The sequence below is a fragment of the Cylas formicarius genome, unplaced genomic scaffold, assembly GCF_029955315.1.
Source record: "Cylas formicarius isolate icCylForm1 unplaced genomic scaffold, icCylForm1.1 PGA_scaffold_8__14_contigs__length_24414737, whole genome shotgun sequence".
NCBI lineage: Eukaryota > Metazoa > Arthropoda > Insecta > Coleoptera > Brentidae > Cylas > Cylas formicarius.
This window is the reverse complement of record NW_026844361.1, coordinates 289,092-361,180: the sequence shown is the minus strand read 5'-3', so window position 1 is coordinate 361,180 and position 72,089 is coordinate 289,092. Positions and strand designations below refer to the sequence as shown.

General features: G+C 36.5%; 1 protein-coding gene across 1 annotated transcript; it reads right to left on the bottom strand.

Moving 5' to 3' along the window:
* Positions 1 to 21,702: 21,702 nt before the first annotated feature.
* On the bottom strand, positions 21,703 to 56,178 carry LOC132706758 (apolipophorins). The gene is made up of 15 exons (XM_060678267.1): positions 56,011 to 56,178; positions 49,546 to 49,572; positions 49,291 to 49,487; positions 48,973 to 49,238; positions 48,660 to 48,917; positions 41,298 to 47,067; positions 40,735 to 41,245; positions 39,841 to 40,676; positions 36,854 to 37,301; positions 30,571 to 31,091; positions 28,796 to 29,187; positions 25,470 to 25,812; positions 22,402 to 22,629; positions 22,018 to 22,215; positions 21,703 to 21,926 (listed from the first exon to the last, which is right to left on the bottom strand). The coding sequence occupies exons 1-15, from the start codon at positions 56,111 to 56,113 to the stop codon at positions 21,915 to 21,917; spliced, it is 10,110 nt and encodes a 3,369-aa protein (XP_060534250.1). The 5' UTR covers positions 56,114 to 56,178; the 3' UTR covers positions 21,703 to 21,914.
* Positions 56,179 to 72,089: the final 15,911 nt, after the last annotated feature.

The following is a 72,089-nucleotide window of genomic DNA, read 5'->3' as shown; positions in this document are numbered from 1 at the left end:
CTCTATGAATAACTCTCAACCTTCGTCATATAGTGATTTCTATGACATTGGCTATAAAGTTATCACCAAATCTGCCCCCCGCTTTAAGCTGTGTTCAAATGTTGGCCTCTCATGGCGAGATAATCAATGTACAGACGCTATTAAACGCAAAAGATCAGCAATCTGGATATATAAAGCTCACCCATCACTTGAAAATTTTATTCTTGATAAAAAAATCAGGAGGAAAAAAACCTTCATTCAGGATATTCTGTGAGGGTGGGCTGACATCAAAACGTTTAACAAAGTTTCAATTTTAATAATACGCACGCACCTCTGATTTGTTGAAGGTGCTAACTTCAGGCAGAGAAGTAAGATTGGTCCAGTTTTCCAGCATCCTATATCGGAAAGCTTCACTTTGGATGATGTTTGTCCGTTAATAAAAGCAGAAAAAATGCTTCTCCTTTTCTAGATAGAATTACTTTTAAACCTCTGTTCCATATACCAATTCAAGGCTCTTTATTTCTAGTCAATTTCTTTAAACGTATTAAAAAGGGGGTTGTCCTTATTCAGCTTGGAAAACCCCATTGGTTCATTGGTTGTGCCTTCATCATATAGACCTATATTAGCCTCATGCATGAGTAAAATCATCGAATCTATCTCTAATCCGGTAGATGATTGGACCCAGAGATTTACTCTCTCAATTAGATCCAGTAAGTCTGGTGTAGTCTTTTTTCCCAGGAACGGTATCATCCCTGCTATGCCTACGATTCATATACAGGGGGAACCCAATCCCTGGAAAAAGGAAGTCAAGGATGTCATTTTTGACTGTCAATTTAATTGGAATGCTTAAGCACAAAATATAGCTCGCAAAGGTGGTTGTCGAGTCATGTGGACAATTCTTTATATAGTAAAATGCCAATTATCGTTTCTGTAAACGCATAAATACTCCCGTTCTGGTGGAAGCTTTTGGAAGGGTGGACCTTTTTTAAATGAGATCTTTTTTTGCTCCAACTCTATCGTGCTTTCCTTTTCCTGTCAAAACCATCAATTCGCTATTGCAGGTCGTTGATTAGAGTCCTAATAAGGATAATGATAATTCATTTAGTTTTATAGATAAATTTAAGGTAAAATGACTTCTACTACTACTACTACTTTTTTACCGAAGCGTCAGAGGATCTGGAAGGTCGGGTCGGGTGCCCAAGGAGTTCGATCCGAACCATCCACGGGCTCTAGTCTTTCTTATTGGCCACACTATCAATACTAAGTTCATATGGGTTCCTAGCTCGGGATAAAAGAATTGTATCACCCGCATAGAGTGTAGTTTACGTGGTATATGGCAAGGCAAATCATTGATTTAAACTATGAACAGCAGGGGCACGAGCACCGACTCCTGCGGCACTCCAACCGGCAAGCTAGAACTACTAAATCTTCTATTCACTTCGACACACTCACGTCTACCGCTAAGGTAAGAGCGCAATAATCTGTGAGGCATGCCCCTGATGCCATACCACTCGAGCTTCCGCATCAGCTCTCCATGATCCACACAATCAAAAGCCTTCATAAAATCGCAAAAGGTAGCCTCTGCTATTTCACCATCGTCAAAGACTTAGCAAAACATGCGTGGAAGACTTTCCGCCCCTAAACCCGAACTGTTCTTTACACAAGAGTTTATATTTTTCAAAATAGTTCAGCAAACGATCTTTTAAGATTATTATAGGGATGATTGCAACAGGTCTATAATTTGAGGGGACGTTGGTATCTCCCTTCTTGTGTAGTGTGTACACAGTTTCAAACATGTGGTTAATTAGATAAGCTATAGGGTCAGCTAAAAAAGTTGCGGTGTGTTTAAGAATTTTTGCATTTAGGTTGTAGAAGTTTAAAGAATTAGATTTACTTAAATGTAGAATTGTGTTATAGACTAATTCACTGGAAACCGGATCCAGGAAAAACGACCTCGTGGGACTTGATTGCCTTCTCATATTGACCATTGGATCATTTATATTTTTTATTTTCGCAGTAATGCTCGATGCCACCTGAGAAAAATATGAGTTGAAATCATTGGGAGTAATACTACAATTGGTATAACCGCGATTAAGGTTTTTCTCTCTGTGAATAAGTTTCCAGCAGCTCCGACAAAAATTACAGAGTTGTTTACAAACTGACCATAAGCTGCAGTTTTTGTCGACTGAACTTGTTTTTTATAGCGTTGATTTAAATTTCTATACTCTTGCCAACGATCCGGACTGTCAGACGCTTTGGCCATGGCTTTTACATGTAAGAGCTTATCATGCAGGCAACTTAGATCGCTGTTGTACCAGTGAATTAGTCTCGAACTTGTAGAGTTAACTTGTTTCGTTTTAATAATCTGGTGATGATTGACATTGCTTTTAAGAAAATTTAACAGATATTCTACCATATCAGATGGGCTTACGGTCAAGGAATAATAATTATCCCAAACTATTACCTCAAGAGTCTGAGAAAACTGCTTGAAATCCCCCGCTGACACGGTTTTAATTGAAAATCTATCTTCTTTTAACCTAAAATCACCTTCTTGATTGGAAAAACACGGCTCAACAATACCAGCGCTGTAAAAGGTATCACAAAAATTTACCATAATGTTGTCAATGCAATTTGCTGAATGGTAAGTAATTCTAGTGTTTTCTGAAATGGTTCCATGCATTCCAAAAGAGAATAATATGTTCAGCAAGTCATTTCGATTAACGTCATCACTCAAATTAAACTTAACATTAAAATCGCCAGCAATAATAATGTGTTTCTTAGTTGAATAAATTTCAGCGAGCAAGATTTCAAGTTTTTCTACAAATATAGAAAAATTGCCAGAGCCAGAGCGATAAACATTGATTAAAATAAGATTAAGCACTAGTATCTCCACACCACAAAACTCTGCGTGAAGATCCAGACAACATTTTCTCAGATTAAGACTGCTACAGGCAATATTATTTTTAACATATATAGAAGTTCCTCCGCTGGAGGTACTGAGACGACAATAATTTCGAACTAATTTATAATTGTGAACCTTAATAATATTAAGCAACTCCTCACCATTTACAAAATGTTCACAGAAACACGCAATGTCAAAACCAATAGAATTTAGGTATTCAGTAACCACATCGAGTTTACTTAGGAGACCCTGCACATTGTAGCTTAAGATACTAATGCTATTCCTACCTCCATCGGTCGCTAGACGTCTCCCTGTTGATACTGGAATTGGATCGGGCTTTTCTCTTGTCAGACACCTGGAGAAAAAATGATTTATCAACACACCCGTGGGCCAGATGGAAGTGTCCAAAGTTTTTTGCGCTTCTTGATCTATGGCCGATACCCTAAACGAGGAGTGACTCTCAGGATATATTGATGGGACCTGGAACACTTTTACTCCACTAACTATCGGTGCTAGATATTGTCGGACCTGCTCAGCTTTGGCATTCGGATGCAATTTAGTAATGTGAAAACTGATTTTACGTTCTGCAACTCGAAGTGCACATTTAGAATTATCGCTAAGAGATCCTTTAAACGACTTGACCCTAGGATTTAGCACTCTGGAAGTTTTGCGTTTGGACCCACCATCCAGTTCTATAATTTCAGAACATATCTGACGTGACACAGCCTCACTGACTGCACTAGATAGTTCTTTATTTGTAATTTTATTCAGGTGTTCCGACTTGGGGGCGTTTTGCTTAATTGGACCTGTCTCTTGTTTTTTAGTAGCCTCACCTGTTATTTTAGAGCGGTAATGGCTATGGCTTGATTCTCCAAAACAAGATCTTTTTGCTTCAAGATTTCTTTCAAATTCATGATTTCTTTTGCGGCATCAAATAGAGCGTTTGCTCCTGAATCATCAGGAATTGGACCCGACTCCAAGGATTCGCCTCCGTAGGAACACTTCATGATTTTCACACATGATTTATGCGATATCGTGCCGCACTTGATACATAATAGACCAGTACCTGCCACGGCTTTACACCTTTTAAAAGGCTTATCATTGCTTTGATCAGCCATAATTTTAACTATACCTAAAGAGACTCCAACCGCACAGCCGGATAGATTTTTACTTTGTAAAACGATATTGATCTAAATAAAAATTGACTACTATCAACCGACCTTGCACGCTGTCGCTTCCCGGTCGCAGAGTGTCTTTAGGTGAGGCAAATAAAATACTGTCTAAATTCAAACATGAACACGTATTGCACGTTGGATTTCACTTTTTACGAATCGAAAGATGTTGATAACAGTTTGTTGCGTACTACACACACTAAATCGCACGATGAACCGTTTTGAATAAATTAATTTGAATAGACAAACAGAGACGATAAAAATGCATAATAGAGGTCAGGCACGGCGCACACAATATTCATAATAATAATAATAATAATAATAATAATAATAATAATAATAATAATAATAATAATAATAATAATAATAATAATAATAATGATAATAATAATAATAGTAGTAGTAATAGTAATAGTAATAGTATATATATATATATATATATATATATATATATATATATATATATATATATATATATATATATATATATATATATATATATATATATATATATATATATATATATATATATATATATATATATATATATATATATATATATATATATATATATATATATATATATGATGACACTATATTCCGGGATATCATCCGTTCGCTCGTTGAACTCCGACTGGAATCCTGCAGGCGTTTCGCCAAAATCTCACTTGGCATCTTCAATGCTCAATATATATATATATATATATATATATATATATATATATATATATATATATATATATATATATATATATATATATATATATATATATACAGGGTTTTTCACTTAAAACTCCGCACGCCAATAAGTCCAAAACGAAAAGAAATATTTAATTTATGTAAAAAGTAGTCAAAGTGTGGGGTCAAGTAGATATTTCCTAAAGTTTAAAAAATTCGACGCCTGCAAAGAGCTGGGCGTCGCGACGCGTCGAAAAATTATTCGATTGCAGAGACTTTGGAAATACGCGCATACAAAAGTACATATTATTTAAAAACTGTTTGTTATTTACTCAAACTTATTTACTTTACCCGTTTCTAAGTTATACCGATTTAAAGTAAACATTTCTTGATTAATAAAAAATGTGATTAACGCTTATTTTTACAAGTATGCCATGAATGTTAGTTACTATGGCAACCATTGTCATCGCAGTTGTTTTAAGTGCAATTACAAACGTAAGTTGTTATTTCTGTATCAAAAAATTGTTACATTTTGTCACAAGAAATATCCAAATTAGTTCGGTTTAATAAAAACTAAGAATTATTATGTGAAAATGGTGCAAGTTAGCAATGAGGAAAAAGTAGACATGTTACTGGTGTTTGGAGAGTGCAGATGCAATTGTAGAGAAGCAAAAAGAGTTTACGCACGGCGTTATCCGCATAGAAGAGTCCCCGATGCAAAAACCTTTTCAAGTTTATGTAAAAACTTAAGAGAATATGGCAGCTTCATAAAACCTAAAAGAGATAGGAACAGGACGGCCCCAAGATATCCCTATCAGAGATAAAAGAAAATACCGGTGTTACCATAAGTTCTTCGTGGAGAATTCTACATAGAAACTCTTTTCACCCGTACAAAAGTAAACTAGTTCATAAACTAGAACCAGGCGATTATGCTAGAAGAATGTATTTCTTAGCGACATTGTTATGGAGCGACGAAAGTCGATTTCAAAATAATGGAATCGTTAATAGACACAACTGTCGTTTTTGGTCTGAAAACCATCCTCGTTGGATTACAGAAAGAGGTAACCAACGAATTTTTAGTATCAATGTTTGGTGCGGCATATTAAATGGATTCCTTATTGGACCTTACTTTTACGAAGGAACTTTAAATGCAGATCGCTATTTAAGATTTCTTCAAACTACACTTCCGGAACTATTAGAAGAAGTGCCTCTTGACACTAGAATGAATATGTGGCTACAGCAGGATGGAGCGCCTGCACATAATGCCCAAATAGTAACGAGGTATTTGAACCGAGAATATCCCAATAGATGGTTTGGTAATAATGGACCGGTAAGGTGGCCGGCGAGGTCCCCGGACATTACACCACCAGATTATTTTCTTTGGGGCTACCTAAAAAACGTTATCTATGAAGAACCTATCGAAGATATGGCTGATCTCATTAACAAAATTAGTGCAGCGTGTGCCGCTATCACAAGAAGGACTCTCCTACAAGTGACCCAAGCTCATCTGTTAAAAGTTTTTGATAGTTGTGTTCGAGCAGATGGACATAATTTTGAACAAAATTTTTGAAATGTCTTATTATGTAGTTAATTGCAATAATAATTTTGGTTATTAACTTGTAGGTATTTTACTGTTTTTTCATTTATTTATCATGTTATCAGAACTAAATCGATAAAAAATAATAAATAAAATCATACTAAAATAGTTGAAATCTATTGTTTGTAATTGCACTTAAAAAAACTGCGATAACAATGGTTGCCATAGTAACTAACATTCATGGCATACTTGTAAAAATAAGCGTTAATCACATTTTTTATTAATCAAGAAATGTTTACTTTAAATCGGTATAACTTAGAAACGGGTAAAGTAAATAAGTTTGAGTAAATAACAAAAAAGTTTTTAAATAATATGTACTTTTGTATGCGCGTATTTCCAAAGTCTCTGCAATCGAATAATTTTTCGACGCGTCGCGACGCCCAGCTCTTTGCAGGCGTCGAATTTTTTAAACTTTAGGAAATATCTACTTGACCCCACACTTTGACTACTTTTTACATAAATTAAATATTTCTTTTCGTTTTGGACTTATTGGCGTGCGGAGTTTTAAGTGAAAAACCCTGTATATATATATATATATATATATATATATATATATATATATATATATATATATATATATATATATATATATATATATATATATATATATATATATATTCACGTATTGATTCACGGATGGAAAAATGTGATGACACTATATTCCGGGATATCATCCGTTCGCTCGTTGAACTCCGACTGGAATCCTGCATCCGACTGGAATCCTGCAAATCTTGCATCCGACTGGAATCCTGCAGACGTTTCGCCAAAATCTCACTTGGCATCTTCAATGCTCGCGCTCCGAAAACACTTCGAACGAGTGTTCGAAGTGTTTTCGGAGCGCGAGCATTGAAGATGCCAAGTGAGATTTTGGCGAAACGTCTGCAGGATTCCAGTCGGATGCAAGATTTGCAGGATTCCAGTCGGATGCAGGATTCCAGTCGGAGTTCAACGAGCGAACGGATGATATCCCGGAATATAGTGTCATCATATATATATATATATATATATATATATATATATATATATATATATATATATATATATATATATATATATATATATATATATATATATATATATATATATGATGACACTATATTCCGGGATATCATCCGTTCGCTCGTTGAACTCCGACTGGAATCCTGCATCCGACTGGAATCCTGCAAATCTTGCATCCGACTGGAATCCTGCAGACGTTTCGCCAAAATCTCACTTGGCATCTTCAATGCTCGCGCTCCGAAAACACTTCGAACACGTATATATATATATATATATATATATATATATATATATATATATATATATATATATATATATATATATATATATATATATATGATATATGATGATATAATATGATGACACTTGGCATCTTCAATGCTCGCGCTACGAAAACGAGTGTTCGAAGTGTTTTCGGAGCGCGAGCATTGAAGATGCCAAGTGAGATTTTGGCGAAACGTCTGCAGGATTCCAGTCGGATGCAAGATTTGCAGGATTCCAGTCGGATGCAGGATTCCAGTCGGAGTTCAACGAGCGAACGGATGATATCCCGGAATATAGTGTCATCACATTTTTCCATCCGTGAATCAATACGTGAGAATATATATATATATATATATATATATATATATATATATATATATATATATATATATATATATATATATATATATATATATATATATATATATATATATATATATATATATATATATATATGATGACACTATACTCCGGGATATATATATATATATATATATATATATATATATATATATATATATATATATATATATATATATATATATTTCACGTATTGATTCACGGATGGAAAAATGTGATGACACTATATTCCGGGATATCATCCGTTCGCTCGTTGAACTCCGACTGGAATCCTGCAAATCCTGCAGACGTTTCGCCAAAATCTCACTTGGCATCTTCAATGCTCGCGCTCCAGTGTTCGAAGTGTTTTTGGTGGCTAACTGAACTTTATAACAGTCCTTCATTTAGCGTTAAAAGAGGCGTTTCTTACAATTTCTTCCCTTTTATTTATTTAAATTTATTTTAGTAGCGGCGTACTGAGATTTACAAAATTTAAGAAAAGTAGAGGAGGCAACTGTATAAACTGTATTTTTGACAAATAAATTTAAAAAAAAAGAAAGAACAGTACCTTTTAACCTGAATTAGTTTAGCCAAGAGAAGTAAATGATCCAAGGTGTCGAACGCTTTGCTATAATCCAAGAGAATGAGACAAGAGTTTAATTCATAATCAGCTGGTCTTAATAACATCAGTAATATGAAGCAAGGCAGAAGTAGTACTGTTAAGTGGTCGAAACCCCGCTTGAGTGTCTGGGAGGATTTTGTTATCGCATCGAAGTTGTTTAGCTGAATTTAATTCAACAACCTTTGAGATGGTTGGCAACAAACTGATTGGTTTCTAGAACTGGTATAACTCTAGCTTGCTTCCAAGAGTACGGGAAAATCCCAGAGAAAAGACACTTGTTAACATAGAAAGTGAAATGATCGACTAAACACGGAGTAGTCAGAAGAATCATTTTTATATCAACATTGTCTGAGTCATGAGCGTTAGTTTCAATAATAATCAAAGTCTTATTAACTTCCTCCCTGTAAACTTTAGCAAAACGGAATGAATTAGAAACAAATTGTTTATTAGCACAATTTGCAGACACAAACCCAGGATGAATACCACCAACAGCTCAAAAAGAACTAAAAGCAACATTAAAAATATTAGGTTGGCCTAAATTGTTTTCACACTGTGCACTTGAAGTCTCTTTAAAGTATGCGTTGGGTAGATCAAGCTTTGAGCAAAGGTACGAATTATTGTTCTCACTTCGAAACTCCCCAAAAAAAATTGATTTTACAATCTTAATCTTAGTCGAAGGGATTTGTCGCATAAGGAGTAATCATTGTAGCTCCTCATATCATCTAGGTAGGAGGTGGCTCGAGGAACTTGTTTGATTGTCCTTTGGATTGGGGTAATTCTCATCGCTTGTATGTGGCTTGGCCATATCCATTGTCATGCAATAATATTCTTTTTCACGCATCCCAGATGGAACTAGTATATAGCTTGGTTTGTAAATTTTTTGGAAAACTGCTGTATCAGTTGCCACGTCTCTTTTCCACTGAAGGTGGAGGGGAGACCGAAGCAATCCTACTATACTTTGCTCACTTTGCTACCGATTGGAAGCAGTAAGTATAGGGCCCAAGCAGCTCAGTTTTTCAAAATATGGACGGGATATAAAAAAAAGAAAGTAAATAAATCAAAGGTTGGAAACCGGGGCGCCAGCTAGGACAAAACCCCAACCTATACTATAAGTTAGTGATAGTGACTAGTGTCCTTGCTCACTAGCCACCAAAGAAACTCACAAAGTTAACGAAGTTCGAACCCAAATAGTGTGAAGAGTGTCAGGTGCTAGGTTGGTTAGCTTTAAACCAGCCTAAGCTGTAATGTTGGGGACGTCCAAGCAAAATACTACCAACAAGACGGCGATCCGCAACTTCTATACGATTTCAATCTGGTTTAATCCTCGAAAAATGCCACAAACTTATTCGGATTGAAATCTTGCAACCACTTGCACCGGCAGAAATCGTAAGGCCAAAGAGAAAGATCGATGAAGTTTCACAAAGTTCCAAAAAAAGAGACCGATGGTGTTCGGTTCCAAAACCACTAGGGTCAATGGACCAATAATGACAGAAGTTAATCAACGCAAAGAGACCAAATATTACCTAACTACTAACCGCTATTACCAATAATAATCAATTATTACACACACATGAATGAGATTACACAGTAACGTCTTAGGAAATCGAAGACGAACGTGGGCCAAAGGTCGAGTGCTTAATTGTACTAATGGCCGAGTGCATTCGCTTTGACAGAGGATTGAAATATAACCTCTCCAAAAAGCAACAAGTGTAAATAAATGAATGCAAGGGACAAGAATAGAAATTGCCGTTAGTTCGGAAATAAGAAGAAATACAGGACGATCGTCTCGTGCAATCCAACCGTATTCCGCAGTAACATCCTAAATTGCAGCAAAAATGCAAGGACTTACACTTATTTACATTTATTTTAGGACAGGCAAACCACACCAAGCAATTAAACAGTTACAGTGTGTTCGAACAGAATGAAGTAGTGAAGAATAATTAGCAATACCAGTAGCTTTGAGGATTAAGACAGTGTGTAATTGTGAGAATAAAACATTTAATAGGTAGTCTCCGAGCATTATTAACCTACATGTGAGAAACATAAGTCGAAGTAGCCAATGATAAATTGAACCCGTTACACAATCTATAGTGTATCTGCTATTAATTATTCATTTGTCATTAATTTTTTCATTACCTGAAGGGTGATGTAATCTTCCAGTCCCTTTTACATAAGGATTTAAGGAAAGTCACTCCTCACTGAGAAGACTGGCCGAATGATCCTGGTAGTCGTGGCCATAGAAGTAAAGAAGAAGAAGTATTGATAACCTACGTCTTAGCGTTCCCAAATAGTAGTTCATTCTTTTTTTTAATAAATAAATTAATACGTTTCAAAAGGATTGATTCTCTAAAGTTTGTTTAATAATTCTAAAATTTCTCACTAACTAACCAATTGACTAACCAAAACGTTATTGCCAAGTTAAAAATCAGATTTAGCGATGCATTGTTCAGTGACATTTGAGACTGTTAAATATGGACAAACCGACTAGAGACAGTTAGCCATCATTGTTACTGCCAATAATTATTAAGATACTATGAAACTTAAATACCATGAACTATTTTCTTTTTTGGACAAATACTCTGATATTTATGGTTTTGTTTTATTTTATATTTTCTGTGATTGTATTATATTATTACTATAATATATTAAGTTTTCGAAATTTTCTGTATTGCAACACGCGTTTGATTTACGATTTCTCCGTAACTCATTTGTACTTTTGCAGCTGCACGAAAGAAAAAATGTTTAAGAGAGATATCCAAGGAATCGGCCGTTTTCTAGGCAAATAGAATATACCGACAAACGGCTAGTTTAGACACTACGAAAATTTTTTTGTTTTTATTTTTTTTTTGTATTTTCCATTCTTGTACGTTATGTTAATATCAGTTTCCAATGTTACAGTTACTAAGTAATTAATAATGGTAAGACATTACGAAAAAGTTCCGGAAACGCGGAGTGACCCCAACTATTTGAGCGAAGATTTAAGAAAACCACTTAAAGCTATTAAAAGTGGCATGCCTATCCAAAGGTTGGCAATAGTTTATAAAATTCCATGCATAACTCTTCGTAATAAGTACCTTGGTATACCCAACGTATCGGTAGGTCGTCCAAGTGTCCTTAGCAGCGGTGAACAGAAACTGATTCGTAACACTTCATTACAAGTGGCAAAGTGGTTTTTCCCATTAACCAAGTGTGATATTCCTGCCCTAGTCAGAAAATTCTTGGATAAATAGGGAAAAACACTTCATGAATTGTGCCATCAGGCAACCGATGCAACCAGGGAGATTCCATGGTTCGCGCGGGACTTGGTTCTATGGTAGCGATGCTAGTAGAAGGCCACGGAAATAAAGGTGTTAACAACGTATATTCGGCGTATGTTATTTTAAAATGTTATAGACAATAACACGACATGGTGGCAGCGGTGCCTTGTGAAACTTTGAGAAGTTGAACAAGTGAGTGATCGAGTCCCGTTTCCCAACTTGGAGAAAGTTAACCTAAAAAAGACTTGACGTAAAATACCGCGCGATCCGAGGATCGGAAGGTTGCAGCTGTGCGCAAATTTTAAAAAGGGGGAGAAAGGCAGGTTATTTCAGGCACCACGATGCCGAATACAAGCGACACAAACACAAACTCAAGCACTAGTCAGACTACAGGAGGAGCGCAGCCCGAGATATTTGCGAATGTCCAGGCGCCTTCGGAATTCAATTTTTCACAACCACAGCAATGGGCACAATGGAGAAAACGTTTTGAACGTTACATGTCGGTGAGCGGTTGTAACAAGAAAACCGACGCAGAAAAGACGGACATGCTGGTTTACTTGATGGGCAACGAAGCTGAAGAAATTCTGCTGCAGAAAAACTTGAATGGGAACGAAACCTTCAATGAAATATTGACAAAATTCGATCAGTATTTTATTGATCAAAGAAATGTTATATTTGGAGGTACCAGTTCAACTCAAGAGTTCAAAAATCTGGCGAACCTGTGGAGAGTTTCATAACAAGCTTACATGCTTTAGCTGAACACTGCGAGTACGGCATTTTAAAAGATGAGTTGATTAGAGACCGCATTGTGGTAGGCGTGGCCGACATAAAGGTTAGCGAGCGTTTACAACTTCGAGACAAGCTAACACTGACAGAAGCGATTACAGCAGTAAGACAGGCCGAACTCCAAAGTTCACAGAACAAAATAATCCGACAGGAACAGTCAGTTAGTGCAGTAAAGCATAACCGGGGCCATAGTAACCAGAAAAAGTTTAATAAAATCAGAGAAAACAACACGAAGCATCACACATCTTCAAGCAAAGACAATTCCAAGTGTGATTACTGCGGTTTGTTTAAATGTGAAGGCAAGGCTAAATGTCCAGCGAAGACATCTGTTTGCCGTTCGTGCTCTAAACGTGGGCACTGGAGTGCCATGTGCAAAAGTCATAAGAAGAAGGTTCGTGTTGTAGAGTGCGAAGGTACCAGTCAAAGTTCAGACAGCTCCGAGGACCCAGAAGAGCAGATCGTGTCTCAAGTAACCAAAGGTGAAGATCAAAAAGCAAACTTCATCAGCCAGGTATACTTAGACAAGCAGGACAGATGGTACGTTGACATTTTAGTAGATGGAGAGTATCAAATCCCATTCTTTGTGGACACTGGAGCTGATGTAAACTGCTTGCCATTTGAAATGCTTCCGAGGAGGTGTTTTAACAGAATTACACCGTGCGATCGTATTGGGGCAGCAGACGACCACAAGTTAAATACAGTTGGTCGAATCAAGATGGATTTGACATATGCTGGAATTACAACAAAGGAAACTATCTACGTAGTGTGTAAGTTAAGACAACCCATTCTAGGCAGAAACGCAATCATTCGGTTTAAAGTGTTGAATTTTCCTACTAAAAATGTTTGCTTTATAACTGATTATGTTAGTTTAGATACTAATATTAAGAAACGTCCAGAAAATGTGTCTAGGTTAAGTTTAGATTCAATAGGAAAAGAGTTCCCAGGAATTTTTAGCGATATAGGGGAATTCAAAAATGAAATATCAATTGAAATTATACCTGACGCTAAGCCGTTTGTTCAATCAGTACCTCGAACCGTTCCGTTTGCTTTGCTTCCTAAGCTGAGAGTAGAATTAGACAGATTATTGAAATTGGGCATAATTGAACCAATTGAGACTCCAACTAGGTGGGTAAGTCCAATAGTTTGCGTAGACAAAGGAGATACAGTTCGCCTATGCTGTGATTATACCAAGTTAAACGAAAATGTACTTCGATCTCATTTTCCACTCCCGAAGGTTGAACATACTCTGGCACAGCTAAATGGATCTATTTATTTCTCAAAATTGGATACCACAAGTGGGTTCTATCAAATTAAACTTGACAAGGCAAGTCAGCTTTTAACTACTTTTATTACACCATATGGTAGGTTTTTCTTTAAACGACTTCCTTTCGGCATATCGTGTGCACCCGAATATTTCATGATAAATTTTTCCAAAATATTGACCGGGGTAGAAGGGGTAGTTTTCCATATGGATGATGTTTTGATACACGCTAACTGTATTAAAAAACATGACGAAATATTACATAAAGTTCTGTCAAAACTACATAAAGAAGGAATTACTTTAAACCCAACAAAATGTGTTATAGGGAAAACAACCGTAAAATATCTAGGTCATGTGATTTCCGAGAAGGGTATTTCAGTGGACCCTGACCGTGTAAAAGCAATACGCGAATTTCCTATTCCACAGAATAAGATAGAGCTAATGCGACTACTTGGAATGATTAATTATACGGCTAAATATATTCATAATAAGTCAGAGCTCTTGGAACCACTGACTTCTTTACTCAAAAAAAGATCACGAATTTATGTGGGGTGCTGTGCAACAAAAAGCATTCGACACAGTTAAGTTTATTTTAGAAAGTCCTCCCAATTTAGCTTTTTTTGACGCAAATAACACCATAATTATTAGTGCTGACGCGAGCTCATACGGATTAGGTTATTGTCTTTTACAGGAAAAGCCAGACAAAACACGAGAAATTGTAGCTTTTGGATCAAGAACTTTAAGTCGAGCAGAAACAAGGTACGCTCAAATCGAAAAAGAAGCTCTCGCGTTAACCTGGGCGGCGGAATATTTTGCAGATTATGTTTCGGGTATTAGAAATTTAATTTTTGAAACAGATCATAAGCTATTGCTACAGATTCTACAAACCAAAACTTTAGATTCGTTGACTCCGCGACTGCAGAGATTTAGAATGCGTCTAATGAGATACAAGTATACAGTTATTTATACTCCGTGTAAAAATCTCGTAATACCAGACACTAAGTCGCGGCCCTATTCCAAATTCAAACTTAAAAAACGAACTAGAGATAGAAGTAGACACTTTCGTTAGAGCAGTTAAAAGGAATCTACCGATAAAAAATTATTTTCTAAATTTAATAAAACAAGAATAAGAAATTGATTTTGTCTGTAGAAAACTTAAGGAATATTCTATTACCTCTTGGCCGGACAAATCAAAATTCCCGATTGAAATTTTACCGTATTATGAGCATAGGTATGACATATCATATTGTGAAAATTTGTTATTAAAAGGTAAACGAATAATAATCCCGAGCAGCTTACAATTAAAAGTTCTCGAGGTTATTCACACCGGTCATTTGGGTATTGTTAAATGCCGTGAACGTGCTAAAATGAGCGTTTGGTGGATAGGTCTATCAACACAGATCGAAAACCTCGTAAAAAATTGTCCAAATTGTGTTGAACGCCGACATAACATAAAAGAAACATTTTATAAAGATAAAACTGTAAGTAGACCATGGCAGAAAATCGCGGTCGATTTTTATAAAATCGAAAAATGGTACATGATAGTTGTAGACTATTATTCCCGGTTCTTTGAATTCTTTGAGCTAAGTAGTTTAACTGAGGATGCTATTATTCCAAAAATGAAAGAGCTGTTTTCAAGATATGGTATTCCTGAAGTTGTAAGATCCGATAACGGTAGCCAATTTTCTAAAAAATTTAAAGATTTTTCCCAAAAATACGATTTTACACACATTACTTGTAGTCCCAATTTTTCTCAAGGCAATGGGGCGGTGGAGAGGGCTGTTCAAACGGAAAAGCGATTGATTAAAAAGAATTGAAATGATGACATATTTCTAGCATTATTAGCTTACAAGACAAGTCCTTTAGAACATGGGTTCTCACCCTGTGAACTTCTTATGAATCGAAAATTGCGGTCAACAGTTCCCATCTTGCCGAGCAAATTAGATGAACTGTTAAGTCCTCAATCGCATTTTTTGCAAAAAGAAAAGTCTTTAAAACACAAATCACAGAGGAATTATAATAAACGACACAATGCTAAAGATATGGACACACTCAAAGTGGGCGACTCAGTGTGGGTGGTCGATATTCGCAAATATGGCAAAGTTATCGAGATTTGTGATGAACCGCGTTCTTATGTAGCCGAAACTGATTTGGTCAATACCGCCGAAATCGTTGGCACCTAATCTTAGCACCCTATTATTTACCACACACCCAAACTGGATTGCCACAAAATTTGTTGGATACTAATCTAAGTAGTGCGTCATCTTCGTCGTGCCAATATCGCGAATCTAATCCAAGTGTGTCAAAAGAAACTAACGGAAATCCAAGTATGGAAGGGGGTGCTCTCCCTCAGAGTGATTCAAGTGAAGTGCGCGACCTAAAGACTGAAATTACGCAAGATATTACAGTGCATAAAACTGCGACACCGGCTAGGCCAAAGCGTGACGTTAAAAAGCCTGCATATTTGTCCGACTATGTTTAAGTTATTTGTCCGCGAACCCGAGCTTTGTTATAAAAAGGGGGATGTGCCATCAGGCAACCGATGCAACCAGGGAGATTCCATGGTTCGCGCGGGACTCGGTTCTATGGTAGCGATGCTAGTAGAAGGCCACGGAAATAAAGGTGTTAAAAACGTATATTCGGCGTATGTTATTTTAACATGTTATAGACAATAACACGACAGAATTCAAAGACAATTATTCTGAACCCGATTTTGTCGATAACTTTATCAATAAACAAAATCTTTCCACACTAATCACAAAATCACAACTAATATTAAAAAATCGCGATCGTCCGTAGATTGAACCGACATTATTCAGTTTTTTGAGAACTTAAACTGCTATTGCTGATGATCCTGGTGAGAAGAAAGTTATTGTTCCAAGAAAATTCCGTAGAGTAGAACGAGTACAAAACTATTCTCGGTTCTGTATCTGCATAATGGTCTATGGTAATGCAGCTGGAGTTCTCCTGTCTTCGATGGTAGTGTATAAAAGCGCCAATTTATATGAAAACTGGTGTACAAGAGGACCCCCTAGTACTGTTTATGGGAGCAGCCGTTCCGGATGGTTTGACATGGACGTTTTTAAGCAATGGTTTTTTAAAACCCTTTTACATAATAGCTGCCAAGAAGCCAGAAACACGAGCAGTTGTAGTTGGAGATAACATGGCTAGCCATTTTTCACTAGACTTCATAATAGCAGACCTAGAAAATAATATTTATATCTGCCCATTTCTAGCCAAGGTCAACATTTGATACAGACCCTAGATGTGGCTGGATTAGCACCTTTTAAGAAAAAGTGTCGCGAAATATTGGAAAAATGGTGAAGGAAGAGCAGACACTTCTCAGTTTTACTTTCACCACGCGATTCGCAGTGAGCAAAATCAAAGTGAAATAGAATCTCAACCTTAGACGATCCCGGACAACAGCTACTAAAAATTGCCTTATTTGTTCGACAGCTAGCCAGAGTCATCAGAAATACTATCAGAAAAGGTCACGGGCAAATCCAAGAAACCCATTAATAATAGCAAATTTGTGAAGTAAGAGCGATTTAAATTCAAAATGTGCCACATGCCGCATGCTATTTAAAAATTACATTGGGAGGGCCGACTGGATTGAATATGCAAAAATTGGATTTGTGGACTTTGTAATTCAGAAAGCAGTGATCCATTTTATATGTTCCCAGTTTGCGAATACTCAGATGACGAGCTAAAGGAACTACATACCGATAACAGCGATGAAGATAGAACTTTTAACAAAATAAAAGGACTTAAGGTATTACTTATGACAACTGCTCAAATATTGATAGAAAACCTGTGCTTCTTTGAACCACCCTTGGGTTCTCATTACTACAGAAAGGTGCGCTATGGTTTAATAATGTCATCTCTTAAAAATGTTGCTTCGTCGGACGTTGGCATTTCATCAAAATGAAAAAGGTTTTTAAAAGTACTGATCTACCACTAGCAACGAAAATACGTCCATTACATGGTTATATATTGTTAGTATTATTGTACGGAGTACTAACCAAAACTAAACTAACTTGAAGTTTTCAAAATGTAGTGATACAGGAGGATATTGAATAGATATGAGATGGGCCGGTTTATCAACGTCGAAGTATTACGAACTGTGAAAGTGCGAAATCAAGAATAAAATTAAGCAAAGGAAACTGTAAGACTTTGATATGGTGTGCTGCAACTTAATCTTCAGGGGACGGCGAAGAAAATTCTAGTTTCAAATCACTGAATTGTTCCGTGTAGCCGCCATTAAAGTTAGAATAGCTATGCTACTCGTTAGTGATAGGTACTACAAAAAGAAGTTTGTCACACTAATTTCGGGACATCCTGTTTTGAATTTTGCTCTCCGCGATTTTGTCGTTTTTTTTATGGCTAAGTTATTTGGAGTTTTAAAAAATTATATGTATATATAAATATATATATCTATATATATATATATATATATATATATATATATATATATATATATATATATATATATATATATATATATATATATATATATATCCGAAAACACTTCGAACACTGAGTGTGAGCGCGAGCATTGAAGATGCCAAGTGAGATTTTGGCGAAACGTCTGCAGGATTCCAGTCGGAGTTCAACGAGCGAACGGATGATATCCCGGAATATAGTGTCATCACATTTTTCCATCCGTGAATCAATACGTGAAAAAAAAAAAAAAAAATATATATATATATATATATATATATATATATATATATATATATATATATATATATATATATATATATATATATATATATATATATATATATATATATATATATATATATATATATATATATATATCAGAATAACTGACCGTTAAAAATTCTTAATCGGAAATTTAAATTAATACCATTGATTCTTTAAGGGTTAAACAAGAGTAAAGCTATAAACAAAATAATAATGTACATTTATTCATATGAAACTATAGTAACTAAATAAAACAAACGATTCAAACAATTATTCGGACAAAAAAGTACCTAATTTGAAAATTACTTCTAATATATTTTTTCATGTGGTAGTCCTTAAAACATTTTCCAACACATCGAGGAATTTCACAATATCCGCACTTAAAGCAAGTTTCTCTCCTTATGCCGTGAATTTTGCAAACTTTGCGCAGTTTTTGTGGAATTTTTTGCCTCGAACTTTTAAGTTTTACAAGCCTATGTGTTTTTACATCTCCTGAGAGCCTACTTGGTGGATCTTCATGAGAAGCTCTTTTTGGTGGGCCTTCAGAAACTTCTGCTTCTAAACCCACATTTTCTTGATTTTCGACCCAACTTTTAGCAACTTCTAGTAAATGAGAGGTAAATTTTATTTTCTTTGGCGGGTTCATTTTCTTGTTTATGACAAATGAATTAAATAATGCGCAGTTCAACATCAACATAAAAGCCTTTTTTGTCCATTTGATACTTTTTCTTATAATAGGATTATAAGACAAATCGACACATATACTAATGTATAATACTTTCTGGTTTTTTAATAATTTCACCAGTTTTACCGATGTATCGTTGAGATCATTCTGACTTATCTCTTGTCTTTCCATACATAATTTAAAATTTCTTTTTTTCTACGAAAAACATGATGGCCTCTTTTTAACTGAATTTTTAGGTAACCCATGATTTTCTCTAATTGTACCGCATATTATTATCTTCCTGGAAAGCAAATGCTCTGCTAATTCAACACTATTATAATAGTTATCCATGTAAACATGGTACCAAATATTTTCATATTTATTAAAAGATTTTTTACAAGATTTTGCAACTTTTATCCACTTCCGTTGTAAAATTTAAAGTTCGTTATCACCTTGCGATTCGCATAATATTCTGATAAGCATACCATTCTTAGTTACCTTGAATGGGTTGTAGACTTGTAGAGATTTAAACGGCCTCTGTAGGGTGCCATTGCCTCATTCAATGAAAGATTTTGTTTGCGTTTATAAACTGTGCCAAAATTATTTAAAAATATTCTGTTATTCGTTCAATTTTGAAGAGCCGATCTGCGTTTTCTGGTCTTTCATCATTATTACAAAAATGTAATGACTGTAATATTTGTCTAAACTTATTTTGAGGCATAACTTTGCCAGAAATTGGTGTTTCAATATGGAGATCAGCAGACCAATAATCTTTTATACTACTTTTTCTTACCTGCCAAATTAAAATATTCAAACTAAGAAACTTCTTTTGTGAATATTTGTTTGTTTCCTTTACTAATAATTTTAAAAAGTCATCGCCAATAAACATGTCCACTGTATCTTGTCTATTTTCAGGATTTTTTGGAAAAACTTTAACACTATCATTAACCAAAAATGCATTTATATTGATATCACTATCATTTTCGGACCAGTGTGTAGTTGTATTGTTTTCGTTTTCAAACGCTGTACCATCGAAATCGCTACTCTCAGAATCACTTACCATAGGTAAAACCTTTCTTTTAGTATTGATTACAATGTCTGAATCATCGCTCTCATCTGTATCATTTTCATCCCCAGATAAATACCAGCATAAAACTCATCATTGCGAATATTATTCCATTGAAAATCGTCTTCTTCCATTATAATAAATTAATCTATATTTATTTAAAAACTGATAAAAAAACACTTAAAATAAATCGACTGTTTGATGTCACAAAGTTATTCTGTCAAAAAACGTACTACTACGTCAGCAGCTACTTGATTTTAAATAAAAAATGACGTATTATTACGTCAGCGCCTACTAGATTTTGAACAAAAAATAACGTATTACTACGTCAGCGGCTACTGAATTTCTTTAAGTTAATATCATTACGAACATTAGTTAGCATATAAAACCCAGGAGTCAGGAAGCAAAAAGTAAAACAGGTCATTTATATATAATGTCAATAAAATGGGACCCAATAGGGATCCCACGATTCCCATACTTGTTGTGAGATACTGTCCCCTAAAGTCATAAAAACCTTGTAGTTTCTTTAGTAGCATTTTATAATTGACAGAAGGCCTTGCTAGGGTCGCATAGAATGATGGATACTCCGGCACCCTTCTCAAGACCGCCAACAACCTGGTCAATGAGTGATGGTATAGCATCTATACTGGAGAGACTAAGTCTAGAGTGAAACCGCTTAGGGTACAGGAGATTATTAGATTGCAGGTAATTAACAATACGAGACTTCAGAATGAGTTGAAATAATTTTCCAACGATGGAAATTTAGATTTTAAAGTTTTAGGGTCATGTTTTATGACTTCCCTAGGAAGGTTTCACGGCTGATGTAAAAAGTTATTAAACTGGTTAGAATTTATGTTTGTGCAAAAATCTTTTCTGTTTTTATTAAGTTCATAATTAACCAATTTCCAGCTATCTTTAATTTCATTATTAGAGTTACCAATACAACCGCCGTAGGCCTGTATCTTCGATACTTTTATTTTATGCAGATATCTTTTACGAAATGTATTGAAACCAACTTTTGACCTTACGTCATTCCTGTGATCCTGAACTGCCTTTAAGGACTTAAGTGTGCTTTTTATGCACCTAGGTTCATGAGTGGCAGGTGATTTTTAATTTAAGAATCTTTGTAATACGTCTACGCGTAAGGCCATATTTGGCAGGAATGGCTTTTTACTTAGAGGAAAATATGGCGGCACTTCCAATCTTAATTGATTAAAATGTTTGTATGTGTTATTTCCTATTAATTATGTAATTCTGTATCTGACGTGCATAAAACAATTGTTCTGTTGATGACATGAAACAAAATATAATCTAATCTACAAATCGTAAATTGTCGGGTGAAAATTTTACGCACAACCTGGAAGCAGTGCAATAGCAAAGCTTAGGTAGGTCACAAAAAACCACTAGCGTTTAATTACTATTTTTTATTTCTTTTATTGTAATATTCATGACATTCGACTCGTTGATTCTTAAACGTTACATAATAATTTATACAAAATACAATACCTTGTTTTATTTCTTGTAAAAAAACGTTAATAACGACTCTAATCCTAACTTAACCACGGTAAGATCTCAGGTTACTTTAACCTATAAAGTCCCACTCCTCGAATGGATCCAACGTTTACACCTTTTTCTGCAAACAAAATTAAGCTTCATCATCATTGCACGCTCCAGAGACATTTCTTAGAAACTCAACAGTAATGGACGATCATTACACAACTTACCGTCGATCTTTCTTTGCTGTACGCCTCCGTGCAGATGTTCCTGGCGTTCCAACCGTTGATCATTTTGCATTCACAATCGAGTCCCTGTTCAAGATTGATCAACTGATCGACGATGTTGGTCGCCGCTATATGCACGAACTGCTTTTGGTCGGCCTTGTTGCCTAGGAAGTTGTTGTTGACGAACACGTTGCCGCGATTCTGCCAAAGAAAACATTTTTGCTCACTGCTGGGGTAGTTAGTAGTTTTGCCAAGTTGTCGAAAATTTTTGATCTGATCACACTTTCCAAATAATGCGAAAAAGTTTTCCACAGGTATTTAAACAAGAAATAGGCCGAATTGGTTCAATATCAAATGTTTGTAAGAAAAATTGATCTATTCACTCACCGCTAGAGTAAAGTCCACGCAGAAATCTTCATAGTTCAGCTCTTTGTGCAGTTCGGCGCTTCCTCGGGGGCTCTTCTTACCCTGGGACACTGTAAACACGTTCTCTCCGTTGAACCCTACTATGTCCTTCACCTTCTTGTTATCCTTGAGCGTCAGCGTCTCAAACGGCGTGAACAGGTTCAGGCTGATCTGGTTGTTACGGTAAAGAGCAGTCCTCAGCTTTTGCAACTGAAACAATCAATGTGGTTATTTTTCATCTTCTTTATCCAAATTAATTGTTAAATATGTCTAGTTGGATTGCTTAATTTTGTTTAAAATTCAGTTTGAAATCATATTAACTTGTTCCAAGTGCCAAAGAATGTACTTTTTAAAGATATTAAAAAAACTAAAGAAATTTCGGATATGTTTGTGCATTACATCATCGAATCGGATGCGTAACCACTCTCTCTACCTCGTATGTTGCTATTTTTTTGCCCTAATCGCACCGACACTATCCAGGAAATAATCGCCAACATCAACATACAACAGCAACCATCAACAACACACCTGTTGTCAATGCAATATCTATCATTACAGCAATAACAACAGCAAAAAATAAGAACGACATAAAACCCATGAAAAGCCCTCTTCATGATCCAAAAAGGCGAAAGCAAATTCCGAAACTGGAACATATGCCAGTTCTAGCCAAAGTAGCGGTGAATACAATGAGAGAAATAATGCAACTTCAAGCACAGAGTATAGCAGTGGGGAAAACTTTCCATTTCGGTGGCATTTATGCAATAAGATTGGACATAAAAGAGCATATTGTCCTATGAATTAGTACAAAAGGGGTAGTTACCGTGGCGGAAGAGGAGGTTTTGGAAGAAGAAACTCGAATCAGAGGAATACTGCTAATAATAGAAACGAAACTACTGACGTGGAAGAAGAAAACATTTCATTTTTGACGCCAGAAAATTCATTATCCGTATCAAATCAACAGCATAAGTTTTGTGATTGACAGTGGGGCAACAAATCATTTGATCAAAGAAAATTTTTTAGGACACTGCAAAGAAATTGAGCATAAAATTAATGTGGCAAAATAGGGACAGACAATAGCAGCAACAAAACAGGGAAATCTAGAGGTAGAAACAGAATTTGGAAGAAATTACAATTAAGAATGTGTGGGTTTGTAAAAATTTACTTTACAATTTATTGTCAGTGAGGACATTAGAAGAAAGTGGGCTAGAAGTGAATTTTAGAAAAGAAAAAGTAAGCATGGCAAAAAAAAAGTATGTGTCTTGGAAAGAAAATTAAAACGAAAACTCTATTTTGTTAACTTCAACTTAAATGCTTCCCATCTCCGAGACCGAAGACCTAAGGCATCTCAGCAAGACACAAAATGTTGGTTTCAAACTTGTTAAAAGTACAATTCTGATTCTGATTTTGGAAACAACATTTTAGACAGAAGAAGTATTACTGGATTTCTAATCAAAATTAATTATAATATTGTAGAATGGAAAACTCGATTGACGGTTTCACTTGTGTGTTGAAGTTAGTTTTTCAAATTTTTGAATGTTATTCTGGGTAGAAGATAAAAGTGTTTTTTTAGCTTTGTTTTTGTTTGTTTGAAATATTACAAGCTATACAACACCTATATTCTACCTAAGCTGGAATAGGCTCAGAATATCAAGGGTCCATACTATGCCAACGACATTCAAGGTCATAACAAGAAGGTTTCTAAATAAAAATGCGCCAAATCACTAAGAAACAATTTTTTCTTCAATTGAAGAAAAATGAAGAAACTATACCCTCAATGTTGATCGAGATGAAACAAATCTTTTATCGACTAAGCTTTCTAAAAAAAGAACTCACCGCAACGCGCCGCTTATGTAGTGTTTTCAATTATAATTAGAATAATAATAAATAACAAATAATAAATAAATAATCATAATAAATAAATAATTATGTCATATCTGCTTTTTAATGCTCCTTTGGAATAGTTAAATGGACCCTCGAAGCAATAAACAGAAAGATAAGAACAGAATTTAAAAAATACAGAAAACAATATCCAAACCAGTCTGGTGAAAGAATAAATCTACCAAAAGAAGAGGAAGAGCGATAAAAAATGCTGTGGACACCTGCAGTCGATAAGTTATAGGATTCAGAAATTTTTTCCATCACCAAACCGTGAAGTTCAGAGAGCGTGAGAGCGGATACACCTCTAAACTTAAGCGTGAACAATTTTAACCCATTTGATACAAAAACTGACCATAACAAAGTTCAAAAGTAGCGTTCAAAAGAACTGCATGGTAGATCTAGTAGATCAAAGTAAATCAATGGAATGGCTAAAGACTGGAACGCTTTTTCCTGAAACTGAAGGGTTTATGATTGATATACAAGATCAGATTATTAAAACAAGAAACTAAAAAGTATACCGTTAAGGAAGGAATACCAATAGATAGGTGCAACAAGTCCAACAAGACCGTGGAACATATATTATTTAGCTGTGAAAACCTGGCAACAAATAAATATCTAGAACGGCACAATAAAGTTGCTCCAATAGGATAGTTAGAAATACTGAAACAATTTAAACTTGAGCCTCAAACCAACGAGTCACACCTCAAGTATAAACCACCCCCGGTTGTAGAAAATATGAATGTTAAGATCTATTGGGATAAAACCATCATGACAGACATAACAGTAAGAGAGAACAGGCCGGAATATTACAGTTATTAAACAATCCAAGCAAGCTAATTGACATTGCGGTCGCAAATAAATCTAACACAGAAAACAAATATAATGAAAAACTGCACAGATATGCTGACCTACGAGATAATTAAAGAGCTATGAAATTTCGAAGAAGTCAACATCATTTCGGTTGTGTTGTGATGTATAGGATGTTAATATTCAACCTAGTTAACCTACTGAACCTAGGTTGTAGTCTGTAGTCCTGAATGCGACAAATATCGTGAGATCATTTCTAGAATCGAGACACGAAAGTCTTACCGTTTAGGCCGAATTCCTCTGAAACACCCGATATAAAAGCCGAAGTTAGGGGATAGTAGTAATAATAAAATAATAACTCTTACCGGATATAATCGTCCCACTTTGCATGGGTTCCCGACTACTGCCACGATCGATTTGACCGCGTTCGCTCTGAAAGGATAGTTGATGCCTTCCTCGTAGGTCCTCGCCTGGAGATCAAGCCCAGCGGCCAATTCCACGTCTTTGAAGATCTCCGACAGGGCTTCGCTAAGCTTCTGCACGTTCTCAGAGGTTCCGGCCAGCTTCAGGGGCTCGTCGCTCTGCGGGTCCTGTCCAAACTTAATGTGGGGCGCTTTTCCGCCCTTGAAGGTGAGCTTGCCGTTGACGGTTACGTGACTCGGCCACTGGTTCTCGCCCCCGTAAGTGATGAGATGAAACTCGACGTCGCTAAAGTGTTAAATAACATTTTTTTTAAACAAATCTTCACAATATTTTAGAAATATCACTAAGTACTGACTAAAGCCCCGGACGTCGACGTAACCAACCTTGAATAAGTGACAAAGTATGTATAATAGATCACTGCCCCACGAAAGCGTTCAAGGGCTACCAAAAATAAAATATGGGTTTTAGTTTTCCCAAAAAAGTCAGATTTTATGACATTTGTCAGAATATCTGAGAAACCAGTCGTATCGCTTTTAACATTATTACGTTTGAAAAATTGATTTCTTCATTCAATAAAAGTTTTAATTAAATTAAGCATACTTCCGGTAATTCCCAAGTTTTCCAATGTGTTGAACTACCTTTAATATAATGCTGCCGGAATTAGCCCGGATCAACTGTGTTTGCAATGTATTAATACACATAAAAATGCTTCATGCGTCTAACTCATTTGGAAAAACACTTCTAGAAGTCGCGCTATATACTAGCTGAGTTAAACTTTTTGTCATACTTTCATTTAATACTTTAACTGTGACTTCACAGTCTGGTACTGTGTTGTTTAGTTCTTTTAGATTCAGTATAATTTCGCGGACTTCACTTATTTGTCAGCCGTTGGGTCTTTCGATGGCCATCTCGTTTTCCGCAGCCATCAAAATAAAATATATCTTTTATTATTTCTTTTAGAGAAAAATGTTAAACACAAAAGTTATAGATGAGACTTAAAGAAACAATTTAAAATTATATACAGGGTGACTCATAAATATTTGGGAAATCAAACGTATATATTTTTAATTGGAACACCCTGCATAATATGGCATACTCAGTTTTAAACTCAATTATCAAATGCAGGAGTGTTATGGTGTATACTGAGTGTTTCCGGAGTTCTGACAGCTTTAATTTATTATACTAACAATGTTAATTGACGAACTCAACAATAGCCAGATTGGCGAGAAAAGTAGCCTGTATAATTTATAGGAAAACGATTGAGACCTTAATTTAGTATATGTTTGATCGCACTTATAGTCCCGGATTATGAGGGGAGCCGACCGGATGAGACCAATTTGATAAATTTCAAGCAAGTATATAATAAATGACAGTACCACTTTATAAAATTATTGGCATAGGGATAGTCGCTACAGCTATGGGAAACGGCGCACACAGGCGAATTTTCCTCAAAAGTTGGCCAGAAGTCAGAAAATCCAACTTAAAAATCTTGAGCTAAATCCATTACATTTCAGTGATCTAGTTACCTAGCTATTATAAATAAATAAACTTTTGTTTTGATTCGCGTTGCTACGCGCCATATTGTTATTGAAGCTTGAAAGTTTATTAATTTGTATTCATTTAATCAGAGTGCACTGTGTATTTAACCATTTTTTCGAAAGTTGGTGATTGAAAAATAATAAAATTATAGTATGGAGCCTATTGCTAGTGGTAAGTACAAGCATCATCTATGAATTGTTTTAATGGCACAATGGCGTCCCTTCTTAAAATACATTAATGTTTCGTTTTCTTTGGACAAAAAGTATATTTCTCCGCGTTTCCCCATTTTCAAATTAGCATAGAACTCTTACTTAACTCATTTATGCGATAATTTGCTATCTTAATGGGTATCTATTTTTCAAGAAGTGCTGTCAGTGCTGGTATATATTTTTAATTTTGGTAAAATTTACTATTGTAGGGTTTTTGAACATGCAAAATTGAAAAATGCTAATGGCAATATTGCCAGATTTACAGCTTTTTGAGAAGAAATATTTATATCCTAGACTATTAAGTGTTTTTTGACTAATGGATGACATATAGCATACATGACAGTCTCAAATCTGTGTTTGCCCTGTGTCACTTTAAAAATTTGTGACACAGAAAGTCATTAGGTATCTAATCAATTTTTTTTTTATAATAGACCATGAATTATGAGATATGTTTTTGTACTAGATTTTCATAGACGCAACTGTACAAATTCCAATGGTCCATAAAAAGACTTGTCATAACAAGTTCTGCTTGTTTATTTCCCTAAATAATAAGATTATACTTGCGAAATTCTTAATACTCAAAGTACTCAAATATCAATATCTGATCTTCGTTTTTACCCCTTTTCTCTAAAATATTTATGATTATCTTTTTGTAATATTGCTTTTGTAATTACATATACACAATTATAATTCCAGGTTAAAATTAGAACGGTTGTATGTTTTTCTTCAATAACACACACTGTTGGTGTTGTTAAAATATGTTTTAATAACTGTCACTGAAAAATAAATGAATTACGTAAAAATATGAACAAGAAACTAAATTAAAAATGTTCTAACGTCATTCTAAAAAAAAAATTATTAATTTAATTTAATTTATGTACGACTTTTGACCACACTGTATATTTTTACGTGTAACGGAATAATAGTGTAAAGTACTGTATTATCATTAAAATTTATACTTTTTTTAAAATAAATTCATTATTCATCATTTTTAGATATTTTTTTAAGATAAATATTATTGGCCAGCATTTTGATCAAATTCGCCTGTGTGCGGCGTCAAAAATAGAGCATAACAGCCCTACATTGTGTGATTGAGTATAAAAGGAAGTATCTACTAATGCATCGTGTATTACGTTTCAAAAAATATAACTTCCTACATATTTATGAAAAACACAGTATGTTTGATAATAATTTTAAATTATTCTTCTATTCTTATCTATAGCTTTTGTATTGTTTTTTTTATAAACAAAAAGATTATTTACGCACTATTTGGACACCCTCCCTTGGATGTCACAAACAATACTATGCAACGTTGCGGGCAAAATGGTCATTAATATAATCAGCAATTTTCTTTTGTTTATTTATTCCTACATTATTTGCGATAATACCACTATTTCATTAGTTTTATCTAGAAGGTTAATAAAACCCCACTGGTTTTATCTCACTTACTTACTGACTTAGTTTTTGATTTAATTAAATTGATTTTCTATGATCTATGATATGATTATCCGGACACTCACTCGATCCCTTTGGAGTGGAGTTCTTTCCCTAAATTCTGGACCAACGGCTGCACCAGGTTCTTGTACAGCTCTTCGTTCTCTGCCTTGGTGTCGATCAGCAACACGATGTCGGCCGCTTGGGATGGCAGCTTGACGCTGAAGGTGTCACCCACGCCGTAAGGCTTTTCCGCGTTGTGGCACTTGACGAGTTCTTCGGGCAGCGATATGGGGATGTTCCTCTGGTTGCAAAGGGCGACGTAAGCACTGGCAATTGCCTCTTCTGTCCTTTCGACTTTCGCGGCAAGGCCGTGCGAACACGCGATCTTGAAGTTCTCGGTGGAGACAAACGGGTAACAGTATCGCATAGGCGATTTCCAGCTGAAGAGCTCGGCGCATTTCGGGTCCTCCGGTACCTAAATGGAAGGACCGTTGATAATAATAATAGTTATCTCAAAAAATCCCCGTTTAGCGAACAGGAAATATCTTATACAACAAGATAAAAAAGTCCTAAGTGAAGCCAGCAGAAATGGGACCAATAAATTTTTCACATACTTCTGATGATTTCTTTAGTGAGAATTATACGTGATTTTTTTTATTCGAAGTAAAAAAAAAAGAAAACAGTGAAAATAATTTTAAAAATATAAAGTGCTTTCAGCCAATACTTGGCGAACTACTTTCGCAAGAATATGATATTCCGGAAAATAGTTCTATAAAAAATGTAGAAATCCTTGGTTATTGATACTCAACTCGCTCTAAGATGTAGCCTACTTAATATAAACAACAAATATGAAGCTACAAATTTAATAAAGAAACATTTTTTCAGAGAATCCAGTCAGAAATTAGGGGTTTCAGTCGTACGTAGTACTATTTTTACAAAAGCTAAACTACATTTTTCAATGAAACTTCCGCAGGCTACTATAATACTATTTACAAATCTTCTGGATTCCTGCTGCGTCAATTGTTTATAAATCAAATTTGCGACGTTTCGCCAAACATCCTATTGACTTCTTCTAATCTGTACCTCGTTTAATATCGTTGTTTATGCGGATCTAAAGGAGGAACATTGTCTAGGATATTGATACCCAAATTGATGAGTCGCGGCCAGATTTCTATAGATTCTTGGATTATTCGTTGGAAGAGGAATTGATTCACAACATCGCTGACCATATAAAGTTCTTAAGAGGTATAACGTCAAAAACAGATTTACCACTTGTCCAAAAATATCTCAACATGTTCGATGGGTTAAAGACAAAATTCCATTTGAGATGCCAGGACTTTACAGCCTCCGTCCTCAGAATTTTAGTCTGTACCAAGTTTCATTATTAGATTAGGAATATCGGTTCAATAAACAAGTGAACCACTTTGTTCAAAACAAAATAAAAATCTTCTCTCGCGCGTCCTACAATTTTAACGTCTTATACCAGAAAATTTTTATTTATTTAAGTCTAGATGCTAACTAAAATTTCTGAAAGATCCTTAGGTAAACCTAAGTTTCTAAGTCATAAAGTTCTGTGATTGTGATTGTGAAAATAACTGTGGTTGCTGAGAAACCGTCCATATATCACACAACCTTCCAACAGAAATGAAGCCGAAAGCACACTTATTTATGCCCCTCCTTTTGTTTCGCCACCTCTAACGATATATAAGCAGTGACAGCAGAATACGATCCAGTTTCAGTTAAGGTCTGGAGAAGGCAACAGTAACAAGTTTGATTTATTAACAACCGACAGAAGTTTTGTAAATTGCGGAAGTTGCTTGGAAAAATTTACTTTGAAATTCGAATAACGGCTACTCACGTGTTCGTGAGCTGGAGCGGCCACATTGGCACACCCGGACTTTGTCTTGTAGGCGTTTCCGAATTCGCTTTCCGAAGTCACGATCTTGCCGTTGGGCAAGGTGAAGTCGTCGTAGGGCTCGTTGTTGCCGTTGCCGAGTAGACCCTTGACTTGACCGTGGTAGAAACCGGAAAGGGACACCTCGCATCCGAGCAGATCCGATAGGCAAGCGACGACCACTCCGGCGGTAGAACGCAAAGTGACGATATCGTAGTCTCTGTACGCAGCAATGTCGGGTTTGCGAACCGGCAATTCGGTGGCGACGTTGTTGAGTTTGACCTGCCCGCCCTTTACCAGTGTTATTGAGTCCTTTTGGTCCGCTAAAGTGACGGAGGCAAGGAGACCGTTTTTGTAGGCCGCCGCGACGGTGAAGTTGTTGTTGATGGCGTCGCCGGCCAGCAAGTAGTTACAGGTGCCTGGGAACGTGAGGTGTTTGCCGTCGAAGGTGAAGATGTGCTGACCCTGGATCACCATGCCGTACACTGAAAAAAAATCACGTGAGTACGAAATAAATTCGTGCACATTTCGAGAGTCAAGTTCGGCACAGGTGCTAATATAAGTGTAATTCTTTTAATTTTTTTATTTAGCGTTTGGGATAAAAACATAAATACGAAAGTTGTTCAAAAAAGACAGTAAGCTATTTGCAAGATCTATTATACGCGTAATAAAATGCCCTGAATATTCTGCATATTTCTTGTACAATATGTCCTATAACCCAATCCAATATATTTTTTTAAATATATGCACTTAACATAAAACCAACATTCAAAAATGTAATAAAATTTTAGAATTTATAATTTATGTGTTTGGTGGCTGTGAAGAAGGGCGTCATAAAAAAACAAAATGTTTCTGACAGTGACAGATTTAGCAAAACTTACCTTCTTTTTATTATAAAATTCCTTATTCTGAAAAAGAAAAACAATGAATTTTGGAAACGTTTGTTAAACCAAATAGAGGGCTAAATTGGCTCAAAGGCAACTGCGTGTAATTAACCGCCGATTGCACATTTCAGACAAAAAGCTTTCATCAAATCTGTGAAAATTTTCAACAAACATCCTCCTAGCCAGAAAGAACAAAACATTTCGTATAATATTACATCAAAATGTCCAATCATATACTAATACCTGTATCCTATACCTAAATTAAATAGTTTTATATATAATTATATTTGTTAACTAAATCTAGAATAGACCTTATAAATTGTTCAACTTGTTCCCCATTTTCTTCAATACATCTTACGTATGTTCTCCGTAATCTTTCTAAAACGGCAATGATAGATTAGGAATATTCTTCATTTAGAATTTTAACTTCTGTTCTAATGAAGTTTTTTAGATGCTCTCTGTATGTGCATTTACACAATCTTCCATCCGCGTCAAGACAGGACTGCTGTTATTGTTCCATCCTTTCCATTGCATTCGTTAAACCTTTGATTTAAATGGTCTTTAACAAACACTACACAATGATGGGGAGCGCCGTCTTGTTGAAAAACGGGATTCCTTAGTTGTTTCAATGGAAACTCATCCATATAGCTTTCTAATTCGTCCTGAAGGAAATTTAGACAACCATTACCTTTTAAAATAACGTCAAACAAATGAGGCCAAATTATCCTGTTAAGGACGCTGTCTGCTGTTTTTTCGATTTATAAAAACGATGACTCGTCGGTCGAAAAAACATTTTTTAAATTCGGAGGGTTTGAATCTACCCGTACGATATTTTTAATTAATAAACTCTTCTTTCACGGTTTATGGAATTATTAGGATTTTCTTCAACTCTTAGCAAAGTACTTAAATTACTATCTTCATATCTTCTCAATGTTTTCTTCGTTCTGACTAGGCTGGATGTTTGTTGAGATTTTCATAGATTCGATAAAAGTTTTTTTTTGTATGGAACGTGCATTAACTATTTTAATCTTTCAGAATAAGGCATTTTATAATTCAAAAGAAAGTAGATAAGTTTTGCTGTTTTTTGCGACGACCTACTTCATAGCTACTTATTTTATTTTTGAAAGTTGCTTTCATGAAAAACCATCGGATTTATATTACATTAACCTGGTTTAGCAACAAGATGGAGCACCGAACCATAATACCGATCGAGTTACTGAAAAACTAAATGATAGATATGACCATTGAATAGGTAGACATGTCTTAATTCAATGGACGGCGGCTAACCCCCCGATTTAAACCTCTTTGATATTTTCCTGTGGGTATTTTTAAAAAACTGAGTATACAATTAGACACCTCCAAATATAAGAGTGTTTTATTATCTTTTGATATTGTTGGTATTATGCTCTTGAATTATTAATACTATTGGATAATTAATACTTATTGAAATAAAAAACCCCCAACTGAAGGTTTCAATTTTCCGAACGCCCGGCCATCTTCATCAACATCTATTTAATTAATCAAAAATTTAAAATTACATATTTTAAGAACGGCTAACCCAAATATCAAAAATCAGGAGAAAAACATCTTTCCTCATAAAAGAAAATATGTGGCTTCATTTAAAAATAAAAAAATTGCTACTGTTTCTCAACTTTGCGATGCACATTTCTTTTAATTTACAAGTCTTTAAGATAATACTGGAAAAATTAAGCAAGTGTTATATTCTATTGACTTCCGTTAGCCCCTGTAGGTGGTTACGCAAATATAAAAAGTAACTCTGTAGTGAATATAAAAGTCATATAATAGGAATTTGAAAGCACGCAAATTAAAGTGGTAGGTATAATTAATGTTCGTTCTGAGCACAAAGGTAAACAAATATTACTTACTATAGAAAATACTTGAAAATCATGACATTTTTAGGCCAACAAAGAAAGATTGTTAAAGTTGTCGAATTTGATTCTCGAATTGAGGTAGCTGAGAGGTCTAATGGCAAAATAAGACTTGTTTAGATCTCTCTGATTAAAATGAAAAAATTGTTAGAGAACATTTAAAATTGAATAAATTTTAATAAACCGCCATTTAGAATTTTAGAATTAGAACTGACATGGAAAGTGTTCATATTTGTCATGACGATATGATAGTTTCAAGAAACACCGAAAACCGAAAAATTATCAATTTCTCAAAATTTCCTCCGTTAGAAATGCATGCATGTTTTAAACGCTTAAAAATCCAACTTCAAACTTAATTAAGACTATGAGTTCAATTAAACTCCGAAAGTCGCTGTCTCAAAAATTATTATTTACAAAATGTTACATGTGTTTCGCGCACACGGGCAGCATCAAAAGCGATTTTTTCAAATAATGAAATAACTTAAATAAATTAAGAACACGCACGCGGTTTTGAAAACTAAATTTTTACCCAATGTAAACCTATTATCCTTTTAAAGATTGTATATACTTTGAAGCAGATTTAGTATTTTCAGAACAAAAAAATTGTACCCATTTATTCACTAATACCAATATAACAAAGGAACATTTCGTCAGTAAAAATAGCAATTTGTCATAATATTTTTGAAAAAGAACCAAAGTGTGTCACAGAATATAAACCTTTTTATTTTTATCCATTGTTCATACGATTTTCGTATTCAGACGGGTTATGAAAAAAACATTTATAATCAGTAAAGATTTTTAATACTTTTTGAATTTCTGCTGGTTTACGTTGGTTAAGTTGGCTGCAGTGTTAGGCCATGCGTTTAGATCCTTGAGGGGAAAATTAATACAAATCTATCTCACCTTGCGGTGATTGCGTCTTTCGTGTTCTATGGTTTTGTACTTTGTAATAGAAGAGGTGTGAAACAAATCTCTATTATTTATTTGTGATCAACTAGTTCCTTGAGGAACACATTATGTCGTGGCAAACGGATATAAGTGGATTATGATGCTATTCACACAATCTAGGAATAAGTATAAATAAAACCAAATCCTAAGAGGCAAACAGATGCAAGTGCATTTGTAACCCTTTGCCGCCAAATATTCTGTTGGATCTGTCACAAGTTGACACAGATAGCAGCATTGCTTACAGTTGGTGTGATTAAGATTTTGTGCTCATCGCGAAGTCGAAGAAAAATCATCACATTCGAGACAATTTTCCGGAAATTCGCAATGTTCGGTAATTTATCGTAGAAAAAAAAACTCGTTTACACAATTTTACAACGGATTTCACCAAACTGGGCTTGAAGGGTGGCACGGTTCTGCATCATTTCCAATTAAAACTGCTAAATCGACACATTATTAAATTTTGCAATAAAATGTAGAAGAGAGCGAAGAAGGACGAGATTAGGAATACGATATCTAGCATATTTGAAGCAAATGGGTGTAAGTGACAGCACATCTTACTTCAGTACCATCACCCTCTACAATTTGTTGGCGAAAAACCCTATGTTCCTATACATCGATGAAGAAATGTCGCCAAAGGTCCCACATACCTGCTAGATATTTTAAAAGCGGTTTTCCATATTTGTGCATATTTAACTTTAACTTTGAGCTTGAGCTTTCTGCAAACTTATACGAACCCAGTCGCTTTTGAATTTGAAAAACGCGATATATTAACACAATGTTGAATATCTGAACTAATTTCTACTTATTTAAAATAACTCTAACAAAAACAACAAGATAATTCGCTTCTATATATTATTAACCACTAATCAACAATATTTGTTGTTATATCAGTAATTATAATAAAATATATATATATATATATATATATATATATATATATATATATATATATATATATATATATATATATATATATATATATATATATATATATATATATATATATATATATATATATTGTATTATATCTGGCGCATATCAGTTACGCCATCTCATGCCACATGGACGGATATATTGGTTAAGCGGACCATGGTGACACAAAAAATAATAATAAGATGGTTGGTTAAGGAGTGATCGAACGATATGCGCAATTTCATTGTCGCTGCCAACAAAAATGGAGTTTCTGGCTCAATTATCAAACAAGCAGAGCTGCATCGAAAGACGTAGCTGTAAAATGGTCAATTGGTAGGTGAATTTGCAAAGACACTTGTTTAAGATGTTTAATATGAGTTCTACAAAGTAAGCTAATAACAAAGAGAAGTGGAACGCATAATAAAAATATCCCATTTGTATTTTAGTAGAAGGAAAATACACTTCCTTGTGTAACACATAAACGAAATCAACTTTTTTGGTTAAGGGAGCATAAAACCTGACTACACCATCACCCAATGGAACTCAGTTACTTAAAGCGATGAATCTAAGTTTGAAGTTTTGGTGGACGATTCACGGACGTTAATAATCCGAATGCCAGGGGAAGAATCTGTAATGGTTTGGGGCTGCTCTTCTCAAGGAATTGAACGTCTGTTCTTTATTGATTTAAAGTTATTTTAGAAGAACAATTACTTGCAATTGAAGGAGGATTCGTATTTCAACAGGATTGCGCAGCATCCCACAATTTATACGGGGTACACCCTGCGGTTATAAGCTTGGGGAAGTTGTTTAATAAATGGTTATATAAATTGATTTGAGTCCTATTAAGGGGCTTCCATTCATATCTCGACAATGAAGATGGTTCTAGTGGTACCGTAGTATTTTCTTATGTAGATCAGTTTCTAAAACGTTTTGACAACTTTTTTTCAAATATGGATCTTTTTGACTGTTTGTGTTCTAAGGGCCTTCGGGGAACCTAAACCGTTCAAACAAACCGCATTAGCTTCTCAAAAAATGCTCAATAGCGTTGTTTCATTTATTTGTAATGTCATTTAACAGAAAACAGCGATTCGCGATTTGATAGAATACATCACTATATAATTCCACGAGATCGTCAAGACAAATGTCGTTATTGGCACACAAAAACAATTACGCGTTGTGTAAAATGCGATATTGGCCTTCGTGTTGAGTACTATGTTAGTTAGTTTTTAAAAACAATGTGTTTTGTATTATTTTATTATTGTCATCCTTTTTCCTGACATGCTACATATAGGACGACTATTATTTTTGTGTTTCCGATTTAAAAAATAGTAATAAAAAGGTTTTAGTTTATATTAAATAAACAATTAGAAAAAAAAAGTATTTTTTTTATTTTCTTTGTTTAGGTACAAGTGGGTTAAAACGAAAAGGTGGGTGCACTCAATGGTAATACTTTTTTGTTTTTTATTACTGATATTACTATTTTTGATTATTTGTTAATAGGATATAGCATCAAATTATCTTAGTTGTTTTTGTTGCAAAATGCAACATTAGGTCTTGGTACAATTCAAATGCGACTTGGCTCGTATAACATAAGTACACATCAAACAGACTTACGCGGAAATGGAGCGAACAGCCTCCTCGGGCTCGTCACCAGCGACAACAGGAAATCGCTTATCTCCTTCGAGATGTCGTGCTGGAGCACGAAGGTGATAGGCGACAGCCTGGCGGCTATTAAACGAGGCAAGTTCTTGAAATAGTTGACCGGCCATAGGCGTGAACCTTCGATTTTCGCACCGGGCAGTTCGTAGCCTTCGGCGGAGACGAGACTAGCCAGCTTCCTGACGATGTTGGCGACGGCTTTGCCGAGTTTCTCCAACACCGCGACGTCGTCGACCGGCTGGTTCTTCAGTTTCTTCTCGGCGTAATCAACGATGGTGTCCAGCAACTCGACGATCTCGTTGCGCACGATGAACTCCGCGGGGATGACGTCCTTGATCGTGATGAACACCTCCCGGACGGTGTTGACGATGGCGTCAGCATTCGGCAACCCTTCCTTCAAAAACTGAAACACGCGTTCGAAACCAAGAGCTATCGTGAAGAATGTAAAATAGGCAAATGTTATTTCCAACAATTTTCTGAAATTATAAATATACAAATATATAAATATTGAGTTGACAAAGATACTATAATTTAATGTAGCCTTTAACTTTCACTAATGTATGGCTATTCGCTACTTTAGTCAAGATCAAATTTCTATTTTTAAATTCGATTTCGAGCACTAATTCAATATTTGTGAAGTGAAAAGTTCTAGTCAAATCAAACAAGGCGACAAGGACTGATCTCATCGAAACCAAATAATACGTGTTCGAAACGCTGTTTTGAAATCCAGATTGATAATTGCTAAAAAAAAATCTTTTTATTCAAAAACGATACTTAAGTTTTATAAAAGCATTTTCCAAATATTTTGGAGAAAACCAGCAATAAAGACATCAAGTGCATGTATCATCCTCTGTGAATTGGAACTGTAATTGAGTTGTCCATTTAATTACAAATTTTCTGAATCATCCTGTTGACTTCTTCAGAGCTTAACTGAAACTGAAAGAGCCAACAGGATGGTTGGCGAAATGTCAGCAAGCTCGATTCATCAACAACCGACGCAGGAGGAATTCAGAAGTTTTGTAAATAGTATTAGTCTTGTAACTTCCTCTTGGAAGTTTCTTTGAAAAATTTACTGGTGCATCATTCATCCTCTGTAAAAGATAAGTTAATCGGGTGATAAGAGAGCACTGAATCTCGCTTAAAAATGGTCTCAAATATGTTTTGCTCTTCAAAAGTAAAAAAAAGTAAGTTATTTTATTTTTAGACCTTGTTTCTTTTAATTAGTGATATTTTTCGATCTCATACTTGTTTTTATTTATTATTTATTTTCTATTAGATTCTAAAATTTTCAACAGCTTCTTAAATGATATACTGGTTACGTTTCCCACTCTCATTGACAAATTGCTATGGTTGTTTTTAGTTGTACCCCGAAATTTGAGATTTGTTTTTAATAATTTTAGAAAAATTATTTGAACCGTAGCACAAACTAGCGTAATAAATTTGACTGAAAATTTAAATTTTTCGCTGATTCATTTTTTTCGCTTTTTTAAAATGGAGAGAAAGCCGCAGAAGTATATTGTTTTTTTGTCTTGAAGTGTTTCGGCCTCTAAAAAAATTATGTTTTTCGTTTTCGTATATTTAAAAACCCAAGTATTGGGAGTTGTAGGTGACAGGTTGTCAACCTGGAAAACGGAAGTTCTAGCAAGTTAATTTCACGAAACTATTGACAACATAGAGGCAAGTTTTCTCGGTTGTATTATGCGCCTGCGTTATAGTTCTACCAATCGCCTTGCTGTATTTATATTTTTTTAAATATATAGCGTTATGACCTTGCACCTGCACTTGCACGAAATTCGTGGACGGATTTTTTATTCGACTTGTATCACTTAAACACCATGCTGCACTATCACAAACGAATCAATATTTTGCAAGCAGCCACTATAATAGACGAAAAGCGTAAATAATTCGCTTTCTAACTCGTATCACGCGCACCCTGTATGATAGACTAAAATGGTAAATGCGGAAATTGTAGCTCTTAACGTAGCCTAAAAGAACGTTCAAGCCAAATGGCGCCGTTTGCCACGGTTCAGCGGTTACGGCCAATGATTTACTCCGATAAATGGTAATTTTCAGTTTTTTGCCCATAACTAAGACAGTTTGTCTGAACTATATATACGGTTTTGGAAAAAAAAAACACTTTTTGCGAAGAAAAATTTGAAGCCCATAATAATTCCAACCGTTGAAATCTGACCCGGCTTCAAAAAACTTCCCGATTTTCCGTTACGGAGAACAGAGAATCAGGAACAGAGAACAAAAAATATTTTTTCGATATGCACCGACTTAACGAAAGTCGATTCGTTTTCGATGTTTGTGTTATAATTGAGAAAAACATAAACATGAAAAAGACATTATTTTAAGGCGCTTGAACGGTTCTACGCATGATGTTCTTGGCGCGAAGAGCCTATCAGTTGAGGACATCCATACGAAAAATCCGAATCCGACTCAATTCAAAGAAACATCTACAGGGGCTACTGTAACACATTTTACATATCTTCTGCTACTCGGTTGTTGATTGATCGAACTAGCTGACGTTTCGCCAAGCTTCTTCAGAGCTTAACTCAACCAATAGAAGATTTGAGTCTGTAGGCGTTTCTTCAAAAAATTAACAGGCCTTCGCGTAGACGAGAAGGCCACCGACTGAAACTGGTAAGATCACTTTCAGTTAAGTTCTGATACACGTACCGTCAGCTAGATGGATTCATCATCAACTGACGCAGGAGGAATCCAAAAGATTGTAAACGGTTCTAAAGAGAACGAAGATCAGTGATCAGAAATATCGCCTTATAAGGTAACAATTCTTGTCTATTGAAAATAAATGAATATAGAGCATCTTCAAACTGGACGCTGAAGATTCCACACATGAAAGCGAAAGTGTTAATTCAATAGTTCCCCTAACATAAAAAATGGGTTTTCCTGAGAAGAAATTAATTTCAGGTACTAACCAGTTGATATTGGGCTTTGAGCTCGTCGAAGACGGGAGACGCGTTGATCTCGCTCGCAATCCTACGATACAGCCCTTTGGCGGTCTCCAGCAGGTTCTCTAACGACGCTTGCAGAAATCTGCCGACATCGCGTCCCAATTCGCCGAACGTCGCAGCTAGTTCCTTCAGTTCCGGCTTGTATTGCTCAATTACTTGGGCCAGTTTGGTGAACACCGAGAGGACGATGTCCAATTGGAGATCGAGTATATCTTTAGCGGCCGCCGCCACCCTCGACGCAATCTGTTCGAGCTGCGGCAAGAGTTCCTTCTCGATGGAGTCCACTACACCTACGAACGCGTTTTGCACCGTCTGCGCTATCTTCTCAACCAGCGCGCTGATTTGTTCGATGATCTCCGACGCCGCCGAGATGGCGGTGCCCAGCACTTTAGTCACCGCTTCGCCCAGCTCCTTAATACTCTTATCGTTCAAGATTTCGTCCTTCACCTCTTGCAGTTCTTTCACGTAGAAATTCTTCAGCGGTTGCAGGTTGGGCGTTGCCTTCTTGGTCAGTGCCTTCAACTGTTCCAGTTCTTTGGCGGCGCTCTGACCTAACTGTTTAACTACGCTTTCAGCTTCTTTGGCGTAAGTGGAGGCGATTTCCTTCAGTCTCGCCAGAACCTTTTCGATTTCTTTCGACTCGACATTAAAGTCGGACTTGAGGAAGTCGGCGTCGTCGAGTTTGACGGTTGCGTGGAACAGGTTCGTCTTGGTATTTCCGTCGAGGTAGTCGGAACGAACGTCCGCTATTTGGCTCGGTATCAGACCCGCGTTGAGCTGCAGCTTTTTGGTGGGCGTTTCTGCGAACGAAAATGAAACTTCATCCATGTTACTCACTTGCTTACTGCTTTCCCTTACTCTTAAATCCTAAGCTGTAGGTCAAAGTATTGAAATTCTTGACCTCCAAGCGGCTGACCAGGGGATCGTTCCTGTACGACGACACCTCGGAGTCCACGATGTGGTCTTGGTCTTTGACGCGCAGCTTATGAACGGCTTTTATGAGGTTGACGTTCCACAGTTTCAGCTGGCCGCTGATTTCGTTCGGCGCCCATTTACCGGAAAGGACGTTGTCGTAGTCGGACTTTCCGACCTTGTACCTGAGTTTGCTTTCGTAAGTCAACACTTTGCCGACCTTGTCGCCTCTCAGGATTTCCGACCCGTCGATGTTAATGCCCAGTCCCTGACTCTTAATATTCAGGTGCAGTTTAGCGGTTCCCTTAGTTCTCGCGTCGTCTATTTCCATTTGCCTGGTGTAAGTCGTCACAATCTTCTGGTCGGCTTTGGCGAAGACATCCAACTCTCCTACAATTTCCAATTTGCCATTGTACGGGTCACCAACCCTCGTAGCCACAAAGGACGCAAGCAGAGGCTGTAAAATTAAAAACAGTAAACGTCAACATTGCCTAAAGTACCGTGATTACCTTTGGCAGTCCTTGGTGGGTGAACTTGGTTTCTCCGGCAATTTTCCCCTTAGGATCAACCTCCACGAACCAAGTCAATGCGGTTTTCTTGTTAGGGTTGTTCTTCTTGTCGATGAAAAAGGCGACCTCGCCCTCGCCTCTCCCACCCTCCCTGATGTTATGGGGGTAGTCGAATTTACCTTCCAAAGAGACTATGCGCTTGGGAGTGGTCAAGGTCACTCCCGATTCTTTCGGATGAATATAGAAACTGTACTGGTATTTGCTGTTCTCCTTGTTTTCGAAATGGGCGTCGACGGTGTGATCTACTATCCAACCCTTCCTGCTGGTTTCCGACTTCAGGCCGAACTCGTGGGACAGGCCCAGTTTGCGCAGGTCCAGGTTGATTTCCAGCACACTGTCAAAGTTTTCGACGTCGTTCACGTTGATCTTGTTGTCGATTTCGACGGAGGCGCACTCTTTCTTCTCCTCACAGTAAGACGTCTGCGCGCGGAACTGCTTGTTGGAAATCTTAAAGTCAGCGTCCACTGCCCTGTTGCCCAGTACCAGGTCAAAAGACACCTCGGAACCGAGCTCGCTGTTCTTCTCGGGCGTGAGATGTTGCATGATGTACTTGAAGTTGCCCGACTTGGTCTCCTCGCCCACTTTGAAAGTGCCTGAACCTTCGGCTATGTATTTGCCGTTTTCATCCCTTGTTCTATAATCTGTGCTGCCCGAGACGTAGTTTTTGTCCGCCTGCTTGATATTGATTTCGATTTTTCCCGCACCTTTGTTCTTGAATTCGAACGCTGCTTTGTTCACTTTCAGCGTTGGAGAATGGAGGTGTCCTTTGATGACGAAATGCTCGATATTGCCCACATTGACGTCCAGATCCGCGTCCAGTTTCAGCTGCTTGAAGGTCTCGTCGAGCAGTTTGACTTCTCCTCCGAACTGCTTCTCGCTGACGCGGTTCACTTTCAGGTACACCTCGCTTCTCTTGCCTTCGGGCGTAAGAAACTTGATGTCGATCACTGGCGCGAGATCGCTGATCACAAGGTCCGTGGTCAACTTGAACTCCTTGCCTTCGACGCTCAACCGAGCCAGGCTGTTGATTTCCTTGTGATCAGGCGACCTCTTGGTCTCGACGTTCAATTCGGCGTTCTTGTAGCCTTCGACCGGGGTCTGCAAGACAGTTCTGAGCTTGTAGCGGTGGTCGGCACTCCTCGAGAGGTCTCCTTCAATCTTCACCACTTTCCCGTCGCCGTATTTAACGCTGACGCCGCCCCTCAACTCTTCGTTCTTGTCGTCGACGCCGTAACTGGCTTCGATTGCGATCGGATCGCTCTTGCCTATGTTAAGTTTCAGTTCGCCGGTCTTGGGACTTGCCCTGATCGTCAGATCGCTATTAACTTTCGCGACCAGGGCTTGGGTATCGGCGAAAATATTGGCTGTGCCCTGCACTAGCACTTGATTGGCAGGGTTTTCCGGTTTAGTCAGTGAGCCGGACAACTCGACCTTGGTCGATTTCACCAGATTACTCTCCGACTTCAGATCCAGGTTGAAGCTGCCCGATAGGGGTTTGGCCCCGCCTCCCAAGTCAAGTCGACCTTTGACGTCTAACGCGTTGGCAGCGCCGTAACTTGCTTTCGTCTCATAGTTTCCGGAAGTTTTGTCGACGTGGCCCGTGAAGCTGCTTTCCAACGGGTTTTTGAGCATACTGCCGTAGATTTTGGTGTCGAATTGAATCTGGAGGGTGTCGCCTTTCGGCAGCCTCTTCAGCGAAACGTCGGCGTTGATGTTTTGACCGTTGCTGTCGTCCGCCGACAAAGTACCGTCTACGTCCAGAATACCCTCCTTGGGGTTGGTGTTCCTCCAGTTCGATTTCAGGCTGACCTTTCTGCCCGGAGAGTTTTTGTTTTTCCTGTACTCGAGACTGCCCTGAGTGTGGCCGTCGAGCAAGTCATTGGCGGCTTTGTGCTCGCAATTGAACTTGGATAAGAAATACTGCTCGCTCGGCAGCGTAACGTCGATTTCTCCGCTCGCCTTGCCGGTCCTCTCGTCGCCAGTCTTCGACAGTTTCGCGTTGACCTCCAGCTTGCTGCCGAAGAAATCAAGGTTATTGCTGGTATCCAAGTCGGTTTCCGACAGCTTGGTTTGCGTAATCACTGACAGTTTCAGGTTTTTATCCTTGCCGTAGGACGGATAAAGGTTCGCAGTAAGCCCGAACGTATTCGGCAGCTGAATCTTGAACGTGGCGTCCGCTTTGATTTGTCGCTTGCCGCGCAAATCGACCAAAATGTCGCCTGATCCGACTCCTTTCTGCGATTTCACTTGCCCGTTAATCGTAACCACGTCTTTGACGTTCACTTTTAGGCTGCCGTTTGCGTCGCCGTCCTTATTGGCCTTTAGGAACCCATCAACGATGATGTCGCTGCCGGAAGTGATCTTCTGGTGTGCGTCCAACTCCAATGCGTTCACTTTGAGACCATGGCTGACCTTGATGGGAGTGCTGTGTGTTGGCAGTTTCAGGGTGACTTCGGCTCCAATGTCGATGTGTTGGGGCCTCACGACATGCCTCACTTTACCGTCGACCTCGATTTTCTTGTCATTCAGCTGCAGGGTGTGACTGATCTTGCTCTCCTCAGCGGACAACACTTGGCGCCTCGACTTGATTTCCAACTTGTTGTCCAGGCCCCACACTTCGAATTCGATCTCGTAGTCACCCTTCGTTTTCTTATTGACGTTGGCCTCCAACTCGGAACCGAGTTTCAAGTCACCATACTCGACACTGATGTCGTAGTCGAGGCTCTTCGGGGTCTGCTCGAACTCCAGTTTGCCGCTGACGCCAAACAGCGGGTAAGTGAGCTTGTTCTTGGTCTCGATCTTAAAGTCGTCCACCGAGTTGTACTTTTTCAGGAAGCTGTTGGTTATGGTCAGGATATTCGTCTTAGAGCTCAGGTCCGGACCGTGGACGAGCCGGATCGAGCTGTCCAGCTCGTTAGGCAGCTTCTTCAGCTCGCCCTTGAGGTTAAAGTTCGCGTTGCTGTTAAAACTGTTCTGGAGCTCGACGTTGAACTTGAATTGTTCGCTGGTTGCTTGGAGACGACCTTTGAACGCGGCCGAATTGACGCCGTCAGAGACGGTCAGGTCGCCGAAAATCGCCCCGCCCTCTTTGCCAATATTGCCGTTGACGCTGACCGTCTTGTCCGCGGTCACCAGCCTAACGTTGTCGAAGATGTATTTGACGTTGCCGCCGTCCGTTTCCGCAATTATCTGACCCTCCACATTAACCGGCAACGGCTGACTGCCATCGGGAGTTTTGTACTCGAGGATGGGCCTGTACGCGCTCCTCTCCGGCGTCCCCGAGATACCGACGCCCAACTTCCCCGAGAACTCATCCTTGTCGTGGGTGACGCGTACCAGTATCGACTTTTCCACGTTGGTCGATACGATCCTAGCTTCAGCGGAAGCGGACTTGATAGGAGAGCTGAAAACCGCCTTGAGAAACTTTTCGGGGGAATATTCCGCCGTCAGTTCCAGAGCCACTTTCCTCTTTTGGTCTTTGCCGATGGTTTCGAGGATGATATCAGCGTGCGTCGGAGGTTCCTTCACGATTTCCTTTATGTGGTATTCGAACACGTCATCGTTCTCTACGGTGACGGCGATCTTGGCATCCCCGGCCAACGGGAAAGGTAAGATGGGTATCTGCTGACCGCCCAGATTCGGTCCATTGACTTCCGCGCAAATCGTCAACCCTATGAACGGACTCAGCTGGTCGAGACAGATCGAGAAGTCTTTCACTTGCGTGAACTTCAACGGCAAGTTATTCTCCGCTCCGCTCTGTTCTCTGGTGTGGAAAACGATCTCGTGGTTGACCGAGATCAGTTTCTGTTCTTGTACGGGCAAACCGAGCTTGAGGTCGAAGCCGCTGCCTTGGTCGGGCCACGACAGGGACAGGTCCGCTCCTGAAGACGAGTACAGAGTGGAAACAACCTTTAATCCATTTTCGAGTGTTAGCGCGTCGAGAGTCAGCCTGCCGGACACCTGAACGTTGGTGCTTGGGATTAGTTTGACCTTGACGCTGCTGCCTTTGGGCGTGCGCAAGAGCTGGCGCAGGTTGATGTTGCCTTGGGCTTTGATTTGAGTACTCGCGGTACCTTCCACAGCCAAGCGCAGGGGGAAGCCCAGAGACGTCGGATAGTCGATCTCGGCGTCGAGGAACAATAAGTTGGAGCGGATTGTGTGCTGGAAGCTCTTCAGCTCGTCCAGGCCCTTGTTCAACGCGTCCACGATTTTATCGATGATGGCTTCGGGGGTGAGCTTGTCGGTGCTGTAAATATTCCAGAACTCCACCTCGGACCCCAAAACCTTTAGGCTGACATCTAGGTCGAGGTCCTTGTTCAACTCGTTCGTCCTGATTTTGATTTTTTCTGCGATGTCTTTGATCTCGGCGTCGCTGACGTCGCGCTTATTCCTCTTCGATTCCTCCTTGAGCTTGTTTTCTAGGTACTCCGCGATCTTCTCGTACTGCTCCTTGCCCCGGCCCACCAGGTTCCTCAACGAGGAGCTCCTGAGGATACCTTTCGGTCCCAGATAATGTTCGAACAACTTGTCCAGATTTTCTTGTCTCGTCTCGATTTCAAGGAAGTTGAAGTTGTGGCCGAAGATTTCCGCCGTGAGGTTCAGACTAGATGACCTGGGCAGCCAGGAGTTTTGCGAGTAAATCACGTTCGTTTCGGTGGTGGCGGCCAGACCGAGGGTGTCCACCGCGTAAGAGAACTCGCTGTTGAAGGACCACTTGCGAGGGTCGATGGGGAACCGCTTGGGGATGACGAAGCCGAGGTACTGCTTCGCGAGCACTTTGTCTGGACTCGCAGACGAACGGATATTCCTTATATGGGACGCTATGAAGCCGCCCACCTGGATGCTGGGTTCTTTTTCCAATAGCGATTTGATAGCGCTTCCGATTTTGGCGTTGGGGCATTGAGCGAGAGCCAAGTAGGCCTTGATTCTGATCTCCGAATCCTGCTGGATGTCCATCAAAATCTGCAACGCACTATCCCTCAGCTTGTCCTTGCACCCGTCCGCCAGGTAAGCCTCCAACGCGGCCACCCTTATCCTGTTGGCTGCCGATTTATCCTGCGCGATATTCGCCAATTTTTGGATGACATTATCGTTGAGGTGGTGCAGGTTGCCGATCGCTTTGATCGCGTAGACGATGTCGTTTTCCTTCTCCCTCTTGTTCGCCTTGGCGGCCACTTTGGAAAGGAGCTTGTCTGACAGAGCTTTGACCGCGGGCACGTCATGACACGGATGCTGGCGGCAAAATTTGGCGGCCAAGTTGCCGACCCCAAGGTAAGCGACGCGGGGCAATTTCGGAGCGTCCAGAAGCTTGATGGCGGTGTTGAGCGAGTCCTCGCTTGCATGGCGCACGAAGCTCAGCCCGACGTAGGCCAGTTGTTGTTCCACGACGTCAAGTTCGTTCTGGGTGAGGAGCTCGATGACGGCCTCGACGGCGTCGGCGTTACCGGCTCGCAATACCGCGTCAAGATACAGACGTTTGCCGGTTTCTTTATTCTGGAGACCCGCACCCGTCTTGATCTGATTGTAAGCGGTTAGGATGTCGACCTTCTTCGCCGTGCGCACCGTCTTCACCACGTTGACGAACTCCTGGGCGGTGTTCTCGCCGACCACGTCGCCGACGGTTTCCGCCGCTTTTTTAACCGCGTCGAACACAGTTTTTGCGTTGCTGCTCGGGGCGGTTATCGGGTGGGGGTTTTCGAATATGATCGATCTGAAAGGAGCAGATGATATAGAAGTTGATTTCGCAAAAGGTTTATATCAACATCAAAAGAGTTGATAAATGAAAATCTCGGTTGATTTAAACCTTATTTTCATTAGTTGAAGAACAAAAACCGACTTAAAAAGTCTAAATTAAATAACAAGATCTCAAACAACAGTTAAAATCTTCTCTCGCGCGTCGAATGATATGAGATTTTAGCGTCTTATACCAGTAAAAGTCTAGATGCTAAAATTTCTGAAAGATCCTTAGGTAAACCCAAGTCTCTCACTAAATCATTAAGATCTGTGATTGTGATTGTTAAAGTAACTGTGGTTACTGAGAAGCACTCCATATATTACTAAGCGTATCCATCACAACATGAGAGCCTTAAGACTAAGACAAATAAACTCATCAGCAGTTGCGGAACACAATCACGAAACCGGACATAAAATTTTATTGGATAACATTTAAATCCTTGTATGTAATCAATTCATCTACCAACGAAAAATCCGAGAATCTATAGAGATCCATATGCAACTTAACAATCTTAAGGGTGTCTGAAGTCTTTACGTGTTACCAATATGGGAATCAGTCATCCGAGACGGTGTCAAATCAAACTCTGAAAAGGGCAACAGGATGATTGGCGAAATGTTAGCTAATTCGACTCAACAAAAACCGACGCAGCAGGAATCCAGAAGTAAAAATTAAAAATAACTTTGAGTTATATCCTCGAAGCTCGCACCTATTCTGGTTCGAAATTTTTTTTGGATCGGACCTAATTTTCGAACTTTATTGGGTCCCGAAAAAAAATTCATTTTTTTTAATACTTCGCAACATTTGCTTTGTTTTATACTGATTTTCGCTTTCAAAACCCACAAATAGACCCTATCTGACCGCTTCAATATTTTGCGAGCCGCTGCACATCGCCTAGCATTAATACGGAGAAAAACTTGTACCTCTTAGTTCCAACCGTTCCAATGTTAGCCGGCTTCAAAAGCTTCCCAACACCAACTGGCAATAACATTGAAGGTGAATGACATTGATAGAAACCATTATGCTCACAGTATTAAAAAAACAGAAAACGATATTTGTACTAAGACATCTAAAAAATAAGTTTCTCGGACAACTTTAAAGACTGTGTACTTTTCATAGCCATTTGACTAATGGTGTGCTTCATTGGGGTAATTCATGGGATTTTGACTAGGCAGAAGACTGCGGTTCGCATCCTGCATCTCATCGAACTCATTGTCGTGAGCCGCTTATTAACGTTAAAATACTGACCCTGCCTTCACTATTTATTTACTACAACCCTCTCGAGGTCCACGTTGGACTGCTACGACACACGCATCTTTGTTAGGAAATTTAAACTGTCTACTAGAAGTTATCTATTCAGCCACGGTTTTTATTGAATTAATGAATTTTTGTCTCATAATCCATTAATAGAGGGCATTTTTCCATATCTGAACCTTCATTTCTTGTTTAATTATTTATATATATATATATATATATATATATATATATATATATATATATATATATATATATATATATATATATATATGGATACAAATGAATACGAATAAACAACTAACGCAAGATCGTACCTAGGTTTGTTGCATGCCGCTTTGACGCTGTCCTTCGACTGTCCGGTCAGCTGAAGCTTGCTTGTGACCTGCGCCTTGGCGCCGTTATCGCCGACGGAGAATGGCACATACAGATAGTTTTCGGTGACGGTCGCTTGGTCTAAGATGCCGTTCTTGATTCTAAGTTTGGCGCGATAGTTGCCGTTCAAAATCGGGCTCGATTTGACCTCGCTATTGAGGTCGAACGCGGTTGCCAGGAAATCCTGTTGGATGTGCTCTCTGAAAACGAAAGCTACCTGATGGAATCTTCTTTCCATCTTTCACGACGCATTACCGGTAAGAGCATTTGTTGAGGTTCCTGGCTTTCTGGATGACCAAGACGTTGCCCTCTTTGTGGGAGGAAATTTCGTTGGGGCATCGGCCGAAAACATCCGTCTCGTAGCTGGATTTGAGCGAAGCCTGGAATAAGGACGCGATGGCGCGCTTGACGTTGATTGAGTTCTGGTTGTCGCCCTGCTCGACGCAGATGACGTCATCGATGACGCCGTCGTTGACGTTAAGGCGGATCGGCCGCTCTATATCCGGGATAGATCCCTGTTTCTACAAACGAGGAGTGACGGTGCTATCAACCCTTTCGGACTTAAGGTCGTACCTTCCCCTTGGAATCCAACACTTGGACGTTTTCGAGCTTGAGCACCTGGTTACAGTTGGCTTGTTGCGTCAGCAGCACCTGAGCCTTCACTTCGGTGCTGGTCGATTGGCCTTCGGCCGACGATAGGCTGACTTCGATCGTGCCGTCGTAATCATATTTGTAAGTGGTTCCCGCTGCGTATTTAAATGTATGCGACGCTGCGAAATATAAATGGGGTTAGGTTAGCCGTTGAAGGCTAAGATAAGTGGGTGTTACCTCCTTTGCATCCCGCTTTGCATTGTTCTGGAAATAATGAATGTTCTGGATTAGAAAATATATAGATCTTTCTTCTTTCATCCCGTTATTCAGAGCACAATTGAAACTGATTTTCATTCTACCCTGTATCTGCTGTTTGAGTTAAGTGGAGCTGAAGGAGTTACATGAGCATTGTCTAGGATGATATTGGTTCTATGGATGCTATGGATTTCTATGCTATAAACTAGTAAACTGACGCATCTGGCTTGTAGCCTTTTTACATGTGATCAGTGATGTTCTAGACTGTAAGGCACAGCGTGGGGTTGCTTTCGGAATCATTTTCTTGGGGAAATTGTCGGGAATAGAAAGCTTAATAATAGTTATCAGTCTGTGTTTTTTTCCCGCAACATGCAAGCAGCAGGTACAAAGCAACGATGAAACTACTTTCATTTCAGCTATGAGGACGCCAAGGGCACGATTGGCAAGCACGTTCGATTTATTAACTACCGACGCTATACATTAAAAAATTTGGCGACGAGAAATGTATTATCGTACGGAAAAACGTTGTGGATAAAAAGCAGCTCTGAGTGACTTTTAATTCGAGAACAATGAAAAAAAGGTGTCTAAAATGCGGGAAGGTTGTTAATCTCCACTTTGTCTCTCTCTAGACCAAACGTTTTTTTTTTTGTAAATAGCTTTAACGAGGTATCACTCGGTACCTTCAAAAATGCGTTAGTCAGTTTGGAGAGCGATTCCTATCCGTTTTACCCTATTAAGATCAGTTGTGGCCGTAGATTATATAAATTATTTCAAGTGGATAATGGCTTTTGGCTCGATGCGTACATTTTATTGTCGCTAGACACCGACAGAAAAAAGAATTCACCTTTCCCCATGTCTATAACTAAATGTTTTTCCGCCATATCGAAAAAAAAACGATTCCGAACTTACTGTCGAAGTTTTTATAATCTTTGATAATAATAAAAGCTATTGTTTGCTTAAAAAGAAATAAAATCTTCAAAAATTAAACAACAAACTTATACGTTTTAACACGCTTATCAGCGATAAGAAAACGAATCGAAGAAAAAGGCAGAGAAGAAAAATTAATCCAACGCAACGCGGGTATTACCTCTAACCGGTATTTTAAAAAAATCAATTTCGCCAACGATATTTTTGAAAATAAGTATTTATATATTAAAAAAACTAATAGCGTTTGATAAGGGTACACAACTCATTATCCGGATTGTTTTTCTGACCCGCCGGTCACCTCGGCTATCTCAAGTTCAAGATACAATGTTAATGCGAAAGTATTTTTCAAAAAAAAAATCTGCTAATCTGTTTTCGGTTTTTGGCTTAGATACGGGGCTAAAATTAAGTGCCGGATATCGCGAAAGAGTTGCGTGAAAGCAAAGCCAAATAAAGTCCGCAAAAATCTGGTGGTGAAATAAAAATTGAACGGACTTGCCAAACAAAATGCCTTTCCTCACAGCAATTTTCAATTGTCATTGTCAATTATTGACAGAAACCGCAATTGTGGTACATCTTTTACATCTTTGGAAAACCAAAGTGGTAGAATTTTAATTTTTCATATATACAGGGGGTTACGTTCATATGGATTAAATACCAGGTTACTTGTTGATTTAAAATAAGAAAAAAACAATTCAGGACATCACATCGCCTACATTGTATAAATAACTGGACTTTCGATCACTGGAACAGTTTACCCGAAAATGTTACGATTTAGATTTGGACAGCATTTTGCTTAACAGCAATAACTGTAAATGTACTGGACATCTGTATACCAATATACATAATAGGTTTTCCTGTGCACATTATTTTTTGTAAAAATAATAATAAATTGTTAATATATTTCGTTTATAAGGTTCTATACCTAAATGTAACCGTTTTCGATCAATTTTGTATCAAAAATGACATTTGCGGCCCCTAAAAAAATTAACAATTATTCCTATAAGGGAGAATAAATTATTTAATATTTGATGAATTCTACGGAGAGCAAATAGTAAAGTATAAAAAATGTGAAGTCAATTTTTTGGCATTAATAGTTTCCGAAATAATTGACAATTTAACATTTTCCTATTGTCATAATGCGGTTGTTAAGTTTGGTTAGTAGAAAAGTAGATGGTTGATATACAGATTTAATTAATTTTTTTTTTGAAAGATCGCATCTCTATCATTTTTATATTGAAAGTAACAAAATTATCGCTTTAGGTACAACAGAATATCCGCAAAAAAGAATAAAAACATTTTTGGAAAACTTGAACGTGATTTTTAAAAATAATTAAATAAAATATTATTATAATAGAAATTTTTTAAATTAAATTCGGAAAATAGAAATTTCATTATACAAAGTTACCGTAATTGTTGATGGCGAATCGAACCAAATTATTAAAATATGGCGTATCGCGTTAAAAAAAATGACCTACGTTTTTTTATAATTTAATTTTTGTATTTCATTTGTGCTCGCCCTGTAGTAATTTACATTCAAAATATCAACTCAATATATGACAATAGACCTTTTTCCACAAGCAATCAATCCAAATTTAAATAATTAAGGGTCCCTTTTAGAAAAATGGGTTAATATATATCGAATATATGATATGCATATAAACATGAAAAATAAAGAATTAAAAAATATAGATGGAACTTTTCAATTTCATTTTTTTTTCTTTATTTCGTACCTTACTTCGGAAACCCTGTACAACAAACTACCAGTTTAAAAAAAAATTAAAACGGCATTAATTGAAATTACCAGGTATTTTTATATATTTCTTATTGCTAGGTTTTTGCATATGCTTTTCCGAGGTGAACTTTTTAACAATACCTTCTGGGATTTAATTAAAGGAAAATAATTATGACCGTTAATTAAGTCAACAATGGCCATCTGTTCGCAACGTGCGGCGACAAACGCAGTCGCAGCACCATGTGTAGTTTTATGACACACTGGGTATTTTAAAAAAGGCAAAACTGGATAAATATACCTTTCGTCGTGTGTAATTTATGTTTTCGAGGCATTTTTTATTTGTAGAGAGCGGGTCAGGTTTCAGAGCCGGCCCTGCATCGGGCGGTTTCGTCAATTTATTTTTATTTTGTGTATTTCTTGATTTAAAATAAGTTGCGCTCCTAGCTTGTCACTTTGTCACTTGTCATTTTTGACATACGATAAAGTTTAAATGGTCAAACAATCACAGTTTTCTTAATTCTACTAAAAAAACGATGCTCCTAACTGCGTAAATATTAGTTGTAACAGAAAATTTTATTCTTATTGAAAAGACACAAAAATATTTATTATTTAAAATTAAATTATTTTCCCTTACACTTGTTTTTTTTTAATGGAAATGAAAATTTTATCCGTATTAAATAGAGAATTTTATTACGATTCTCATGATTCAAGATTTTATGGACAAATGAAACAATTCACAGCGCTTTGATTCAGTTAGAAATTACGTAAATCAAGAAACACCCCTGTTATACGGCCACCCTCCTGGATGCAGAGTTTTTTTTATGGGAAGCTCTATGAGCTTACAGGGAAACCCATAGAGCGGTAGATGGGGCTTTTAATAATATTTATTAACGATCTGAAAGACAATTAATTCAGTTTTAAAAAGATGAAAATTAAATAAATACTACCAACGCCTTATTTTACGTAATAATTTTTGCCATATATTATTAGATGAACAATGTTAAGCTGAAACTCAAATTACAAAAATAAACAAAAATGTTCATAAAAACTTTATTTTTCAAATTATAATGGAAATAAAATTCTCTATTTAATAAAGATGAAATTTCAAATTCCATTAGAAAAAACAAGTGTTAGGTAAAATAGTTAGTGTCATTTCAATAAGAATAAAATTTCCAAAAGCTTTTGTGTTTATCATTTTCTGCTACGATTAATATATACGTGGCGAATATCTATGGCCAGCTGTCAAATCTCAAAAAACTAAAAACGGTTTTGAGTTGGGGTTACAAAACTGCAATCCTTTGCCGTTTAAACTTTTTCGTATCGGCTATAGTTTTCGAGATACGTGTACTATACATAAAAAAATCTTGCATTACACCATGATCATAAAGTTAACGTTAAAGATATTCGGGAGAAAGAAAAATCGATTTTAATTTTACTAATAGTGTCCCTTAAACCGGACCAATAGCATCGTCCAGCCAATGAGACGTTTCGACAAACCGCGACACCCCAATGAAAGGCGTGGATCTAAAAGACGGCCCCAGGTATAGTCGAAAGGGCTTAAAACGGGACAAATAAAATCGCGTCTATTTCTGAAGGGTCAGTGGCCGATGTAATGAATCGGTCGGTATTTGCGTTGCATTGGAGGATAGAAAAATGTCGCCGAAAATGACATATCCACAATGGTTAATGAAAAATCTGACCTTGGTTATGTCGAGTTTGCAAATAAGCTAAAAATTTTTTGAAAATTTTTCTGAGAGAGAGAGAAAAAATGCTTAGAATATAGTAAGGACTCGAGATTGTTAATTTAATTATTGAAAAAAGCAGTCCTTTCTTAAACTGACAAATAAAACCTAATTCGGGCTAATCCTGCGATGATTAGAAGTAATCGACTCGTTTGAGCGGTAATTAGATGAGATGATTGGTTCAAAGAATGCTCGCGGATGTCCTTTTTAATTCGAACGTAAACGATCGGCCTTCGCCCGTAAAAGGTACAACGGATAATCTTTTTGTTAACCTATGAGTTTATCTCTAACGAATATCAAAAAAAGTTCTATAGTATCTATTTTAGTGATGTGTGTTGATAATTTAAAAATTAAAAATATGGGGTGACCCAAAATTAACATAAAACATTTGAATGAGAAAATTGTTAGAATTTGTTTAATATCTAAAAGTGCAACAAATTTTATAAAAACATTTAGACATGTGCTGAAAAATACCCAGATGTACCAAAATCTACAAGACACGCCGTTTTAAATGATTATGTAGTAGAAAAATTTAAACTTTTAGGGCTGTCGTGAAAAATTATTGCAAAACAATATACATTTTTATAAAAATATCTAATTTTCATATATTTTTTTCTAAATGTCCAACAAACTTAATTTTGTTTTATTTTCTATTAGTATTTTGTCCATTGTTCACTTGTTTTTCAGAAAAACCACCAGCAAGCCAAAATAGTGAACTTTCAGCAGTGCTCGATTTTTTTTACAGTTTTACTGCCAAAAACTTTTACGTCACGCGTTGCAATATTGTTATTTTAAACACTATACTTTTGTTGCATAATTTCAAAATTTTGTTTCTATTAATTACCGAGCTCCGGCAACACCGCTTTTTAAGTAAAAAGTACCAGGACACTTAAATATTTTCAAAACTATCCAACCTGGAACGATAAAATTTAATCCCGAAGGGTCCTGAATGTAAAGAATTAAAAAATGCTAACAACAGTGAAAAAATTCTTAACATCTCTGCATTTTGGAAGTTTTTGAACATAGAAAACTTTTGCAGTATCTCAGTGCAAGGTTAAAACAATTATAAATGAACGCGAACTCTGACAACATTGCCATTAGCATTTTTGAATTTTGCTTGTTTAAAGGCCCACATATATTGAATTTTAGGGTTCCAGCTTTGGAAGTTTTGGAAATATTTTACCACTCGGTACTTGTTACTAACCCGGTGTACGAAATTTGTCTAGAATTTTCCACAGAATTCATTTCTTTAAATATTTATATTAATGGTTAATATTTAAAATGAGTTGCTGCTTGTAGACTAAAATACCACCCTGTATTGTAATATGATATTTTAAAAGTATAAGAGAATACAAATAGTTTTTCGATATTTGCAACAGATTTTGAGAAAACTTATCATCCCATAATAATCGGACTGCCCTGTACAAAGTATATGGTTATAATTCGGCAGAACTCAAGGCTTCAAAGGTCAAATTAAGTCAGAAGAAAATGGAAATACATCCCCGTAGTGCTATCAGTTACCTGTACCTGGTGATATTTTTCTAAATTTGCTACGCCACTATATCCATAAGCATGATAGAAACCATGATAAAAAAACAATTTTCTTCATCAAAGTTACAACTTATTTTAGAAATAATTTATTTTTTGTAGTTAGTTCTAAATGTATGTATAAAAAAAATAGAAAAAAATTGCGAGAATTTTAGACACTAACGAAAACTAGTGTTTTACTTGCAAAAAAAATCATAATTTATTTATTTTTGCTTCCATTTCGAAATATATGTATGTATAAAAAAAATCGAGAAAAACGAAAGACTCTCATTGTCAGAAATTATTTAATTTTTTTTAGAAAGAAGCTGACTTTTTTAAACTTTGTTAATATTATTTTTATTTATATATAAAATAGATAAAAAAGTAATACTCTCTTTATTTATCAAAAAAAGTTGTTATTATTATCTTTTTTATTTGGAAAAAAATAGCGAAAATTTTTGACATCAATGAAAAGAGTGCTTTATTTGAAAAAAAAAATCATTTGCGAGTCGTGCCTACCTTCCGCAGCATAAGTCGTATCCGTGGCCAAGGCCGTAACCGCAAGTATGCAACCCAGGACCAAGTGGAATCTGCGACGCCCCTGTCCACCACTTTCGCCCATCCTGGTCGTAGGCACTAACAACAACTGTTTGATAAGTGGTCAGGCTGACCGTTTTATACGATGCCCTCTGAACTGATAACGACTGCTGGCGACAACGGGAGCCGTTCTTTGTGTACAACGGTGTCACATCCCTTCTTTTTTTGTAACCTAAAAATGACAGTTAATTCTCATAAAACGCATGAAAAGTCAATTAGTTTCGAAGGGGACAACCTACATATTAATTTTGTAGACTTATTCGGTCATTTATTCTTTTATTTCAATTTTTATTAACCCGTTATGGACGTTCTGGCCAACTTTGCATCGTCCCACAAGGTTTGAAATCCGGACGACAAATATACTGCGACTTCCGGTATAGGGTGGTTCACTTATGATGCCCCTATACCTTATCTCAATAAGTACTACACTGACGAAAAAACTTATACACAAAATGTGTTTGATCCTAAGTATATTACAGAATTTTTTGTATAAAGCGTATTGCGTTGTAACAGTAACCAACTTTTTTTTTTAATTCTAATTACAGGCTTGATTTTGAGTATTTTACATAGCATGCGAAATTTAGAGTAGTTATTAACAAAATTGCGAATTATAATGGACATATAATGTTTTGACCGATCTATATCGAAAATATATTATACAGGGTGGTCACAAATGAATATCAAAAGTTTTTCTTCTAATTAAAAAAACTCTTTTTTTTTAAATAGAACATCTTGTATTTGGCACTTTTATAGGGTTTGGGATATATATATCATCCGTTCGTTCTTTGAACTCCGACTGGAATCCTGCAGACGTTTCGCCAAGATTTATCTCACTTGGCATCTTCAATGCTCGCGTTCCGAAAACACTTCTAACACTCGATTCAATTGCCAAAAATGGAAGCTATACAGAAAATGTTTTGTAAAAAAAAATTACAATAGGATATTATATAGGCTTCGTTAAATTTAAAATAAAATACGAGAGTTGTAGCAGAAAATTGGCCATATAAAGCTGCATATATGAAATAATACAGAATTAAATTCCAAGCCCAATGAAAGTGCTAATTGCAGGGTGTTTTAAAAAATAAAAATATTCTTTTTAATTGAAAAAACATTTTTTATGGTCATTTTTTAATACCTTACATAATATATTTCCGCCATCAACATTAAATATTAACCAGTTCCATGTATCCATAATAAAAATTTCCAATTTTAGTTTTCAAGTTGAAAAAACACATTTTTCCTAAAACCTGTTTTTCCGCAAAAAATTTGAAATTTTAATTTTTATCAAAAACATAAAAATACTATATACAAAATATATACGTAGGGTCAAACATTTTTTTATTTTTTTCCTCAGTGTCGTATTTAATAGGGTAAGATATAGGAGCATCTTAAATGGACCACCTTCTACATCAGAAAAACTTTTTCTCCTCTTGAAAATTGATTGTTTTCCTATTAGGGTCAAACTAATTTCCATGCAATAGAGAGACGAGGTTGATTAATGAAATAATAATAATTATAATTATAGAGATTGGCAGATATTGAGATATAAGGTATTCTAAGATGTAACAATTTAAAAAGGGGCCCTCTATATAGTGTTTTCTGGCATTTAATCAGCTTCCCACACTCCATTTTTCACAATTCACTGCATTATTCAACATTTTAAAAATTAATGTTATTATTCGCTACAAATTCGATTGCATATAAAAGGTTTATTAAAATTTACAATCTCCAGTAGCTCTATTTTTATTTATTTTTTTAACTACCTCCTATTTAAAGTGATTCCCGAGGAAAATCAGTTCAGGTTTAGTGCTGGAATGGGCACTAACATACAACTACTGACAGAACAGTCTAAATGTTTAAACATATACATTCATGTGCTTTATAGACTATGACCGCTATGGCAAGCTCATAGAGATATTACGTATAATAGTAGTGGATGAAAAAGACAGCATGTAAAGACACAAAACATCAGAACCATACGTATAGGTATAACACAGGATTAGGTACTCGAAAGGGATTTTCAGTGAACGTAAAGGTAAAATCTGAATTTTTATTTATTTGATTTACCCATACTTTTCGTAATACATGGTGCTTTTTTAAAATGCGTGCTTGTCAGTGTTCAATAAGTTGTAATAACAAAATAAGTTCGACTTATTAAGTTTTGATATTCATATGTTTAGGTATATTTAATTGAATATTGAATTTTAAAGAAGTACTACAAATGTTTTTATTTAAATATCCTGAGCGTAGGGAAGGAAAGTTATCCAAATTTACACAGTTTCAAAGTTTTATTTGAAATGTAATAAATGTCCATGATTAATAGATATTTTTCTAGTAATTCTCAGTTTTAAATGGTTTCAAAATGTAATTGGATTACAACAATTTTGAAAAATTATAAATAGGAAGAAAAATTAACAAAATTAGGGTAAAAGGTTATATTGATTAAAAAAAAATTGTGCTTAATTAAAATACAATAGATTTGGAAATCTGGCATCTGCAAAATACTAAAAGTTCATATTAATTTTAAAAAATGTATAGTTTATTTTATACAAAATAAATTTTGGAATATTACATGAAAATAAGAAAAACGAAATGTTTGTTTTGTAATTTTTAAATAAAAATCCATAAAATTCCGTTACAATTTAACTAAAAAAATACAGAACTTTTTATATAAATTTCTTTTTACTAGTTTTTTTAAATTCATGCTGATATCTTATGATCCCAAAATTAGCCGCGTTATATTACGGAAATATACAAATTCGTTTTTATTAGTGTAGAGTATTTTCAGGTCAACAGCTTCCCACATTATCTATTCTATTTCAATTACACTTACTCCATTCTTCACAACCACTGTCTTTATCCCCAAGAGGGTTTCAACGTTTCTCATTTTAAAATTGAGGTTACGCCTATTTTCATTGTTTTTGTTTGCTTTTATTCCAGTGGACCATCGTTAAATGGAATCTCACCTCTCCCTTTTATCTCCCTCCACGTTTTACCGTGTCTCCAGATAATATGTATTATATAATTATAGGTTATAGCTCTCCCTTTTAAAAGTGATTTTCCTTTTTCATTTCAGACATTCAAATATTATAAACAGTTCTTTCTTGTGGTCACCCGGTATACGACTAGAGAGAATTTTTCAAAAACCGTTGATGATTGTTTTTTTGTCCCGCAATGTGCTGGCTAAATTTTTGTAGCAACGTTTCAACAAAAAACGTATTGATTAGGCGACAATTTTTTTATTCATTCCTATCTAACGAAACGGCTATAAACCCTTCTAATCTTCTTGGAGATAAAATATTCATGACTAAATGATATTCCCGAATTAATGGGCCCCAAGAATTCCATAAATATTTACTTAAACTTTCTATGAGGAGATAACTTATCTTCGATTCCAGCATAATCGACAACAAACAATGTTTCCGCGTCTATTTGCAAAGGAAAATTTTTGGCCACCGGCATAACGAGATCACATCGGATTACCCATCATTTCATGGATTGCAACAATAGGTTGTAGACTTAATGACAAATTTTAATCCGACCTACCGGCGGTTCTATACGATGTTGAACTTGTTATTGCAAAGTGTTTTTATTGTTCACTTTGACCCAACGTTTTAATAACCCTTTGTGTCAGAGCTAGTCTTATCGACATTGAATTAAATATTCCAGAAAATCTCGTCCTACCTGCCTGTTTTAGAAGTGCTTACATTTCGCGAGTTAATCAAATCTTTCCGGGAAAACATACAGTTTGGTTAACCTATGAACCGTTAAACCGATAACTGCGGCTTGGATTTCGTATCACCTAACGATTAGATACGTTGAATAGTAATCGGTTTGTGTAATAATTCGGGAGTCAACAACTCAGGTCAATTTTAAATAACTAATTTATTTTTTAAACTTTTTTGTAAAAATAAAAAAAATAAAAATGTTTGGAAAAAATGGTCCTATCCTGCTTACTCCAAGGAATTTGATAGGGTTCAACACCCTCAACTAACGAAAATGCGAAGAGCATTTTTGTTAGTTAGCATTTTTGACTTCTGCATGCTCAAAAACACCACGGAATTGAATTTTTTCGTTACAGCTTGGATAGTTTTGGAGATATTTAAGCGTTTCGATATTTTCTGAAAAACCGGCATTCCCGTAGCTCACTCACGAATAGGAACATTTTGAAATTTTCAGATTTTACTAAATTCGACATTCGCAATTCATTTCAATAGATAAATAAGACCTCCCATTTAAAAATTTAACAAAACTATAACTAAAATAAAATTGGTAAATCTGACAACAGTGCCGTGAGCATTTCTGAATTTTTCATTTTAAAAACTCACAAGTATTGAATTTTATCGTTCCAGATTTTGCAGTTTTGGAGTTTTTAGGTTTACTCTGGACACATATTTAAGAGAGCGCTTGAAAACCATGATGCAGGAATACTTGCGAGTGAATAATATTAGATTCGCTGATGATACCATTATAATTGTCATCAGTTTGGAAGAACTACATCTATATATGAATGCTTCATTCGATGCAAAAGGATTACATAAGTCATATAATGCAAAGAGATGCAAATTACTGCGAGAAATATTACAAGGAAAAAATACAGGAGAACGGCAGTAGACGAATTTCTTCGTTAAAGAAACTGAACTTTTTTCCCTTCAACAACAACGAGCTGCAACGAACCATCCGGATCAGATCAGCACTCTCAGAAGAAGATCCTGAATAGAATAATTTCCAGAAACCAAAAAATGATCAGCCTAGATTTTCTCAAACAGTATTTAAAAAGCAAAGTAAAAAACACCGAAGCTCGTCGATTGTGTTTACAATTGGGGACAAATTTTGATAATATTGAAATTTTCGTAGCTGGTAAGAGATTACTCTTAAAATTTTGTCGAATAGTTTTTAAGATATTGTTTCAAAAGTTAAAATGGAACCAACAGAAAATAATTTTACTACAATTTTCGAAACATAAATCAAATGCTCAAAGAAGCCGACATATTCTTTCACGCAGTAGTATAGGATTTTTTCTGATATTTTCCATCTTTTCTGTAGCTATTTTTCCCCATTCATCTGCTATGTGTAGTTAGATGTTAATGTTGATAATTCACCAGTAAAAACCGAGAATAATCTCTTGAATCCATTCCATTACGTCGATTTTATTTGGACATCGATTTTCAAAATTTTAAATTAGTTTTTGAAATGAAGCAGGCAAAAAACGAATTTTCCTACCATTTTCAAAACATTTGAAAATTTGCGCTTTTTGAAATAAATAATGTATATTTTTTAAAGAAGTACCAAACAATTTAAATAAATGCTCAAAATGGCCAGAAGATCTTTCGTACAAAGCCATTTTCCAACATTTCTGAATTTATTCACTATTCTTTCATACAACTCTTGCAGAGATCTCAGTCTAATATTTCAAAGAAACTTTTACACTATTTACAAATCTTCTGGATTCCTCCTGCGTGGGTTGTTTATGAATCGATTTTGCTGACGTTTCCCCAATTATGCTGTTGGTTTCTTCAGAGCTTAATTGAAACAGCTCCGAAGAAATTAACGTCAGCAAGTTAGATTCAAATACAACCGACGCATGTGGAATTCAGAAGCTTTGTAAATAGGACCTCATTCTAGTTAGGAACATTTCTTGAATATCCCTTTAACAAAAAGTCTAATGGGTTTAAATCTGGACACCGTGCCGGCCATCTTCTGTCCGGGATATCCATTATTTAAAAATTAACTTACAAAAGCAGCGGGATGAGAAGGGTTCTTTACTCTTGGGTGGAATAAACCATTTTTAAAAGTTGATAACTGTTCGATCTTATATTGGTAGAGGAATATTTTTAGGATAAATTGTGAGTATCAATTAGATTTTTTTTATTATTATAAATTTGCCTAATCTCTAGCCTGGTTCGGCCAGGCTATTTTTTGGAGATGCTGTGCGCATTTCTTTTTTTTTTCCAAAAGACAATCGACAAAAAGGAACGAGAACGGCACCTAGTCAGTTGCGATTAAACAAGCAAGGTAGGATTTACTTTCCGCGTCGATACAAAATTTGGTCCATACGAGTCGGATATTAGTTTTCGGAAAATAATTATGTAATCGGTGATTGCAAGACTTTTCCCGGAATTTTCGTTGTTCTCGACCAAGTGCCTTTCGCATTATTTGGTTCGACAAAAGCCGAGAAAAGATCCAGGCAAAAGTTTGGGCAAATAAATTTAATTTTACTGATTTTACAATTTACCTTGCTCCGCGATCAAAAAAATTCGTTTTCTTTTTTTTTATCGACTTTCGTCAAAATTCGATTAATATATCTATACATATATTTTTTTTTCTATTTCGCCGAGGCATTAGCAATTTTGTATGCTAAGATGGCGTTGCAATATTTTTTTTTCCTTCTTTCGTTTTTAATATATCTAAGTTTGGATATAGGAAAGAGAATTTGTTTCGAGCAAATCCAATTGACTTCACCTTTACTTTGAGAGGCATTCTAGCCGGGTTTAAATCTTGACTAGCCTCATTTTCGGATTCTTAATTTAACCTAAATAACTGATTATACTTTATCGGTAATTAGCGGAGGCAATTTAGAAAATTTCGTGTCTTTTTTTGTCCATTTAGTCCGGTTAGGGCCACTATTTCAAAGATATTTTATGGGTTCAAAGCGATTTATTTCGAGCTTGTTGGTACTGGTTCTTCGTCCGCACCCATTTCGCAATGTACAAAAAAATCTATCAAACTGGAGCCTTTAGGCGTAAAGGTTTTTTCGGGTAACTATAAAGAATGGAGAACATTTCTTGACATGTTTAATAGTTATATTCACCCTGATATCGAGATAGCCGATATCGATAAATTTAGGTATTTGCTTAAGTATTTGGAGGGTGAGACTTTAGCTCTGGTTCGCTCTATGCCTCTTACGAACGACAACTATTCTATTGCATATAATGCACTGGTTAAAAAATATGAAAATCATAGACTGATTGCTACAAATTTTTGGAATTAAATTTGCTTTTTTCCTGCATTGAAAAGTGATGATAATATTACCGAGTTGAGCAAACTCTTGAATACATTTTCCGAAAATTTGGAGGCGCTCAGAAACTTGCAATACCCAGTTGATCAATGGGATTTCGTAAACTTTCATTCGCTTTTGTATAAAATTCCAAGCAACAAGCGATAGAGTAGCGGAACTTCGAAGGGACCACCGTCATATAAAGACCTGTGTTCATTTTTGGATGCGCAACTTCGGGCTATGCAGGCTTCAACTGCAATACAGGTGGCGGTTAATAATAATTTCAAAACTTCATATCCAAATAAAGATGCGCGCGCCTCGTTTAAGAAACCACAATCAACTCCTGGTGTTTTCGTAGCCGGTTCGTTATGTAGGGCGGAATATTCTTTAGCGTCTTGCAGTAAATTTTTGGGGTTATCCCAGATTTAATTTTATAAAAGTCATTTATGTCTGATTTGTTTTGGAGCACATGTTGTTAAAGATTGTACTGTGTCACAGATTTGTTGGTGTAGCTGTCGCCACAATGCTTTGCTACAGTTTTCAGAAGGTAATAGTAGTACCAGTACTTCGGGTACACAACTTGCATTGCCAACGGACCGACAAAACGAAGATTGAGATACGTTGAATAATTGTGATAGTGTTATTCCTGTCGCAACATCGTTAGTTTCCTCAATTTTTCCTACGGCTATTGTTCATATTAAGAATTTTAGGGGGGAATTTGTGTCGATTCGTGTTTTGCTTGACTCCGCTTCAGCGGCCAATTTTATTTCGGAAGATTGTCTGATGTGCCTTGGGCTGCCTCGCGAACTATGTAAAACTCAAATAGCGGGCATTGGCAAATAAAAATTCGTAATGGCGAAGGGGGTTGTTAATTGTATTGTCAGGCCTTACTTTTCACCAGAACCACAGTTGCCTTTAAGGGCTTTGCTCCTTCCAACAATTTGTTGTCCATTGCCAAGTCTTTCAGCGAATATTCCGCATATGCCATACTTTGATACTTTTGAACTTGCCGATAGGAAATTTTGGAAACGTGGCGATATCGATTTGCTAATTGGGGTAGAGGAGTTTACATCTATCATAAAAAATAATAGGATTAATTTCCCGGACCCGGAGGGGGCCATGTTTATTGAAACAATTTTTGGTTGGGTTGCTCTAGGAAAATCTAAGATTTCGAACAAAACTAATGTCGCTTCTTTATCGATGTATTGTACAAAAATTTTGGAGTCCCCAAATAATAATATTAAGCGGCTATGGGAGGTCGAAAGCGTACCTAATATCAAAACGATATCGCCGGAAAATCCATTTTAAAGATTCTTCTAGTCGATACGTTGTCGCTTTGCCTTTTCGAACCCAATTTTTGGTGAGTCGAAAAATTTAACTTTAAGCAGACTTTATTCTTTGGAAAATAGATTATATCATAACCCAGCTTTGCTCGACTTGTATAGAAATTTTATGAGGGAATATCTCGAGGCTGGTCATATGTCGATCGTTAGTCGGACCGATGAGCCTGGTCGGTACTACATTCCCCATCATTGTGTCATACGGGAAGAATCCGTGTCAACCAAGCTCCGCGTGGTATTCTATTCGTCGATGAAATCCTTCAATGGGGTCTCATTGAACTCTACACTTTATGCTGGTCCAAAACTTCATTCCGATATTTCTAACGTTTTGCTTAAATTTTGTTTGCATAAATCCGTTTTGATAGCAGGCATTAAGAAGATGTTTGTGCAAATACGTGTTCGCGATGAGAATAAAAGGTTTCAACATATTTTATGCAGATTTGACCATGAAAAGCCGGTACAAGATTATAGATTGGATACTTTGGTTTTTGGAGTTAGTAGTTCACCCTATTTGGCCAATAGGACCATTAAGCAATTAGCTATAGGCAATCACGATCTGGAAGTTGGTAAACATATAAAATTTGAGCTCTCAGAACTTCCAAAGAGAGGTGGTTTTCAGTTACGAAAGTAGGCTACTAATTGTGCAAATGTTTTATCGGACACCCCTCTTGAAGATCAGCAACCCATTAACTTTGATACAGTCGAACCGCTATGCCTCAAACTTCTTTGGTTGCAGTGGCAACCAGCTTTTGATAGCTTTACTTTTAAAATTGGTAATATTTCGAGTATCGAGTGTACCAAAAGAGGAATTTTGTCAAATTTGGCTAGAATTTTTGATCCTTTGGGCATGATTGCACCCCTAAATGTTTAATTCAACAGCTGTGGAGCTTGGGCCTTGGTTGGAACCAGGAACCTCCCCCCGAAATTACCGCGAAATGGAGAAAATTTCAGTGTGAGTTGGATCTGTTGTCTTCTCTAAAAATTCCTAGGCACATGCATGTGTTTCATGTGAAATGCATGAATTTTGCGATGCTAGTCAAAGCGGATATGGGTGTGTGGTCATCCTTCGAGTTTTTGTAAATGGCGAGCATAAAATTTATTTCGTTGCTGGAAAATCGCCCCGTTTGGAACTATGTGTTGCTGTTTTGTTGTCAAATTTAGTAGAGTTTATTCGTGATGCTCTGAATAAAATTATAATTAAAAAAAATTTCGCGTGGTCAGATTCAAAAGTAACTCTGGCGTGGATTAAATCCTCTGCTCATAGATGGCAAACATTCGTTAGTAATCGAGTAAGTCATATCCAAGATAAGATTTCCCCTGATAGTTGGCGTTATATTCCTACTAACGATAACCCCGCAGATTGTGCCAGTAGAGGACTTATTCCTTCACAATTCTTAGAACACCCTACTTGGTTTCATGGTCCTCGGTTTCTTCGTTACTCTTCTGATCATTGGCCTCGCGATTTATCGGCCGAAATTCCCTCTGAATGCTTAGAAGAGGAGAGCAAATCGATGACGACGTTAATTTCCATACCGGACACGTACATTTAATAGATATTTTTCATTGGAAAAAATTTTAAGGATCATTGCATATCGTGTAAAATTTTGCAATAATATTCGTACAAAATGCCAAAATCCGGTTGCCGTTTGTTTTTGCGGCTTTTGTGTCTTGTTTGGCAAGTACAATGTGAGGTTTTCTCTGATGCTAGATGGTTCTCTCTTCAAGATATGTTTCACAATTTAGATAAGTGGCATCTTTTTAAAGGTCTTCGTAATACCTTTATGATTAAGATATAATTTAAAAATTTTGTAATTTTTTTTTCTACATTTCGGAAACTTTTTGGCACAATCCTGAAACACATCAATTTATTTTTGAAATAAACCGCAATTTGGCTATCTCGAAATTTTTGATTATTGCTTCTTCTTCAGGGGGTTTACTCTAAATACTTAACTAGACAATGTTGGTTAAGTGGTGCCTTATGTTGTACTCTAATTATTAGCGTAAAGTAGACAAAAACATGAATTTCGCCATTTCACTTAAATTAAGTAATTATAAGGTTATTCTTAAGTTAGTTTGGGCAGATACTACTAGAATCGTTGCAGATAATAAACATTTTGTCAATTTTTAAAAAGTACTACTTCATTAACATACATGTAGGTAGGTATTTTTACTGTTTTCTTTTGTTGTAATATTTTTAAAAATTGTTTTTCCTTATGATGTAGTAGATTTTATCAGAAAGTAACCGAAAGTTATTGTTTCGACGCGGAAAGTAAATCCTACCTTGCTTGTTTAATCGCAACTGACTAAGTGCCGTTCTCGTTCCTTTTTGTCGATTGTCTTTTGGAAAAAAAAAAGAAACGCGCACAGCGTCGCCAAAAAATAGCCTGACTGAACTAGGCTAGAGGTTAGGCAAATTTATAATAATAAAAACAAAACTAATTGATACTCACCATTTACCCGAAAAATAATCCTCTATCAATATAAGATCGAACATACCGCCGACCTTAAAATCACCAAGTGTATTTTAACAAAATAACATTCTAGTGTAATTAATGAAAGAAAACAAAACAAAACGAAAATGAGAAAAAAAAATTCTTCTAAATTTATTCTAAATAAGGTAAACGACATAGTTTGGATATGGGCCTTTGCGAAAAACCGTTTTTAACTGTCGCTACTTGGCAAATACCGTCAGTTCCAGGATGAACCTGTGTTACTCAGGCAAATAACCATCGAAGGGGCGTATTCAATTCGTCTTTTATGACTACCATATCTCCTGTGTTTAATAAGAGGTATTTTTTTGTCCATTTCGAACGCTGCTGAAGCGTGTTCAAATAATCGTGATGCCATCGCTTCCAGATTTCGCTATGCAATCGTTGCACCAATTCCCAACGTTGTAAAGTGTTAATATTAGAATAGTTAGAATTAGAATAATATTATCCTTAGAAGGTAAAGAAGTAAGAGACTCCAAAGTTAAAAAATGCCCCGGAGTCAAAGCGCTTATGTCATTAGGGACACTACTCAAACATAGCGTTGTATACATTTCCTCGAAAGTTAATTTGTTTAGCCCTATTGACCGAACCAGGTGATACTTCATGCTACGCACCACACCAGCTTAGCATAACCCTCCGAAATTAGGTGCTGATGGTGGATTAGAGTACCATTGGATTTTTTCGGTTTCAACGGCGTTTTTCATGAGCTCCACCAGTTGTCTGTTGACACCAATAAAATTGGTACCACAATCGGAGCGGATAATATTACAACGTCCTCTACGTGCGACAAAGCGCTTTAAAGCACCAACGAAAGCGTCAGTACACAAACTGGAAACCAGTTCCAACTGTATGGCCTTAACGGCAAAACAAACAAAAATACAAACATGCCTTCTGAACCTTTATTTCTCTGCCCTTTAAAGGCGTTACAGAAAAGGGACCTGCAAAGTTCACCCCTACTTCCTGAAATGGCTTGGCCTGTGATACACGTGCTTCCGGTAAATCGCTCATGAATGGTATAACAGGCTTGGGATCCACTCGAAAGCATCTTAAACGAGACAAACAACTACGAATTGCATTTTTCGCTGACAGTATCCAGAATTGTTGTAGAATCAAAAAATGCAATGTTTGCTAACCCGGATGCAAATATTTCCTACGTAAATAAAATATTATCAGTTCAGTAAGACGATGTTTTTGAGGGAGTAACAAAGAAAATTTCCTGTCGTGTGGCAAAGATTTGGAATTTATCAAACGACCGCCGATCCTCAAGAAACCTTGATTATCCATAAATGGATTCAATTTTCTTAAAACCTTATCTACGCTTTTGTTTTTTTCTAGCTTATATATATATATATATATATATATATATATATATATATATATATATATATATATATATATATATATATATATATATATATATATATATATATATATAAATGCAATTCGTAGGTGTTTGTCTCGTTGTTTAAGATGCTTTCGAGTGGATCCCAAGCCTGTTATACCATTCATGAGCGATTTACCGGAAGCACGTGTATCACAGGCCAAGCCATTTCAGGAAGTAGGGGTGAACTTTGCAGGTCCCTTTTCTGTAACGCCTTTAAAGGGCAGAGAAATAAAGGTTCAGAAGGCATGTTTGTATTTTTGTTTGTTTTGCCGTTAAGGCCATACAGTTAGAACTGGTTTCCAGTTTGTGTACTGACGCTTTCGTTGGTGCTTTAAAGCGCTTTGTCGCACGTAGAGGACGTTGTAATATTATCCACTCCGATTGTGGTACCAATTTTATTGGTGTCAATAGACAACTGGTGGAGCTCATGAAAAACACCGTTGAGACGGAAAAAATCCAATGGTACTCTAATCCACCATCAGCACCTAATTTCGGAGGGTTATGGTAAGCTGGTGTGGTGCGTAGCATGAAATATCACCTGGTTCGGTCAATAGGGCTAAACAAATTAACTTTCGAGGAAATGTATACAACGCTATGTTTGAGTAGTGTCCCTAATGACATAAGCGCTTTGACTCCGGGGCATTTTTTAACTTTGGAGTCTCTTACTTCTTTACCTTCTAAGGATTATACGAACGCTAATATTAACACTTTACAACGTTGGGAGTTGGTGCAACGATTGCATAGCGAAATCTGGAAGCGATGGCATCACGATTATTTGAACACGCTTCAGCAGCGTTCGAAATGGACAAAAAAATACCTCTTATTAAACACAGGAGATATGGTAGTCATAAAAGACGAATTGAATACGCCCCTTCGATGGTTATTTGCCTGAGTAACACAGGTTCATCCTGGAACTGACGGTATTTGCCAAGTAGCGATAGTTAAAAACGGTTTTTTGCAAAGGCCCATATCCAAACTATGTCGTTTACCTTATTTAGAATAAATTTAGAAGATTTTTTTTTCTCATTTTCGTTTTGTTTTGTTTTCTTTCATTAATTACACTAGAATGTTATTTTGTTAAAATACACTTGGTGATTTTAAGGTCGGCGGTATGTTCGATCTTATATTGATAGAGGATTATTTTTCGGATAAATGGTGAGTATCAATTAGTTTTGTTTTTATTATTATAAATTTGCCTAACCTCTAGCCTAGTTCAGCCAGGCTATTTTTTGGCGACGCTGTGCGCGTTTCTTTTTTTTTCCAAAAGACAATCGACAAAAAGGAACGAGAACGGCACCTAGTCAGTTGCGATTAAACAAGCAACGTAGGATTTACTTTCCGCGTCGATACAATAACTTTCGGTTACTTTCTGATAAAATCTACTACATCATAAGGAAAAACAATTTTTAAAAATATTACAACAAAAGAAAACAGTAAAAATACCTACCTACATGTATGTTAATGAAGTAGTACTTTTTAAAAATTGACAAAATGTTTATTATCTGCAACGATTCTAGTAGTATCTGCCCAAACTAACTTAAGAATAACCTTATAATTACTTAATTTAAGTGAAATGGCGAAATTAATGTTATTGTCTACTTTACGCTAATAATTAGAGTACAACATAAGGCGCCACTTAACCAACATTGTCTAGTTAAGTATTTAGAGTAAACCCCCTGAAGAGGAAGCAATAATCAAAAATTTCGAGATAGCCAAATTGCGGTTTATTTCAAAAATAAATTGATGTGTTTCAGGATTGTGCCAAAAAGTTTCCGAAATGTAGAAAAAAAAATTACAAAATTTTTAAATTATATCTTAATCATAAAAGTATTACGAAGACCTTTAAAAAGATGCCACTTATCTAAATTGTGAAACATATCTTGAAGAGAGAACCATCTACAGAAATTTCAAAATAGCCAAAATGTGTTAACGCTTGCAAACCCGAGAAAATCCCAATATGGATCCTTTTATAATTTACACCCTTTAAGGAAAAACAGTAATTTTGGGAAGATATCGACATTCGCATATATAGAGATTAAGCCTAGATGTTTCATCATGCAACTCCAGATAGTTTTGTGCACGCTTCTCCATTTTTAAACGTTTAATCGTCACTTAAAATACCGTGGTCAACAATTCTTTATCGAAATTTACCAGTTTTAAATAAACACATCCGATATAAGTATTGAACGGCGATGGCCCCTGCCTCGCAAAGTTCAACAGCTATAATTGTAAATAAGCGGGGTAATAATGATATTATTAAACGCGATAAGGGGACGCCTTTCCCGTGAATGGTCGTCCATTCTGAGAGCAAAATACTGGAAATTATTTCGAAGCTGATAAGCTAGTGGAAACCGCATTTCCATATCTCTTTCCTGAACTATAATATCAGTAAAAGAAATATAAACAATTCGGAATTATTAGGGTGGAATTATATTTGATTTAAATTTTAAAAAAAAATCTTTTATCCATATATTTTGTTTCTGCATATCTATAAGAAATAGGTGATTTGAAACTGTTTGACTACATGAAAATACAACAATGCAAACCTGTTAGTGTAGACTAAAGCTTTATCAGCATTTTGTTAACCCTGAATTTAAAGTTTCAAATCTAATATTGGCTACCATAGCTCGTTTCGAACTTTACACGCCTTGCTCGTGGCAAATTGGCGGTAAAAAGCATAAGAGATGATTTAGTTGGATTAAATACACAGTTCAGCATTAATAAATCAAAATCTCGGTTGATTTAAACATTATTTTTATTAGTACAGGAACAAAAATGTAAATTTAATAACAAACAACAAACAATAGTGAAGATCATTTCTTTCTGGCAGATTTGAAAAACTGCTTTTAGTGGATTTTCTTGTATATTCCATGACCGGATTGTCCCTTTTTAATAACGAACAGTAATCTTCCATCTGTCATCAGCAGTCCTAATTTAATATGCCACGGTGGTAAAAGAATTTTTTGGATTAATGAAACATATTTTTTGATCCGGGAGTAAAATTAACCATTTCTGGCTACTTCTTTTTTACTGTCCCACTCACATAAGAAACAGGGATACTTTGTATATCCTGACTGCTGACCTAGTAGAGGACCCATATTTTTTAAGTTCTCAAGCAGAAGTTTCAAATTTTCGTAGCATTCTTTCATTTGCACGGAATGAGCAACAGGTCCATTGTGCAAAAGAACAGCTTTAAGGTTTGTCTTGGATAAGTCAATAAAAAGCCTCCAGTCCTCAGAATTGTAGTCTAAACCAAGTTTCTTAATTAGATAAGAAATATAGGTGAAATAAAGAAGTGAACCATTTTATTGACAATTTAAATTGTTATTTCGAAGTCTAGATGCTAAAATTTCAGAAAATCCTTAGGTAAGCATAAGTCTCTCACTAAGTCATTAAGTTCTGACTCTGAAAATAACTGTGGTTGCTGAGAAGCGCTCCATATATCACCAACATCAACAAGGGTATTGTCATCTATTTCAGGTTCAGAAAGACTGGTGCTATCTTTTTCTGAATTGCCTGGATTTTTAGCTATTGAGCCATTTGGCACTGACCTAATTTGCAAATTTGAGGTATGAATAAACAATACTTTTTAAACACATACATCACACATGCAGAAATAGCAGTCATGATAATTTTTTGGCTCTCCACATATCAAAGATATTCCAAAATGTGTGGATCGAATGATTCCATTATTCCAATGTCTTAACCCTTCCTCACCTAACTCACAAATAATATGTGGCGTCTAAGGTTTGTCTTGATCATCAATTTTTACTTTAAAATAAATGTAGTAT

What these genes read in the sequence shown, in the direction of transcription:
- LOC132706758 (XM_060678267.1), bottom strand. Translation starts at nt 56,113, where the DNA reads ATGGGCGAAAGTGGTGGACAGGGGCGTCGCAGATTCCACTTGGTCCTG. An exon ending in GCGGCATGCAACAAACCTAG is followed by an intron (nt 47,068 to 48,659) that starts GTACGATCTTGC and finishes TGCTCCTTTCAG; the next exon opens with ATCGATCATATTCGAAAACC. An exon ending in CTACAGCTTAGGATTTAAGA is followed by an intron (nt 40,677 to 40,734) that starts GTAAGGGAAAGC and finishes TTTCGTTCGCAG; the next exon opens with AAACGCCCACCAAAAAGCTG.